The sequence below is a fragment of the Lolium rigidum genome, chromosome 5 (genome assembly GCF_022539505.1).
Source record: "Lolium rigidum isolate FL_2022 chromosome 5, APGP_CSIRO_Lrig_0.1, whole genome shotgun sequence".
NCBI classification, from domain to species: Eukaryota; Viridiplantae; Streptophyta; class Magnoliopsida; order Poales; family Poaceae; genus Lolium; species Lolium rigidum.
Window position 1 is genome coordinate 73,275,893 of NC_061512.1, and position 70,204 is coordinate 73,346,096.

General features: G+C 46.2%; 5 protein-coding genes and 1 non-coding gene across 7 annotated transcripts; 2 read left to right on the plus strand and 4 right to left on the minus strand.

Moving 5' to 3' along the window:
- The first annotated feature begins 37,746 nt into the window (after nucleotides 1-37,746).
- On the plus strand, nucleotides 37,747-38,784 carry LOC124651800 (protein STRICTOSIDINE SYNTHASE-LIKE 10-like). Its single transcript, XM_047190833.1, has one exon. It carries the CDS (start codon nucleotides 37,747-37,749, stop codon nucleotides 38,782-38,784), a length of 1,038 nt encoding a protein of 345 aa, XP_047046789.1.
- A 1,265-nt stretch (nucleotides 38,785-40,049) lies between these two features.
- On the minus strand, nucleotides 40,050-43,372 carry LOC124652868 (mitochondrial substrate carrier family protein ucpB). 2 transcript variants are annotated; one of them, XM_047191917.1, is made up of 8 exons: nucleotides 42,989-43,372; nucleotides 42,183-42,244; nucleotides 41,875-42,111; nucleotides 41,632-41,784; nucleotides 41,485-41,534; nucleotides 41,271-41,403; nucleotides 40,895-40,932; nucleotides 40,050-40,472 (listed from the first exon to the last, which is right to left on the minus strand). In XM_047191917.1, exons 1-8 carry the CDS (start codon nucleotides 43,110-43,112, stop codon nucleotides 40,376-40,378), a joined length of 894 nt encoding a protein of 297 aa, XP_047047873.1. In that variant the 5' UTR covers nucleotides 43,113-43,372; the 3' UTR covers nucleotides 40,050-40,375. The 2 variants fall into 2 exon arrangements, with proteins under 2 accessions (XP_047047873.1, XP_047047872.1); XM_047191916.1 differs by having other exon boundaries at nucleotides 41,632-41,796; nucleotides 42,989-43,368.
- Nucleotides 43,373-43,524: 152 nt separating this feature from the next.
- Nucleotides 43,525-43,596, plus strand: TRNAP-AGG. The gene has a single exon. It is a non-coding gene; the product is annotated as a tRNA-Pro (tRNA).
- Nucleotides 43,597-46,704: 3,108 nt separating this feature from the next.
- On the minus strand, nucleotides 46,705-51,038 carry LOC124652068 (bifunctional 3-dehydroquinate dehydratase/shikimate dehydrogenase, chloroplastic-like). Its single transcript, XM_047191085.1, has 11 exons — nucleotides 50,773-51,038; nucleotides 50,418-50,523; nucleotides 49,803-50,021; nucleotides 48,880-49,235; nucleotides 48,689-48,752; nucleotides 48,485-48,590; nucleotides 48,262-48,402; nucleotides 47,650-47,798; nucleotides 47,410-47,572; nucleotides 47,251-47,298; nucleotides 46,705-46,951 (listed from the first exon to the last, which is right to left on the minus strand). Exons 1-10 carry the CDS (start codon nucleotides 51,021-51,023, stop codon nucleotides 47,255-47,257), a joined length of 1,599 nt encoding a protein of 532 aa, XP_047047041.1. The 5' UTR covers nucleotides 51,024-51,038; the 3' UTR covers nucleotides 46,705-46,951; nucleotides 47,251-47,254.
- Nucleotides 51,039-63,007: 11,969 nt separating this feature from the next.
- On the minus strand, nucleotides 63,008-64,401 carry LOC124653347. The gene is made up of 2 exons (XM_047192412.1): nucleotides 64,099-64,401; nucleotides 63,008-63,377 (listed from the first exon to the last, which is right to left on the minus strand). The coding sequence occupies exons 1-2, from the start codon at nucleotides 64,354-64,356 to the stop codon at nucleotides 63,108-63,110; spliced, it is 528 nt and encodes a 175-aa protein (XP_047048368.1). The 5' UTR covers nucleotides 64,357-64,401; the 3' UTR covers nucleotides 63,008-63,107.
- Nucleotides 64,402-66,019: 1,618 nt separating this feature from the next.
- Nucleotides 66,020-68,926, minus strand: LOC124651453 (acyl carrier protein 1, chloroplastic). Its single transcript, XM_047190543.1, has 4 exons — nucleotides 68,759-68,926; nucleotides 67,132-67,242; nucleotides 66,569-66,709; nucleotides 66,020-66,456 (listed from the first exon to the last, which is right to left on the minus strand). Exons 1-4 carry the CDS (start codon nucleotides 68,825-68,827, stop codon nucleotides 66,328-66,330), a joined length of 450 nt encoding a protein of 149 aa, XP_047046499.1. The 5' UTR covers nucleotides 68,828-68,926; the 3' UTR covers nucleotides 66,020-66,327.
- Between the last annotated feature and the right edge of the window lie 1,278 nt (nucleotides 68,927-70,204).

Genomic DNA, 70,204 nt, shown 5'->3' on the forward strand with positions numbered 1-70,204 from the left:
GGTATGGTCTGTTCGTGGAACACCAAGGTGTTGTGGGAAAAAGAAATGGTTTCTAAAAAGGGGCACTGCGTATATGTGTACACCAGCCCAACTTTTATTCGCGCAACCACATTATCCAATATGGGAACGGGCTTAGTCCGGAGTTCATTGAGATTGGCATAAGCACCCTTCACAACTCTCTAGGGAGGGTCAAGATGACCTCCGACGCCGGGTTGCGCTCTGGAGGAGGCAATACACTGTCTAGACCGATAGCCGGACGATTACTGAGGGTCTTCCGTCGTGGCGCCGGAGATACGCTCAAAAGGAGGTATGCTTGCCGGGGTGCCGGGAAGGGGTAAGCCCGCAGGGAAGGACTTGTGCCAAAGGAGACGGGCGAAAGACTATGACCGGTTATCCGAGACTCGCATACTCTCGTATGACGATCCGGGGATGATCCCGGCGGATTTATCGGTTCTTGTGGGGAAAGTGCGCACACTCGCAGAGTTAAATATATTCGAATAGCCGCGTCCGCGGTCATGGACGGGTTGCAAAGGTCTACCTTTACCGGGGCTTGCGTTTTGTTTTGACAAATGCTTTGCAAAGAAAGTGTTGTGTTTTGTGTACCGGAAAGGTACGGACAAAAGGGTGTGTGTTGGCCATATGGAGATGGTCGTGGAAAAATTGAGACCAAGTGGGGAACACCTACCTAATGTTTCTTGAATAGGAGCTCTTCTTCAATAAAGTTATAGAGATGTCATAGAACCTTCCCTCGCATATCCATCAATTGAGATGGAGAAATGCAACTCTTCTTCAATAAAGTTATAGAGATGTCATAGAATCTTCCCTCGCATACCCATCAATTGAGATGGAGAAATGCAACTCTTCTTCAATAAAGTTATAGAGATGTCATAGAATCTTCCCTCGCATATCCATCGGTTGAGATGGAGAAATGCAACTCTTCTTCAACAAAGATATAGAGATGTCGTAGGATGTCTTTTGAAGTACCTTCTTCAATAAAGATATAGAGATGCCATAGAACACTAATAGTGTTCCCTTCACTTGAGAAGCCGGGATGCTATGTCAGCACTTGATGTTGATGCATGCTATATCCACAAGAGAAATTGTTCTTCCTCTCTTGTCTCTTCTAGATAGTTTATGTTAGCACCCCCTTTGTGATGGTTTGCGAGTACAATTCCAAATGTACTCACGGCTTTGTCCCTGGCTATTAACTTGGCCAGACTATGAGGAGGACTATGAAGACGATTGAGGATACCAGGACGACTATGCGACCTAGGACGATCTCCAAGTCAGACGCCTGTAGGTCTAAGGCATGACTTGGGCCCGACGACGTTGACGTGTATCCGCTGCTATGTGTGAACTCGCCCGTTGTGGAATTTATGTATGACTGGGTCATGTGACCCCGCTATTCTAAGACTTATTTATTCGGTACTGTAATGGATGATGTAATTCTGGATATTCAGTTCGGTTATGTGCTCACGGTGCACTGATCATGGGATCGTGAGTTGAATGCATAACAGGGTATTTCAGACAGTTAGTCCGGGGTCCCCACAGAGCTGGTGTTGTGGGTATACTTTATGGGTATATCAACGGCATGGCCTAGATCCGGCAAGCCCGGGTGGCCCATAGATGGTGGTGAGGCATGTGGCCCATCGGGCGGCCCGATTCTTGTAGATCCTGAAGGATGAAGTCCAGCCCAGGAACGAGAAGCCGGATCTCTACCGACCTACGAAGGAGGCCGGATCCGTGATGGCCCATGAAGTATCCGGATCCAGCACGTACTTGGAGGAAGGCGGATCCTTGACGTACACGGCAAGACATTGTACCGTAGTTAGGCAACTTGTATTCCGGCTAGGACTCTCCATGTAAACCCTAGATCCGTGCACCTTTATAAGCCGGATCCCGGGAGCCCTAGAGGCACAACCACAACTCATTGTAACAACGCGAAAGCGCCCAGATAATTCCAGATAAGCAGCAGTAGGCCTTGTCATCGTGCAGGTGTACCGAAGCTGGGTAACTCGCGTACCACCGTCCCGTGTGCACTCCGCCCTATGCCCCCTACTTCTTCTCCCCCTCGTGAGGATCCCTCCTCTGAGGTACCGTCGATTAGGCAATGACAGTTGGCGCCCACCGTGGGGCCTGCGGCGTCTGGAGGCCGGAACCGGGAGGGTTCCGCCATGGGAAGCTACGACGACACCATCGCTGTGGGGCGTGTTCTTTACGCCGGAAGTCTGCCGATCGTCCCTCCGGATGAGTGTTGGATTCCGGCTAAAACCGACCCCGTCAAGCTCTCCATCGTCCCAGTTGGCGGCATACACATCTTCATCGGGGAAACCGTCGATTCCGACGGAAACCCACTGGTAAGTAGCGCTGACGTGACCGCCGTGGAGCAGGACGCAGTCGCGAAGATCCGATCTGAGACGCAGGAACTTCCTAGCGAAGATTCCGCCTTAGATCTGAAAAAATCAAAGCTCACCCAATCCGCCCCTGAGCAGGAGATAACGGTGGAAGACCAATGCAGATCCGCCTGGGTCTCCCAGGTGTTAGAGAAGCAAAGGTGTCACTTCGTACACTTCTTGGCCCATACCGCCGGAACCGCCCCTCACGAAGCCGGAGCTGGTCCCGAGCAGGTCGTGGCCCCGGAAAACAACGCTGCTCCGGATCAGCAAGAGGCTGTCGGAGAAAGCGGAGATCCGGTGGAAGAGTCGATCCTGGGCAACCTAAGCCCAATCTCCGGAGACACCCTATCCATGGATACTGAAGAGTTCGATCGCAAGGTGAAGGAATATGGATACGGCGGCCAGCCTGAAGTTGATTCCGCCCAACCAAAGCAGGTACTTGCAACTGTAGCAGCGCTGGGAGAAAACGGATCAGAAGAGGCAGGCACCCAATCCGACCCCCAGCCATCCCACCACGGATCTCCGATGTCGCGGGAGTGGCCCCGTAGGGATTCTTCCTCGGAGAGCCTCCTGTCGCCTGAAGAGATGGTCGCACAAGCAGGCATGGATGCGGTTTATCGCTCGGAAATTCTTAACAAACCCATCACTCCCGAAGACGTAGAAGCTTTAGAAGCTAAGAGAGTGGAGCTCCTGGCCACGACCAAGAAGTTTAAGGACACCGCAGCCGCCATGCTGGAGGAAAGGAAGCATGCCGCAGTTTTTGTGGAAGACTTCATCCAGCGTGAGCAGGAGGTGGACGAAGGACTGGCGAAAGTCAAGGAACTCCGAAAGCACTGGGAGGACAAGATCGTTGAAGCTGATCGAGAGGTAGAAAAGGTCCGGCGTGAGCTGATAGCTCCCCGCAGGATCACCTTCGCAACTCCAACGGAGCAGCAGCCGTTCGCAACCCCAAAAGACAATATGACGAAAGCTGCGGAGATCCCGAAGAAAAGTGACGAGGAGATTGACATCAACTATTTACGCACGCTCGTCGCTTCAGCCGGTTAAACAACAGAGCAAGGCAGACACTTCGCGCAAGTTGGAATCTAACCCGGAGCATTGCGTCTCCACTGCGCAGAAGGACGCCCACGACAATCGCCATCGAGATGACGAGTCGCGAACCGGATCCTCGGAACGCAGAAGGAAAGCCAGGGAACACCCAAATCCGATCCCCGTACCATCAAAGACGCCACCGTCAGATCCGAGAAAGGGAAAGGATGCAATGTACTCGGACGAGACAAGTACCGCAACGCCTCTCCTCCGCCTAATGGTTACCCGCGTCCCCCTCGCCGCCGTAGTCCAGCCGGAAACACCAGGCCTCAGGGGCATGGTGGAATTGTTATCCGCGACAACGTGCTGCCCTCAAGAAACAGGAACAGGGAGCGCACGCCGGAACCTCGCCGGAATCAGAACAACGATCGTGAGCCCAAGCCTAGGAGGAGCCGGAATGAGGAGCGCGACCCGGAGCCCGCCGGAGCCGGAACGACCGGGGCAGCCGGCGTCACGGCGAAGGTAGCCACGGGAGCCGGAGCCGGCACCGGGAGGGCCGGGGAGAATCGAAGGCGGAAGCAAGAGGTCGGATCGGCCCCCTCGCAGGTCTCCCTCACCACCACCTAGCGGTGGCGGCGGAGGTGGAGGTGGAGGCGGTGGCCGGAGATCTCGCTCTCGCTCACAGTCCCCCCGTCACGGCTCGCGCGACGCGCAGGAACGCCTCAACGAATACAGAACCGACTACATCGGACCGAAGTGCTTTGGCAGGATGATTCGAGAGGAACCAAAGCCAAGGAGCTCCCTCAAGCTACCCGGAAACCCGAAGCATTATGATGGCACCGAAAGGCCGGATACCTGGATTGAGGATTACTATAACGCAAGTAACCTTCGCCGGAGGAACCCCTAATATCGCATGCCGCATGCTCCAGCTTGTACCTTGTAGGTCCAGCCCGGATCCGGCTCGGTGACCTCGAGAAAAACTCCATCTTTTGCCGGTTTGACCTCGAAGACCGCTTTCGAGAAACACTTCGGGGCACCTACAAAAGACCTGCCACGGCAAGCGACACCGCAAGCTTGTATCCGAAGAAGGGAGAATCCTCAAGAAACTTCCTCACACGATGGTTGGCATGCGAGGAACGAGTGCGAAAACGTCGACCACACCACTGCCATGTACGCCTTCATTGGTGGACTTGCAGAGAGGAGGATTGCTGAGGCATAAGCTCACATGTTTGGCTAACGCCAATAAACTGACTTTGGATGAGATGATCTCCATTGCCAGTGACCATACTGCCGCCGATGACGATGCGGGCGGTGATATCGCAGCTACAGCAATCCCCCTGCACCAACAAAAGAAGAACCGCGACAACGGCAACAACAGCGGCCATAAACGCAAAAACCCTGATGACCAGAAGAGTGGCGGATCCGACATGGTCGCCATGGCGTTCCAACGCGGAGGTTCAGGAGGCGGAAGAGGACGCGGCCGTGGAGGCGGAGCCGGCAGGGGTCAGCAGCATGGCACTAAAGTCACAGCTGGCGGATCCCGCGCTCCGCAAACCTACGAGGAGTATAGAGACATGCCCTGCCTGGCCCACTTGGATCCGGCTACAGGGAAGTCCACTCACACCAACCGCAACTGCAAGTGGGTCAATGATCTAAAGAACGACCCGGAAGCAGGATACAAGCGAGCCCGGAAGCACCGCCCACGCGGCAAAGGAGGCAAGGGCAAGAACAAGGACAAGGAGGAGGACAGTTCCGAGGCGATGGACGAGGATGATAACTCGCCGGATCCCAAAGCCGGATCCGCGGGTAAATCCAACCCCTTCGAGAAAAAGAGCGTGGGGGCTTACCACACCTTCCTCGGAACCCCAACAGTCCGCGCTACAAAATCAGCTACCCGGATCCCGAACGCCACGGTTCCGGCTGTGCCGCGATATGTCGGGTGGTCGGAAGTTCCGTGCACATTTGACGAGGAGGATCATCCCGCCATTGTGCCAAAAGAATACTACGCCTTGGTTGTAAGTCCCCGCATAGACGGGTATGATTTCTCCAAGTGCCTCATGGATGGCGGAGCCGGCTTGAACATCATGTACCTGGAGACTCTGGAGCGGATGAACCTCACCAAGGAACAGCTCAAACACAGCAACACTGAGTTTCACGGCGTGGTTCCGGGTAAGAAGGCGAATTCCCTCGGTAGCATCACACTTCCCGTGGCTTTCGGCGATGTTCACAATTTCCGCGAAGAGAAGATCACGTTTGAAGTTGTGCCCTTCAAGAGCTCCTACCATGTCATCTTCGGCAGGCCCACCTACCACAAGTTCCATGCAAGAGCGTGCTATATCTACAACAAGCTCAAGATTCCGGGTCCTAATGGTATGATCACCATAACCGGAGACTACAAAAAGGCTCACGAGTGCGAGTTGGGCGAAGCCGCCTTCGCAGAGTCTGTCATATCCGGAGAAGAGCTGAAAGGCTACAGAGCCGCGGTGGATCCGACTGAAATGCATACCACCAAGAAGCAGATCTCCGAACACAAAAACTCCTTCAGGGCCGCGATAGAGACCAAGAAAGTCAACTTCAAGGAAGGCGACGATTCCAAGCAGGTCTCAGTCGGAGCCAACATGGACCCCAAATAGGAAGACGCGCTCGTCGAGTTCCTCCGCGCTAACATGGATATCTTCGCATGGCAACCTTCTGACATGTCCGGAGTACCAAGGGAACTCGCCGAGCACTACCTCAACATAAACCCGGGGGCCAAACCGGTGAAGCAAGCTATGCGACGCTTTGGAGATAAGAAGCGCCGCGCCATAGGAATGGAATTAGCAAAGTTACTAGAGGCAGGTTTTGTAATAGAAGTAATCCATACTGATTGGGTCGCAAATCCCGTCCTTGTACCCAAAAAGAACACTCGAAATACTAAGGATGTGCATCGATTACTCCGGCTTGAACAAACATTGCCCGAAAGATCCGTTTCCCCGCCGCGCATTGACCAAGTCATTGATTCGACGGCAGGGGCGGAACTTCGTGTTTTCTTGATGCGTATTACGGGTATCATCGGATCCGGATGAAGGAGTCCGACCAAAAGGCGACCTCATTCATCACCCCATTTGGCACTTACTCGCTATGTTACTATGCCCTTTGGCTTGAAAACGCGAGGTGCCACCTACCAACGTACGATGCAGCGGTGCTTGAAGGACCAGATAGGCCGGAACGTACACGCCTACGTCGACGACATCGCGGTCATGACTCGGAAAGGATCCGACTTGATCAGCGACCTCACGGAAACCTTTGAGAATCTCCGACGGTACAAGATGATGTTGAATCTGCTGAAGTGCTTCTTTGCCGTACCAGTCGGAAAACTCCTTGGCTTCATTGTCTCTAACGAGGGCATTGAAGTAAACCCGGAAAAAATCAAGGCAATTTTGTGCATAAAAAGGCCAACTTGTCTCAAAGATGTGCAACGGCTTACTGGTTGTGTCGCAGCAATCAGCAGGTTTGTTAGCCGTCTTGGCGAGAAGGCACTCCCCCTGTACAAGCTATTGAAGAAAACAGACAAGTTTATCTGGGACGAGGCAGCAGATGCAGCACTACAAGGGTTGAAGGAGATACTTACCTCCCCACCTATCTTAGCAGCTCCAGGAGAGTCAGAGCCCATGCTCCTTTACCTGGCAGCCACCAACAGGGTCATCAGCCTCGTCATCGTGGTGGAACGACAGGAAGAAGGTCACGAATATGGAGTCCAAAGGCCAGTTTACTATATCAGCGAGGTCCTTACGGAATCCAAACAGCGCTACCCTCACTTTCAAAAGCTTGCCTACGGAGTTTTCCTGGGCAGCAGGAAGCTGAGACATTACTTCCAAGAACACCCAGTAACAGTCGTGAGCAAAGCTTCGCTGTCAACGATTCTCAACAACGCTGACGCAACAGGACGCACAGCAAAATGGGGCATTGAATTATCCGCCTTCGATATCAGCTACAAAGCCAGGACCGCGGTTAAATCACAGGTCTTGGCGGATTTCGTTGCAGATTGGACGAAGCTCCGGATGCTAATCCGGAGCCGGAACCGAAAACATGGGTAATGCACTTCGATGGATCCAAGCAGCATCAAGGCTCGGAGCCGGAGTCACCCCGAAGTCCCCTACGGGAGAAGAACTGCAGTACGTTCGCAGATCCACTTCGAAGCTACAAACAACATGGCGGGATACGAGGCTCTATCGCACGGATCGCGCATCGCTAAGGAAATAGGGATCAAGCACATCATCTGTTGCGGAGATTCCGACCTGGTGGCACAGCAAGTAGCCGGAACATGGAACGCCAGAAATTCCGTCATGGAGGCTTACAGAGACGAAGTTGACGATATCGCCAAGTGCTTTCTAGGATACGAAGTCAAGTATGTCCGGAGAGACGACAATACAGCGGCAGATATGCTATCCAAGCTCGGATCCGGCAGAAAGCCAATTCCGCCCGGTATTTTCCTGGAGCATCTCCGGATACCCTCGGTGAAGGGCGCTAACCCGTAAAACCCCAGAGGTGGCGGTGTCTCCGGCCAAAGAGGTGTTGGCTACCATTCCGGCTTGGACACAGCCTTTCCTGGACTACCTCATCGATCAGAAGTTGCCGGAGGACGAGGTCCTCGCGCGCCAGATCATCAGACGAGCAAGATCCTACACAATTGTTGATGGACAGCTCTACAAACGAAGCGCAACAGGGTTGTTTCTCAAATGCGTCTCTAATCAAGATGGCATTGAAATCCTCAGAGAGATCCACGCAGGGGATTGCGGGCACCATGCCGCCCCGGGTCACTCGTTGCAAAAGCTTTTCGGCTAGGCTTTTATTGGCTCACAGCCTAAAGAAGATGCTGACAAGATAGTCAAGACCTGCCGAGGTTGTCAGTACTACGCTACTCAACCAAACGCTCCAGCCCAAGAGCTGAAGACCATACCTATCACCTGGCCATTTGCGGTCTGGGGGCTTGATATGGTGGGTAAGTTAAAAAGATCATCTCCTGGCGGTTTTGAATACCTATTGGTCGCTGTTGACAAATTCAGCAAGTGGATCGAGGCAAAGCCAGTGAGAAAAGCCGACGGTGCTACGGCACTAAAATTTGTCTCGCAGCCTCGTGATGAGATTCGGCATCCCACACAGCATAATCACAGACAATGGCACAAACTTCGCTCAGGGAGAATTGAAGGATTATTGTGAGACAATGGGGATTCGATTGGACCTCGCATCTGTGGCTCACCCACAATCCAATGGTCAAGTTGAAAGGGCAAACGGTCTAATATTATCAGGAATCAAGCCACGCCTCGAGGAACCGCTGCGACGAGCAGCTGGAGCTTGGGCTGACGAGTTGGACGCTGTCTTGTGGAGTTTGCGAACTACCCCTAACAGGTCAACAGGGTTTACCCCTTTCTTCCTGGTATACGGATCCGAAGCCGTGATTCCCTCCGACATCATCCACGATTCGCTGCGAGTTTCCGCCTATAATGAAGAAACAGCTGACGAGGCCAGACAACTATCTGTGGACCTGATCGAAGAAGCTCGGAATTTAGCTGACCAGCGCTCCGCCATCTACCAGCAGAAGCTCCAACGTTATCACAGTCGTCGAGTCCGGAATCGCTCGTTCATGGCTGGAGACCTGGTTCTCCGCCTTCGCCAGGTGAAAGATCACAAGTTGCAATCTCCATGGGAAGGACCCTTCGTCGTTAGCAAAGCGCTTCACAACGGATCGTACTACCTTGTTGATTTCCGAGAGCTGAGGGACAGACCTACTAATTGGCGCCGGAAACGCAAGCGTGAGGATCCGGATGATATCTACGACGAAACAGATCGCCCTTGGAACATTGCACAGCTACGTCCTTTCCACACTTAGCATAGAATTGCATACCTTGTAACAATATTATACATGATCAATGAAATAAAGCTTTTGGTTCACTCTATGAGTCATTTACCTCCTTTACTTGTTCATTTTTAGATCGTGTATGTTTTCCGACTAAAACCGCAGAGCTGGATATTTCCGCCTAGGCGTGTATGAAAGTTGTGATTTTCAAAAATCGTCCCTCAGGACGTAAGCTTAAGTTTTCTGATTAAATTGTTATTTGTTGCGAACTCGTGGATTCCTAGTAGCGATTTCCGGCACCTATGCTTGGGGGCTTGTTTCCGCGGTTATTGACGGATTACCATTGGGTTTCGTCGCCGGCGCGGCGTTTCCGGCTAAGGTCTTCCGGCTCGCGGAAGGTCAAGCGAGCAAGCCGGAAAACAACGACATCAGCACTTGCTTTCCAACATAAAACGAAACATGCAGAATAATATTAAGGGATAGCAGGATAAATTGTTTCCGCCCATGAATAGTTGTTTCGTCCCTAGCTACTTAAGAATTTAAAGTCTTATTACAAACCCTCTCTGGGGCCAAAATGATGCATTGTTTTTCCGCAGGACTAAGTTTTTACTTCTCCTTAGCCGGAGAAGTTTCCACATTGGCATCAGCTCCTCCGGCATCAGTTGGAGCTTCCTTCTCCGCGTCTTTGGCGGGCGAAGAGACATCTTCATCTTCTTCCGCTCCAGTTGCAGCCGGAGAAGCAGCGCCACCTTGGTTCTTTGAGCTCGTCCAAGTGTATTGGCTTCCGGATTGGGCAGGCCTGGTTTCCGCTTCGAGATCCTTCAAAAGTTCAGCTTCGAGAGGCTCGTCAGCAGGAAGAACCACCTTCTCATAAAATTCATCATGGCGGATCCTCCGGGCGATGCGTGTATCATAGCCGCTAACCGCGTCAAGCAGTGCATTGACATCAGCTTCCGGAGGAACGCCAGAAGTCACCCGGTCTAGGTCCAAGCTCGGATTATGCGCTAAGCACATAGCCAAGGACATGGCGGCTGCGCCCCGTGCCGAAGAAGATTGCAGATCCACAACCAGCTCCGGAAGCAAATCCATCCTCTTGATGAGCTTACGCACTTCACGGGTTCGGCTCTTCTTGATGTTGAGGTTGTGACAGATTTTCCTGGAGGCAGAGATGATATCCTTGCAGTCTTCTCCGGCCAGCTGTAGCAGGTCATTGCGCGGGAACTGGCTCCGACGTTCCTCATCATATCCAAGCGGATCTGAAAAATACAAGTTTTGTTAAAAAACAACAAATTACACGTCTGCTGCCATATGAGTTTCGAGGACGTACCCATGACGTCGGAGTTGAGCAAGTCCCAGCAGCTCTCTGCTGTCTTCATATATTTGCGAAGACCTCCAATTTCTTTTTGCTGCTTCTGGATGATGTCGCTGTCAGTTTGTCTTTTCAGCTCAAACTCACCAGTTTTCCGAGCAAGCTCCGAGTTCTTCTCAGAAATTTTTTGTTCTGCCTCTGCGAGCTTCGCTTCAAGATCTTTCTGTGAAGCCCGTAGAGTTTCCAACTCGGAGGAAGCCGCAGCGAGAGAAGAGGAGGCACCTGCTTATAGTTACATAAAACGTCAAGTTCGGAAAATGTGAACCAATCCACAGTCGTCAGTAATCGGAAACCAACCTTGGGCTTCTGATAGCTGTTTCTTCAATTCCGCATTTTCTGCTTGGAAGCGCTGGATTTTCTCCGCTCTGGCGATGGTCACACGACGTTGCAGCGCGATGTTTTTATGCAACTCGTAGTGCAAAGCTTTTTGCTCCTGTAAACGCAGCAAGAAAACGGAGTAAGTTCCGCCATCATGGTTTAACTCTTTCTAAAGCATGGAGGTTGGAAATTTTTTCCGCCATCATGCTTGGGGGCTACCACGATTTTTAAATTTCCTTCTCAGTTTGAGTTCTCTAAAAGTAATCAGACGCTAACTAATAAAGTCTCCGCCTAAATACTTGGGGGCTACTGGGGAGTTACCTTTTGCTTGCAAACAAGCTTGTCGAAGAACTGGCCAATGTTTTTCTTGGCGTCCTGGATCTCTGACGTTTCGACGTCCGGTTTGCCCCAGGCGTTGTTCAACATGGCATTGAGCAGATCTTGCTCCAGCTCCCATTTCTCCGCCTCCGTTAGTTTGTTGAAAAACTTTGTAGCGTAGGCTTTTGGGGTGGAGGTAAGGTCAGCCGGATCTCCAAAGTTCTTGGGAAAAACGACCATATCGCCCGTGGGGGCTTCAGCTTTGCCGGAGGAGATCTCTTCTGCTTCCCCTTGGCTTCGTCCTTCAAATTCATCATTGATGGGACCCTTGCCGCCGGAATCATCTCCGCCCGCTCTGTCGCTGCTAACCGGAATTACTTCCGGTGGAGTGGGAGCGGCAGGAGGCTGGAGACTCGGTCCGCGGGGAGGAGGAGAAGGCTGCAGGGGGGCTTGTGGAGCGCTCGGCGGAGTTGGCGTCAAAGGACCAACGGCGGGAGACTTCTTCTGCATATACTTAGTGATATGCTCCTGAACGTTGGTCCGCGTGGTGGAAGGGTTCGGATTCCTGTGAGCAAGTAAAAGGAAAATAAGCATAACACAGCTCACCAATATAGATAACGCACATTACTCGGAAACTTACGTAGCACCCGGAATGCAGGGGCGTGAAGGTTTTCCTGCTGTTGAGAGCATCTTCAGGCATCAAGCGGAGGTGGTTTAACCACTCTGGGTTTCTTGGCGGAAGCCTCGCCGTTGCCTCCGGCGTCAGAGCCGGAGACTTTGGCGCGGGAACGCTTTGTAGGTCGAGGAGCAGCCTTTCGAGGTGCTTGTTCCTCTTCCTCTTCAGGGTCCTCCGGATCCTCTTCCGCCGAGTCACCGCTAACGGGAACTCGGAGTATGGCGTGCAGGTTTTCCTCCGCCAAAGAGTCAAGCTGCGAAAAGAGTGAGCAGAACAAGTTAAACACTTAGAAAATTGAGAGATGATAAAGGAATGCGAAGGTATGAGGGCTTACCGGAGGGCATTTATCATGTGTGCTGATATCCTTGACCAGTTCTGGGACCTGTTGGCCTCTAGCAATCTTCACCAATGTTTTGAACCTCCTCTTGAGGGAGTCAGCCGGAAGATCGTGGCGGGTGACTCGGAGGAGATCGTCAGCCCCAGTGTACGCGCACATCAGGCGTGCGTTGTAGCGCAGAGGTTGGATCCTCCGAGAGAACCAGCTGAGGGTGAGCTGGGCTCCGGTTAGTCCATCATGAACTAACCAGGAAATCCTCCGCGCGGCCTTCTCCAATATAGGTGTATGGGCAAGTGTGGGGATGAAGCTCCAACTCGCCAATTCTTCCGGAGGCGTGTTGCTCGAAGGGCGGGAGTCCGTCGTGGACGCCTGGAGCTGGCGCGTTCTTCACATAAAACCATCCGGCGTTCCAGTACCGGACGGATTCGTGGGAGTCGTGAGGAGGATACATCCGACCAGAGCGAAGCATGAACGTCATACTTCCGCAGTTCAGCATGACCTTGTCTTTCGTCTCCTTCTTCACGCGGAAAAAGAATTGCCATAATTTGATGTCGGGGCGAATTCCGAGATGCCCCTCGCAAAGAGTTGCGAAGTTTGAGAGCAGAAGGTAGGAGTTGGGGCAGATGTTGTGGGGCTGAAGCCCGTACGTGTCGAGGACGGAAAGGAAGAATTCCGAGCAGGGGAGCGATAATCCGCGCTCAACCCACGCCTTTGTCATGACACGCTCATCCGCGTCGTGCTTGGGGACGTCGGAGTCGCGCGTGAAACTCCAATGACCGGAGATCATGCCCTCATTTTGGAGTTCCCGGAGCTCCGCGTCTGTTGTTTCGCAGGGCCACCATTGACCCCGCACCCCTTCACGGCTCCGGGCCTTGGAAGCTTTTTTGTTTTCCACTTCTTGTACCTTGGCTGCCATTCTAGCTTGGCCTTGTAGTTCTTCTTCGAGCTCTTGGGCTGTTGGGATCCGGCCTAGTAAAGTACTGGAAGAGGCGGAGAACGGTTGAGCAAGTCTAACGTCGGAAACATATGGTGGCAGATACGCAATGGGATCCGGGCAAATCGGTTCCACGACACTGGGATCCGGGTTACTCGGAGAACTACCAGTACAGTGGGGAGAACCGTGAGGCATGCTTCCGGCTGCACCCATGCGAGCTAAGTTGAGTAACCGGAAAATCTACACTACAACTACTTCTTCTTCTACAAGTCCGGTGCACGTACCGGCGATGGCGCGACGGTCCGGCGAAGTTCCGGCGAAGTGGAGGTCAACAAACTGGCGGCTTTGAGCCTCCAATGACCACGAATCGGCGGCGGAGTTGATTTCTTGGTCAACCGTGGCGATCTTGGTTGGAGGAGAGGCTTGAGGCGGTGGTGCAAGAAACTCCCGCGCGGAGGGCTCGCCGGAGTTGAGATCTGTCGGGCGGCACGGCGCGAGGAAGAAGATGAAGTGGCGAGGTGCGGTGAAAGAATGAAGAGTTACCGAGCCGCGGGGTATTTATAGGCCACGCGCGGAGATTCGGGATTCGGATCTGACGATGGAAACGGAACGGTCGCACCGTTGGATGGATGACACGTGTCTTAGGTCAAGTGCGGTAAAACGACGTGGAGGTAACTTAACCCTGCACTCCCGAAATTTCCGGCTAAAGATTTGCGTCTGCGAAAATTTAGCGCGGGAAAAAAGGAAGTTGTGCGAGGGAAAAGCGGAATCTCCATTGCGATACCTAATATGAAGACGAAGGAGTTCCGAGTGAATGAGCCCGGAATCAAGTAGAAGTTTTTTGAAGCTCTTCAAGATTCTCTTCGGATCCGAGCTGAATGAAGCCGGAGGAATGATGAATCTCGGAGAACTTCGGGGGCTACTGTTGTGGGTATACTTTATGGGTATATCAACGGCATGGCCTAGATCCGGCAAGCCCGGGTGGCCCATAGATGGTGGTGAGGCATGTGGCCCATCGGGCGGCCCAGTTGCTGTAGATCCTGAAGGATGAAGTCCAACCCAAGAACAGGAAGCCGGATCTCTACCGACCTACGAAGGAGACCGGATCCGTGATGGCCCATGAAGTATCCGGATCCAGCACGTACTTGGAGGAAGGCGGATCCTTGACGTACACGGCAAGACATTGTACCGTAGTTAGGCAACTTGTATTCCGGCTAGGACTCTCCATGTAAACCCTAGATCCGTGCACCTTTATAAGCCGGATCCTGGGAGCCCTAGAGGCACAACCACAACTCATTGTAACAACGCGAAAGCGCCCAGATAATTCCAGATAAGCAGCAGTAGGCCCTGTCATCGTGCGGGTGTTCCGAAGCTGGGTAACTCGCGTACCACCGTCCCGTGTGCACTCCGCCCTATGGCCCCTACTTCTTCTCCCCCTCGTGAGGATCCCTCCTCCGAGGTACCGTCGATTAGGCAACGACAGCTGGTATCAGAGCCATCCTGACCATAGGAGGCCCTAGTTAGCATGGACGCTAAGATAGTACAAAAACTATTTTCTATAATAAAAACGAGATGACTATATGCTGAAATAATGCCTAGTCTCTCCCCTACTTTCTCTTAGATATTAACTTTACTTGCATTAATTATTAATGTTTTTACTTTATGCACTTAAAATTTGGCACACTTTGATCATCATACTAATTAAGAACTTAAAACTTTTGTGTAGATGGATCCACCGATGTTCACCGAGAGCATCCAGCTTGCCTTCAAGAAGCCTCCCTACCTGTTTGAGACCGCCCTCGTCGAGGTGTCACAGGCCGTTGGACGCCTGGCACCCGAAGTGAAGGGAGGACAGATGGAGAGCACCAAGGACGGCGAGATGTCCTGGATGGTGGTTTGCACACTTCGTGGCTCTCATGTGAAGCAGCTTGAGGAGATTGAGGTCCAGGTCTTTGACCGCACATGGGAGGATGGACTTGTGAGGGTGCTCCAAGCAGCCCTCTCTCGCCTTGTCTTCCACCACCGTGTCGAGTTGGAGACCATGGGTCTTCCTCATGCCCTCTTGGGACGCCGCAATGAGGAGGGGATTCCCACTATGATCCCCTACTTTTGCCCCCTTGGCCGCCAGGTGAGCCAGATGTAGAACTTGTTGTTCAAGACTCAGCTCAGCCTTGACTCCAACAGGATGGAGAACGAGGTGTTGAAGCATGAGCTTGAAGGGCTCAAGATGGATCTAAAGTTGGCCAAGCTCAAGCATCGCCGCCAACAGAAGAAGACCCTCCGTATGCGCGAGTCCAACTACATGCTTAAGGTCAAGGTTATGCACCTCAAGGCCTCCCTCCGCGAGGCCGAGGACAAGCTCGAGGACGCCCCGGATGATGGCGAGGACATCCGCAAGGAGAACACCGCTCTTATTAGTGATGATGAGGATTTCATGGAGGAGGAAGGACTTGATGGGCTGGATGATGAAGATGACGAGGACCGCGCCTTCATCAACGACGCAACCGAGGAACCCGCACCACTTCACACCGTGGAGGCTACTCCGGATGATGAGGAGGATCCCGAGGAGCCCCCGTTCGATGGCCCTTCCGCACCACTTGATGATTTCTAGATGTGCACCTTCGAGATTTGGTCTATGTTAGGATGTCCCGTATGATGCGATGAACTTGTTGGTCCTTATGTGACCTTGTTGGATGTGAACTTGATGCTTTTGGTAGTACCAACGTTTGTGGTTGAATGTTAGTATTTGTGTTCGCTTTTGTTTCCTTTTATTTGGAGTTTTTCTTTCTCATGCATGCACATTCCTTCCCCTTATGTAAACGGCACTTAAACCCCCGAACTTTTCCATCATCTCATTTCCATGTCTATCATCTTCACCTCTCCAGATGGTTGAGACCCGCCGTGGAGGTAACACTTTCGACAATCCACCACCACCCCCGGATCCTGACATGACTCAAATCTTACGCCTCTTGATGGAAGACCGCCAACGCGCTCGTGCGGAAAGTGAGGAAAACATCGCCGCACTTAGGCAGATTGCTCAAGCCGCCGCAGGAAATCGCAACAACGAAGAAGGAGAAGGACACGGCGAGGAAGCACCAAGATCACGTCTTAGGGACTTTCAGAATACCAACCCGCCCGTGTTCTCCAAGTGTGTCGCTCCCCTCGATGCGGATGACTGGCTCCGCACCATTGAAAACAACCTTGAAGTCGCCGCGGTAGGAGATCACGAGAAAGTTCTTCTCGCCACTCACTTTCTCTCGGGACCCGCCCGAGCTTGGTGGGAGAATGTCAAGGCCATGCAAGCTCCTGATCATGTCATCAACTGGGTGGAATTCACCGCCAAGTTCCGTAAGGCTCACATTCCCACGGGTCTGATCAAGATGAAGCGTGACGAATTTTTCAACCTGAAGCAGAACAACTCCAACGTGGTGGATTATCTTGAGAAGTTCAACACTCTAGCCAGGTATGCCCCGCAAGATGTTGACACCGACGAGAAGAAGCGCGACCGTTTCATGAATGGTCTGCATGAAGAAATTCAGAGTATCCTAGTGGATGTACCTTACCCCGACTTGGAAGCGCTTGTGGATGCCGCTATTATGGTGGAGTCTAAGCGCAAGGCTGCCTATGAAACCAGGAAGCGCAAGATGCAACAGCAGCAGAGCGGACCCAACAACCACAAGTACCGCAGTCCGCCCCCGTCAAGACCTGCCAACCCACCTCAGAGGAACTCAACACCAGCTCCAGCTTATCGCTCCAACAACTACACCCCCAACCGTTCAGCTCCATAGCACCGTTCCGGAGGAGGAGGGTATAATAACAACCCTCGCCCCAATCCGCCAGCTCGTCCTCAAGGAGATGGATGCTTCGCTTGTGGGAAGCCGGGGCACTTCTCTCGTGATTGCCCTACCAAGATGAGGACGCCTCAGCGCGCCAACGCTCCCAGACCCAATCAAGCTCAAGCTAGGACGGCGTCAGGAAAGAAACCCGTTGTCAAGAAGCAGGCAAATGCCGCCCATGGACATCTGAATCATGCTAGTGCTGAAGAAGCAGAGGAAGCTCCGGACATCGTGATGGGTACGTTCCTAGTCAACTCCACTCCTGCCCGAGTTCTTTTTGATTCCGGAGCATCTCATTCCTTCGTTACCGAACCCTTCGTTAAGAAAAGTGGGCTAAAACCAACCATAATGAAACGCCTCATGTTAGTCCAAATTCCTGGATCCACCGCTAAAACCCGCTTATCTTGCAAACAAGTTCCTATTATTATACACAAAGTACCTTTCCAGGCAGACCTCATAATCTTAGGAGCCCAAGGCTTAGAGGTAATACTTGGAATGGATTGGATGACCAAGTATAAGGGACACATTGACTGCGTCGAAAAATCCATTACTCTCACCAATGATCAAGGCCTACCAGTAAAATACACCGCCACCGTGCATTCATCCAAAGCTTTCTGTAGGAAAAGCGTCTCTGGACCCAACCTTGAACAAGTCCCTATTGTCTGTGAGTACCCTGATGTCTTTCCGGAGGAATTGCCCGGTATGCCCCCAGACCGTGACATCGAGTTCATCATAGAACTGATCCCGGGTACCGCACCCATAGCCCAGAGACCTTATCGTATGAATCCCCAAGAACTAATCGAGTTAAAGAGACAATTGGATGACATGTTGGCCAAAGGTCTGATCCGACCTAGTGCTTCACCATGGGGATCGCCTGTGATCTTCGTGGACAAAAGAGACGGAACCATTCGCTTATGTGTGGATTACCGGAGGCTCAACGAAGTTACCATTAAGAATAAGTACCCTCTGCCCAAGATCGATGATTTGTTTGATCAGATGAATGGAGCTAAAGTTTTCTCCAAGATAGACCTTCGCACTGGGTATCACCAACTCAAGGTTAGAGAATCCGACATTCCCAAGACTGCCTTCACCACCCGTTACGGATTGTATGAGTACACCGTAATGTCTTTTGGACTCACTAATGCCCCCGCCTATTTCATGAATCTCATGAACAAGGTTTTCATGGAGTACCTAGACAAGTTTGTTGTGGTGTTTATCGATGACATCTTGGTTTACTCCAAAACTGAGGAAGAACATGAAGAACATCTGTGACTCGTTTTGGGTACCCTTAGGCAACATCGACTGTATGCTAAGTTCAGTAAATGCCAATTTTGGCTCAAGGAAGTTGGATTTCTTGGCCACGTATTGTCAGCCGAAGGACTCTCTGTTGACCCCTCTTTGATCAAGTCCATTGTGGACCGACAACCCCCTAAGAATGTTACAGAAGTGAGGTCTTTCCTCGGATTGGCGGGATATTACCGCAAGTTCGTTGAAGGATTCTCGAGTATCGCCAAGCCAATGACCCTCCTACTTAAAAAGGGTAAGAAGTTTGAATGGACGAGAAAAGTGTGAAGAAAGCTTTCAAGAGCTTAAAAGACGACTTGTTTCAGCCCCCATCCTAACCATGCCCGACGTCACCAAGGACTTCGTGATCTATTGTGATGCTTCCAAACTTGGTCTTGGAAGTGTTCTAATGCAAGAAGGAAAGGTGATCTCTTACCTCTCCCGACAACTTAAACATCACGAGGCCAATTACCCCACCCATGACCTGGAGTTAGCCGCGTAGTTCACGCTCTCAAGATTCGGCGCCATTATCTTATCGGAAACAGGTGTGATATTTACACGGATCACAAAAGTCTCAAGTATATCTTTACCCAGAGGGAGTTGAACATGCGACAGAGGAGATGGATTGAGCTTATCAAGGATTATGATCTTAGTATCCATTATCACCCTGGAAAAGCGAATGTAGTTGCCGACGCCCTCAGCAGAGAACCCTGTTCCCTCAACTACCGTTTGAAAGTCGAGCAACCCCTGCTTTACCAAGAGTTTGAAGAATTTGAATTAGAATTGGTTAGCCATGGATTCCTTGCTGCCATGGAAGCCAGACCAACCCTACGAGACCAAATCAAGGAAGCCCAAGTAGGACATAAAAGTATTGAAGGGATCAAACGCCGCATGGGCAAGGAAAAAGTAGAAGGATTTTCAATAGATTCCAATGGAGTACTGTGGTACAATGGACGTCTCTGCGTACCAAACATTCCTGAATTGAAAAACCTGATAATGGAGGAAGCCCATAATACTCCTTATTCTATTCACCCTGGAGGATCCAAAATGTATCAAGATTTGAAGGACACCTTTTGGTGGCATGGGATGAAGAGGGATATTGCCTTCTTTATCGCTCAATGTGACGTCTGCCAGAAAGTTAAAGCTGAGCACCAACGCCCCGCCGGATTGCTGCAACCTTTGAAGATACCGGTGTGGAAATGGGAAGAAGTGGGGATGGACTTTATCACCGGACTTCCCAGATCTAGCCGTGGACATGATTCCATTTGGGTGATAGTCGATCGTCTCACCAAAGTCGCTCATTTCCTACCTGTCAAGACCACCGATCGCGGAAGAGCGTTAGCCGATCTATACATCTCAAGGATCGTCAGTCTTCATGGAGTTCCCAAAGTCATCGTATCCGATCGAGGAACCCAGTTTACCTCTCATTTCTGGAAACAGCTTCCCTAAGCCATGGGCACCAAACTATCTTTCAGCACAACCTACCATCCTCAGACCGGAGGACAGACCGAAAGGGTGAACCAGATTCTGGAAGACATGCTCCGAGCATGTGTTCTCGCTTATGGAACCAAATGGGAAGATTGCCTGCCATTCGCCGAGTTCTCTTATAACAACAGTTATCAGGCCAGTCTTCGGATGGCACCCTTTGAAGCCCTCTATGGGAGGAAATGCCGAACCCCTCTCAACTGGACCGAGACCGGAGAAAGCCAAGTGTTCGGTCCAGACATACTTCGAGAAGCAGAAGAACAAGTTCAGCTTATCCGTGACCGTCTAAAGGCTACACAGTCCCGCCAGAAGAGTTACGCCGACAGCAAGCGTCGGGAATTAACCTTCGGCACCGGAGATTTCGCCTATCTCTGGGTAACCCCTCTCAAAGGAATGAAACGTTTTCATGTCAAGGGCAAGCTTGCACCCAGATATATTGGTCCTTTCAAAGTGCTAGGACGGAGAGGAGAAGTGTCCTACCAACTTGAACTGCCCCCTGAATTGTCGGAGTTCCATGACGTTTTCCATATCTCTCAACTTCGGAAATGTCTCCAATCACCTAACAAGACGGAAGTCTTCAAGGATATCGATTATCGTGCAATCGACCTTAATCACGACTTAACTTACCGAGAGAACCCCATTCGTATTTTGGAAGAAGCCATTAGGGTTACCCGCCGAAGGAAGATTAAGTTCTTCAAGGTCCAATGGAGTAATCACTCTAAAGATGAAGCCACCTGGGAAAGAGAGGACTATCTGAGACAGGAGTTTCCCCATCTGTTCAAGCTCCTAGCCGTGGAATCTCGGGACGAGATTCTTCTAAGGGGGGAGGTCTGTAACACCCCATTTTTTAAGAACCTGCATTTTTCCTCCTGTTTAAAATTTTGGACCAACAAAAAAACTTTTCATTTTATGTCTGCTTGAGTTTTTGAGTGCATGTGTGTTCTGGTCTTGAAAATTCCATTAGGATTTTTAAATTAGGGAGTTACCTTGGTTAATAGTTTAGAACCCCATTTTAAAATCAGTAGGGTTTGAACCTCCTTGTGTTAACTATGACCTTAACTATTATTTTTCCTCTTTACTAAAAACCCTAGCTTTTGTTGTTGACCATCACCATCCTATTAAGGAGGAACACTTCCCTCCCTTATTTGGAAAAAAAGATCTAGAATTACCTAGGGTTACACCAACACCACCACCTTTTTGTTTTCTTTTCCCATATTTTCCTTCTATTTGTGCACTTGCACTTGGGTCACACCATGGCACATGCAATGACATGGTCCCTTCCTTTTCTCCCCTGCCCTTTTCTTCTCTCTTTTTTTTCTCCTTTGGTTTTGGCTGAGAGACAAGAGGGGGAACTGTCCCCTCTCTTTTTCCCTTCTCTCTTCCCTCTCTTTCTTTCTCCCCTGGTTTGGGCCGTGGCCGATGCCACCCCTCTCCTTTTCACCCTGGCCCAACCCTAACCCCTCCACCTCTCCCCTCTCTGGCCCAAACGCCACCGGCCCCTCCTCTCACACGCCCAAAAACCCTAGCCCGCGCGCCGGTCAAGAGACATGATGGCCCGACGCCTCGCGTCGCACGCCATCAGCCTCGCCTGCCGCGCACCCCCTCGTTTCCCTCCCCTCGCTGACGCCACCAGGGCGACGTCACGGTGGGGCCGACGCGTGACGCCAGCCCTTGGCCACCCGTTGGCCATCGCCACCGCCCACTCCACTGCCTCGCCCCCCTCCGCCTATAAAAACCCACTGAGAGGCACCCCTCTCCCCTCAGCTCCCCACTCACAGCGCCGTCAGGCTGCCTCTCCCACTCCCTGGCCGTTTGAGCGGCAGCCCTCGCCACTTGCTGCGACGCGCCGAGGCGCTCACCACGGTCACCGTGTGGGTGACGCGCAGGTGGTCACCGCCACGACGCCATCGACGCCTCTCTCCCTACTCCCTCGTCTCCAGCACCCCCCTTCTGCATCTCCTGACCCTGTCCCCCTCTTCTTCTCCCCAGGAACACCGCAGGACGCCGCCGCCCATGACGCTCCGACGCCGTCCGTGACGCAGACGACGCCGAGCAAGGAGGAGCAGCAGCCCCTGGGCACCGCCAGCACCCGCACGCCACGCACGCCTACGCCACCGACCCGCCTGCACCGATCCACGCCACCGCCATCCGCCGGTAAGCCCCTGGCCGTCCCCTTTCTTCCTTCTGTAAGGGTACATTGCCCCTATGTGTGGTTTCGGTAATTAATGACAACCCCTATGGACTAATGTTTTCATTGAGTTTATATGAAGGAATATTCCATAGGTACTACTTGCTCTCCATGTGTTGGATTCAAGTATGGATGCCATGAAGATAAAGATATACCTTGTGTATTGGCATCAAGATCATCGGTATGAAGATATATATGTGATATGATCAAGAAGAAGAAATGAAGATGGAGTTCCTATGTGGAACTCAATATTATCCATGCTCTATCTTAAGTGAGTATGAGAAGATACAAGGTTGAGTTGGGCAAGTTCAAGGTGAGCATCTTGTGTGGATCACATGCTTGAAGCTTGCCGTCCACTTGGTGATAGTGAAGATGTGCATCAATGAACCTTTCCCATCATAGTGTATGGGGGAGCATTTGTGAGTATACACGAAGCGACAATGATCAAGTGATGGGATGCGCAAGGCAAAGGTATGACCTTGATAGGTTTTCCTTTTACCGGTCTCGAGGTGGTTGATGGGAGACCGGATTATAGGATAGATAGCCGCACTATCAAGAGGGGCTTTCGGTTGGTTAACTTGATCACATCGTCTTAGGGAGCTCAATCCTTGCATGCGTTGCATATTCTTATTGCTTCTTGGTATTTCTCGGTGTGAGGTTCTTGAGCTTGTTGCTAGCTTTACAACAAGCCCAAGTTCATCGAAAACGGAGTTCACATGCATCTTCTATTGCGTTTTCGAGGTTGGGTGATTTTACCGGTTATTCATGATATAAGGTTCTACCTTTTATATTCATGATAAAATCCCCTCCTACAGATTCTTGGGTTTTCACTTTCTATAAGATAGCATTCGTTGTAGTCTTCCAAACAAAATTGGTTTCATGCGATTCGGAGTTCGGGAGCATTTGTTATTAAAGGAAAAGGATAAAAAGAAAAGAAAAGAAAAAAACAGAGGGGTGGCTGCCGGCCGGCCGCCCGGTCAGCCGGGCCGTGCGCCGGCCCACCCGGTCCCTGACCGGCCTGGTGACCGGTGACATCCGGGCCGCCTCCAGGGGTGTTTGGCCCTCGGCCGGCTGCTGGCCCGGTCGCCAACCGGGCAGCCCAGCTTGCCCTCCGGTCGGACCGGACACTTGACCGGGCCGCCGCCCCGTCCGGCCCACTCCCCCGTCGCGCCCCCCGCGCGGCCTGCGCTCCACGCCGCTCGGCGCTGCTGGGCCGCCGCAGCCCAGGCGGCCTGCTGCTGCCCCCCCCGCGCGGCCCGAAGGCTTTTGCCGCCTGTGCGCGCCACTGCCCTGCCCCGGTCGGTGGGCCGGTCCGACCGGGCAGGCCTCCGGCCGCTCCGGCCCGGGCTCCGGTCAACCGGCCTGCTGGCCGGCTGGGCTACCTTTTAGAACGTTTTTTCAGCCCGTTTTCCTTTGTTTATTTCCTGTCTTTTTCCCCAACAGCTCTATTTCTCCCTTTGCTATAAATAGGCTTCTTCCACCTTGAGCCAAACTAGTTCTTCCCATTCTCTCACCTCCATTGTTGCTATTTGAAGAACTTGCTCTCTCCCTTGATTCCTCCAACCATTCTTGCTCATATTTGAGGATTTGAGAGAGGAGATCTAGATCTACACTTCCACCAAACCATTTCTTCTCTAAGTGAGGGAATCTCTTGGGATCTAGATCTTGGAGTCTTTGGTTGACTTTCCCCCTTGTTCTTCCTCTCCAATCTCATCCTAGCATTCGTTGCTTTGGTGGGATTTGAGTGTGAAGGACTTGAACACCTCCGGTGTTCTTGCTTTGCATCATTGCATAGTGTTGAGCTCTCCACCACGATTTGTTCGAGTGAGAGACCGTGAGCTTGTTACTCTTGGAGGGTGACCTCCTAGTTGGCTTGGTGATTGGTGCTCCGGTGATCTCTTCAAGAAGATTGTGAAGAGGCCCGGGCTTCTCCTTCGTGGAGCTTGTGAAGTGGTTGTGGAGCTTGCCATCTCCGGAGCGGAGGAAAAGCTAACCATAAGGAAAGGGCCATTATCCTTCGTGGGTGTGGTTCGGAGAATAGGGTGAGCCTTCGTGGCGCGGGGAATCCTTCGTGGGACCTCCACTCCTCCAAACGTGACGTACCTTGTTGCAAAGCAAGGGAACACGGGAATACATCCTCGTCTCCGCGTGCCTCGGTTATTTCTATACCCGAGCTCTCTTTCCTTGTGATAGCCATCGTGCTTGAAGTACATATATCTTGCTATCACTTGTGCTACATATATCTTGTGCCTATCTTGCTTAGCTCTAGTTGCTATTGTTACACTTAGTTGAGCTTAGCATATTTAGGGTTTGTGCTTGTAAACTAAACGATAGTTTAATTCCGCATTCATACAAGACAAATCCGCAAGAGTTTGTAATTGCCTATTCACCCCCCTCTAGGCGACATCTCGATCTTTCAATTGGTATCAGAGCAAGGTCTCTCCTTGTTTTAGGCTTCACCGCCTTGAGAGTAAAGATGTCGGCTAGTAATTTAATGCACAATGACACAATTGTCTTTAATGGCACAAATTATCTTTTGTGGAGAAATTGCTTGCTTTGTAAGCTTCGGACCTTGTGTCCACATATAGAGCAATTTCTAGATGTCGGTTTTTCTCCTCCGATGGATTCTCAAAATCTATCTTTAGAGGATGAGAAAAACTTACATCTTGAAGCTCAAGTATCTAATGAGCTTTTATTCTCTTTGAGACCCGATTTTCGTAGGTTCTTGATATATATAAAGCGAAAATCGTCTCATGAGATGTGGATCAAGCTTAAGGAAGTGTTTGGTGGATCCACTTCTCATTTGGTCGGTGGTGTCTCCGAGGAGCTCTCTTCCCCTTCACATCATGAAGAGCTCCAAGTTGCTTCCACCTCCGGCCGTGATGATATATCATCTTCTTCCACTTCACCAACGTGTTGCAAGACACAAGGTAATGATATGGTGAGTGGTGAGGGAAATTGCAATGTTGATATTGTGCTCATTAGTGATGACTCTTCATCTCTATCTCATTGCAATGGTTCCTCTTTGGACTTAAACACATCTTGGATTGAAAATAATCTACATGCTTGTGTTGATAGTTCTTGCATATCATGTGTAAATTGCTTACATAGATCTCATGAGGATATGCTTGCCTTGTCTTGCTCCCATAATCAAAATGCTTCTATTTCCTCTAGTTGCTTGTTGACTAACAATGTAGAGGAAACCGAACACTATATGGATCAAGACATGATTTCAAATGAGGATTCAAGAATACCTTCATCTTCATCCTCCGGTATGCACATGTGCCTTATGGCAAATGGATCAAAGGTATCTCCTACTTTGACTCCTAACACATCCTCTAATGATGAGAGTCATGATGATGATAATGATGAAGAATATAATACCTTGGTGCATGATATGGCAATGGTATATGCTTCTCTTCGTGGTAATAAAGAAGCTCGTGCTTATCTCGAACACTCTATGGATACCTTGAATAAATATAGGGAAACCATAGTGGAGTTGGAGTCCCATATTGAAAATGGGGAAATGAGATTCACTCTCCTCAAGCATGAGCTAAAATATGAGAAGCATACTAATTTCATGCTTACACAAAAAATTGAATCCTATATGCATGAAAATGAGAAAACTATTGTTGATGCTTGTGCTACTAACTCTACTTCTTGTGAAGCATCTATCTTAAAGGAGAATGTTGAGTTAAGGGCTCAACTTGAGTTGCTAACTAGCAATTGTAGGGAATTGGAAGAAAACAATAAAACGCTCTCACACTCTCTTGAGGATCTTCTAACTTCCTACGATGAGCTAAAGTTAGCTCATGAGGCTAGTATCACTAAGGTAACATCTTGTGAGCCTCATGTGGACATTAGCACAATCTCTACCCAAAATGTTATATTGCCATGTGCTAGTCCTTGTAATCCATCTAGTCAAACTAGTGATACACCTTGTGTTGGATTACTTGATTTGCCTTGTTGCTCTAACAATGAAGCTTCTACTTCCTCTAGTACTTGTATTTCTACTAACCATGTAGAGGAAATAAAAGAGCTCGAGGCTCAAGTCCTTTCTTTGAAGAAAGACTTGGAAAAGCGTCATGAAGGGAAATCCGCACTTGACAAGATGCTAAGTGTGCAACAATCCCCCAATGACAAGAGTGGACTTGGATTCAACTCCAATAACAAGAACAAGTCCAAGAGCAAGAGCAACAAGAAGAAGGGCCAAGACAAAGTCAAGGATCCGGCCAAGTTGGTTTGTTTCAAGTGCAAGGTTGAAGGGCATCATGTTAGATCATGCCCATTGAAGAAGAAGAAGCACTTGAGTGAGAAACAACGAGGGAAACGGCCACAAGGTCAAGGTCAAGCTCATGCTCGACCTCAAGTTGAAGATAGGCCACTTCCCAAGAAGAATCAAGATAATGTTCCCCAAGAGAAGAAATCAATAAAGAAGAGAAAGGGGAACACTTGCTACTTATGCCGTGAGAAGGGGCACTTTGCTTCTTCTTGCTTAAGTGGTACCTTATCTAACCCTATAATTGTTGATGATGATTATTCTCTAGGGAAGGATAAGGATGGCAATGTGTTTGCCAAGTTTGTTGGAACTCAAAGTGGTTTCAAGAAAAGAACCATTTGGGTTGCCAAGCCTATTGTGACTAATCTCTTAGGACCCAACTTGGTTGGGGACCAACAATCTCAAACTTGATCAATAGGTACAAATGAAGGGCATTGGAGACTTGGCTACTTCATGAAGAATTAAGGGATCTTCATATATTATATTTTTACCAAGCCAAGTCGTATGGATTATCATCTATATCTTATATCCAATGTTCCTCTTTGCGGTAACTTATATTTCAACTCTTCATGTTTATTGTAAGTTACTTGCCCCTTTGCATGTTTGGTTTTTGTACCAAATATGTGTATGTATGTGTTGTGTCTTACTTGCCTATCTTGTGTATTCAAGTATGTTTGTTTGACTCATCATATACTTGTGTATTGTTTTGAGCCTAATACATCTTGATGATATTTTATTTGGCTCTCTTTGAAGTGATTAATGGAACATCCCATTTTGGGGGAGTGATATGCTTTGTGCATCTCTCTTTCTTTAAAATGTGTGTACATGGGTACCACCACTTAGTATTGATATTGCAAGATTATCTAGTCACTATGTGGTGTGCCATACTCATGAGAAATTCAAATTCTAAATATCCATTAATCATCTCTAGTTGAATTTTAGTTGCCTCTTATTTAGAAGAAATGTTTTATCACATTATGGGGGAGTAATATGTTTTGTACATATCACAAGCCTAGAAAATGTGAACATATGAGGTTATGCCACTTAGAGTTGATGCTCTTAATTATCTTGTTCCTAGGTGGCATGTTTGCTCAAACAAGCTCCATTCCTAATAAAAATATTTTATTACTCACCTTGTGGGTTTTTGTTTGATTATGAAATTCTTGGTGCGGTTTTTCCTCAAATACATATCTCTATATCTTATTTGGGACACCATTTGCTTCAAGTTATTCTAATCATTGCCGTGCGTGATTGTGTGACTAGTTGAAGCTATCAAGAATCTTCATCCGTGCATAGTGCTCAATTCTATATACTTACCCTATGCCTTTTATTGTGAAGTTGATCCTTTCTAACATTGTCAATACTCCACCGGAAATTATTTCCAATATACTCATTGTCTTTGACAATTGATAACCTTGTATGTGGTTGAATCTTTGGATCATCTTCACCTTGGATTGTTTCTTATTGCCTTATTTTACTTCCAACAAATCTTTGTTGCTCCCATGTGTCTTCCTTGTCCCTTTGAAAAATCTTTTGATAAATTCTCTTGATTCATATCAAGTGTTTGTTTTGGAAGACAAACCTTTTCCTTACGGTACATTGTGCCATTGTGAAAAGTGTATAGGGTTTGGTTTATTTTGTTTGAACCTTGCTCTTTTGGGGAGTTTGCTATCTCATTCTTTCTTACATGATTTATTTGCTTGAATGAGATAAATCTTTGAGCATGTTTGCTTTATTTCATCCTCTATGCTCAATGGTTTCTTCATAGTTTATTTGTTGAACTTTGTTGAACAAATCTTTTGAGATTTGCTTCTTAGATATAACTTGGACAACAAATTTGTTTTGTGGCACCTCTATGCCTTATCTAATTCTTTTGGTGTTTTGTCCAAAGTATATCTTTCTTGGATCTTTAAAGGTTTTGGTGCATGCTTATATGTAATTTGTTTATACTTGTAGCATGCTTGCTTTCTTTTGATCCATTATGTAGGATATACTCCATCAAATCCTAAATGGCTAAGATGTGCATGAAATTCAAACTTCATCTAAATATGCACATGTTTATGTGGAGTGTGTCCTATATATTGTGGTTAGTCTAACCATGTTGGACCCAATAAGTTTGGGGACCAAGATGTACTTGAATAATGTTTTAGGTACATTGGAGATGCAATGGAGGCTTGTCTCATCTATAAGGAAGGTGTTGTCACCATATGAGAATTGGAGTCAAGCTAGGATGATCGATGAACTCTTATCTACTACTTCAAGCCATTGCTATCTCGGTAACAAGTATCTTATTCATGCATTCTCATATAGCATCCAACCTCTTGTAGGTTGTATCTTGGCATGAAATTATTTATTTCAAAAATATTGCGGTTCTTGAAAAACCCTTTTAAAGTAAAACTTCTTATTGAACATTTGAGTAATTTGAGAAGATGCATGTGATAGGTTATATATATATATATCATATTTTACGATTCACCTATCACAAATATGCCCTCTAGCAATTTATTGCATATCAATTCCTCAAAGAGCTCTTGTGTGCAATATTGATGAATTTGTGAAATAAATCCGTATTTGTGATACTTGTTGCCTTTCTCAAAACACTCCAACTAGCTCTACTTCCCTTATTGTTAGTTGTAATGCTTTTGAGGTTTAACTTGGTTGAAGTTCATTCATATATACCATAAGTGAAAATTGGAGCCATTGGCTATATATGCTTCTTAAGCAAACATCCTTTGGTATATTTTATGACTTCTTCTTGGATATCTTGTTTTATCTATTTTGTTAACCTCTTGTGTGTGCATGTTTCTTTATGGATCACTTTGTCCACTTTAGAAACTCATATACATAAGAGTGTTAATCCATCACCTTGATATCCTTGATCTTTGCCGACCATCTTTTACCCCTTTTGTTTTTAGTGGGTTGGTAAAGAAAATTTATGAGTGCTTGGTTTATTTATTTTCTTCATGCACTCATATCTCGTAATTGTTGGACTCAAGTTGTTCTTGATAAGCATACTCTCTTTATCTTGGTTGTGTTCTAAATGATATATAGGGAGTGAGGATTCCATGTTTGTGCATATTGTATTCAAATGCAAACATTATAAATTGTGCACGAACCTTGGGGAGCTTTCTTATTTTTAGAAGCACTATATCTCTCTTATCATGATATCTTTGTGTGTCCAATTGGATCTTTGATTGCTTGCTTTATTTGTTGAAGCTCACTTCACCATGTTATCTTTATGCAATCTTTGATCCTCAATATAGTTTGATTTCCTTCAAGTATTCATCATTGGATATGTGCACTTGATTCCACTCAAATTATGAGAAGTGCACACTTTGGGGAGGAACTCACATTATATTGGCCTTCTAAATTTTTCACCCATTTTGACAATCGATGCCAATGGGGGAGAAGTTTAGAGGGTTTAAGGAATGGTTTTATACTTAAGCTTGGTTTGTGCTTAAGTGTTTTGCCTCTCATGCATTCCATATTTATATGTCTTGCATGGTTGTATATATATAGTGGAAACTATCCCAAAGGTTAATCTTGACAATGTATGCAATGAATTCATGTTCATCACACGTGCATACATTGTGGGGGAGTTTTCTCTATATATATTGGTTCTACTCACATCCATTGCATTTGTTGTAGTTGTGTGAGTAGAGCCGGTTTTGATATGGACTAGTAGCTTTGTGTTACTTGACCATATCAAATACAACCTCTTGTATACAACTTATTCTCGGATAAGTTGCGTACTTGTCACTAATATTCATTATATAAACCCTCTTAGTGTGGTTGTCATCAATTACCAAAATGGGGGAGATTGTAAGGGTACATTGCCCCTATGTGTGGTTTCGGTAATTAATGACAACCCCTATGGACTAATGTTTTCATTGAGTTTATATGAAGGAATATTCCATAGGTACTACTTGCTCTCCATGTGTTGGATTCAAGTATGGATGCCATGAAGATAAAGATATACCTTGTGTATTGGCATCAAGATCATCGGTATGAAGATATATATGTGATATGATCAAGAAGAAGAAATGAAGATGGAGTTCCTATGTGGAACTCAATATTATCCATGCTCTATCTTAAGTGAGTATGAGAAGATACAAGGTTGAGTTGGGCAAGTTCAAGGTGAGCATCTTGTGTGGATCACATGCTTGAAGCTTGCCGTCCACTTGGTGATAGTGAAGATGTGCATCAATGAACCTTTCCCATCATAGTGTATGGGGGAGCATTTGTGAGTATACACGAAGCGACAATGATCAAGTGATGGGATGCGCAAGGCAAAGGTATGACCTTGATAGGTTTTCCTTTTACCGGTCTCGAGGTGGTTGATGGGAGACCGGATTATAGGATAGATAGCCGCACTATCAAGAGGGGCTTTCGGTTGGTTAACTTGATCACATCGTCTTAGGGAGCTCAATCCTTGCATGCGTTGCATATTCTTATTGCTTCTTGGTATTTCTCGGTGTGAGGTTCTTGAGCTTGTTGCTAGCTTTACAACAAGCCCAAGTTCATCGAAAACGGAGTTCACATGCATCTTCTATTGCGTTTTCGAGGTTGGGTGATTTTACCGGTTATTCATGATATAAGGTTCTACCTTTTATATTCATGATAAAATCCCCTCTACAGATTCTTGGGTTTTCACTTTCTATAAGATAGCATTCGTTGTAGTCTTCCAAACAAAATTGGTTTCATGCGATTCGGAGTTCGGGAGCATTTGTTATTAAAGGAAAAGGATAAAAAGAAAAGAAAAGAAAAAAACGGAGGGGTGGCTGCCGGCCGGCCGCCCGGTCGGCCGGGCCGTGCGCCGGCCCACCCGGTCCACTGACCGGCCCGGTGACCGGTGACATCCGGGCCGCCTCCGGGGGTGTTTGGCCCTCGGCCGGCTGCCGGCCCGGTCGCCAACCGGGCAGCCCAGCTTGCCCTCCGGTCGGACCGGACACTTGGACCGGGCCGCCGCCCCGTCCGGCCCACTCCCCGTCGCGCGCCCCCGCGCGGCCTGCGCTCCACGCCGCTCGGCGCCGCTCGGGCCGCCGCAGCCCGGGCGGCCTGCTGCTGCCCCCCGCGCGGCCCGAAGGCTTTGCCGCCCGTGCGCGCCACCGCCCTGCCCCGGTCGGTGGGCCGGTCCGGCCAGGCAGGCCTCCGGCCGCTCCGGCCCGGGCTCCGGTCAGCCGGCCTCGCTGGCCGGCTGGGCTACCTTTTAGAACGTTTTTTCAGCCCGTTTTCCTTTGTTTATTTCCTGTCTTTTTCCCCAACAGCTCTATTTCTCCCTTTGCTATAAATAGGCTTCTTTCACCTTGAGCCAAACTAGTTCTTCCCATTCTCTCACCTCCATTGTTGCTATTTGAAGAACTTGCTCTCTCCCTTGATTCCTCCAACCATTCTTGCTCATATTTGAGGATTTGAGAGAGGAGATCTAGATCTACACTTCCACCAAACCATTTCTTCTCTAAGTGAGGGAATCTCTTGGGATCTAGATCTTGGAGTCTTTGGTTGACTTTCCCCCTTGTTCTTCCTCTCCAATCTCATCCTAGCATTCGTTGCTTTGGTGGGATTTGAGTGTGAAGGACTTGAACACCTCCGGTGTTCTTGCTTTGCATCATTGCATAGTGTTGAGCTCTCCACCACGATTTGTTCGAGTGAGAGACCGTGAGCTTGTTACTCTTGGAGGGTGACCTCCTAGTTGGCTTGGTGATTGGTGCTCCGGTGATCTCTTCAAGAAGATTGTGAAGAGGCCCGGGCTTCTCCTTCGTGGAGCTTGTGAAGTGGTTGTGGAGCTTGCCATCTCCGGAGCGGAGGAAAAGCTAACCATAAGGAAAGGGCCATTATCCTTCGTGGGTGTGGTTCGGAGAATAGGGTGAGCCTTCGTGGCGCGGGGAATCCTTCGTGGGACCTCCACTCCTCCAAACGTGACGTACCTTGTTGCAAAGCAAGGGAACACGGGAATACATCCTCGTCTCCGCGTGCCTCGGTTATTTCTATACCCGAGCTCTCTTTCCTTGTGATAGCCATCGTGCTTGAAGTACATATATCTTGCTATCACTTGTGCTACATATATCTTGTGCCTATCTTGCTTAGCTCTAGTTGCTATTGTTACACTTAGTTGAGCTTAGCATATTTAGGGTTTGTGCTTGTAAACTAAACGATAGTTTAATTCCGCATTCATACAAGACAAATCCGCAAGAGTTTGTAATTGCCTATTCACCCCCCCCCTCTAGGCGACATCTCGATCTTTCACCTTCGCGCCGGCGAGCGCCGCGGACGTCGAGCACGCGCCAGATCTGGACCGTCCGATCCAGATCGGGCGGGCGCATGGCGCATGCACGGCCACGACGGCGTGCATGGCCACGTCGGCCTGCCTGGCCCGCCACGGGCCCCCGGCCTTTTTCTTTTTCTTCTTTTTCACCGGCCACCGGAGAAGCCCCACTGGGCCGGCCCATCTGCACCGCACCGCACGGCCCAGGGCGTTCCCGCCCTTTTCTTTTATTTGAAAATTTGATAAACAGAAATAAAAATGCAAATCTGCCAGATTATCTTGTTTTGCTAATAAAATTAGTTTCGTAACTCTCGATTGACATGATTCCAACTGCATTAGAACCAGTATGAAATTACCTTTCAGATGCCACTGGTCTTGTATTTTTAGGATTTTTGTGCGATTTTTAAAGTATTAAACATGATCACTGTATTCTGGTTAGTATTCCTAATTACTAAAATTGAAAAATTAATATTTTTGAATGATTCCAACTGGGTTAATCTTATATTGTTACTGTGCATCTAGGAAAAATACCAGAAGCCTCTGTTAGTAATGTTTAGTTTCTGGTTATGATTGTATGTGTGCCACATGCAATGATAGGATTAGACTTTGATGTTTTTAATTAAACCTTGATGCATTGTTTATCAAAATGGCCAAATCATGTTTTGTTTACTGCCAAACCCACTCCCCTGCATACTTTCCCTTTTATTTGTTACTCTTGGTTCTTGAGTATATGTTGATTGTATGTATCGTTTACCTTGGCGACGCTAGATACGAACGAGGGAGAAGTTGAAGGGGAGGACTTTGGAGAAGGATTTGAGGAGGACCAGGGACAAGCCAACCAAGGCAAGCCATCTTTGAACTCTAAATGATGTGGTGTTGGATGTCATTTGTTGATATCCCTAAGCATCTTGTCTCTTTATGTGATGATCTCTCTCTATGTTGGTCTATGTATGGTTGTAATAGGAATAGTTCCTTGTGGTGGTTCTTCATCTTGATTCACACGTGTGGGAGATGCATGGTGTCACTGCCGTGTAACTTCCTTGGGGTCTTCATAAGTGCTCAACCCGAGCATGTACCATTCCTAATTAGAGTTTTACACCACACCCCTACTTTGTTGAGTATAGAGGTATCAAAGTCATGATGCTTGGTGTATTTCTCAAATAGAGAGAAGTATGCCGTGTACCCCTTTGATTGGTGGATGAGTAATACACCTACACCACCCAAGTTGTATAGTAGCACCCCAAATCTGAAAGTTTGATCCACCCTTTGTTATCATCTTACATGCTTACCTAAAGCAAGTAGGACCCCCTTTATGCCACTCACTTATGCTCTCATGGGATGATGACCTTCATCTCGGCCATGGTACTATAGTAGTTCCTTCTCATGAAATTATAGGTTGGGAACCCCTCAAGGTTTACCTTGTTGTAAATGTTTATGAAAACCTTGGGTGTGTTAGCCCAAGTGTAGGGTTTAAGAAAAACAAAGGATCTTGATAAGGATGTTTGGGAAAGTGGGGTATGGCTGTTCGTGGAACACCAAGGTGTTGTGGGAAAAAGAAATGGTTTCTAAAAGGGAGCACCTGCGTATATGTGTACACTAGCCCAACTTTTATTCGCGCAACCACATTATCCAATATGGGCACGGGCTTAGTCCGTAGTTCGTTGAGATTGGCATAAGCACCCTTCACAACTCTCTAGGGAGGGTCAAGATGACCTCCGACGCCGGGTTGCGCTCCGGAGGAGGCAATACACTTGTCTAGACCGATAGCCGGACGATTGCGAGGGTCTTCCGTCGTGGCGCCGGAGATACGCTCAAAAGGAGGTATGCTTGCCGGGGTGCCGGGAAGGGGTAAGCCCGCAGGGAAGGACTTGTGCCAAAGGAGACGGGCGAAAGACTATGAGCGGTTATCCAGAGACTCGCATACTCTCGTATGACGATCCGGGGATGATCCCGGCGGATTTATCGGTTCTTGTGGGGAAAGTGCGCACACTCTGCGGAGTTAAATCTATTCGAATAGCCGCGTCCGCGGTCATGGACGGGTTGCAAAGGTCTACCTTTACCGGGGCTTGCGTTTTGTTTTGACAAATGCTTTGCAAAGAAAGTGTTGTGTTTTGTGTACCGGAAAGGTACGGACAAAAGGGTGTGTGTTGGCCATATGGAGATGGTCGTGGAAAAATTGAGACCAAGTGGGGAACACCTACCTAATGTTTCTTGAATAGGAGCTCTTCTTCAATAAAGTTATAGAGATGTCATAGAACCTTCCCTCGCATATCCATCAATTGAGATGGAGAAATGCAACTCTTCTTCAATAAAGTTATAGAGATGTCATAGAATCTTCCCTCGCATACCCATCAATTGAGATGGAGAAATGCAACTCTTCTTCAATAAAGTTATAGAGATGTCATAGAATCTTCCCTCGCATATCCATCAGTTGAGATGGAGAAATGCAACTCTTCTTCAACAAAGATATAGAGATGTCGTAGGATGTCTTTTGAAGTACCTTCTTCAATAAAGATATAGAGATGCCATAGAACACTAATAGTGTTCCCTTCACTTGAGAAGCCGGGACGCTATGTCAGCACTTGATGTTGATGCATGCTATATCCACAAGAGAAACTGTTCTTCCTCTCTTGTCTCTTCTAGATAGTTTATGTTAGCACCCTCTTTGTGATGGTTTGCGAGTACAATTCCAAATGTACTCACGGCTTTGTCCCTGGCTATTAACTTGGCCAGACTATGAGGAGGACTATGAAGACGATGGAGGATACCAGGACGACTATGCGACCTAGGACGATCTCCAAGTCAGACGCCTGTAGGTCTAAGGCATGACTTGGGCCCGACGACGTTGACGTGTATCCGCTGCTATGTGTGTGAACTCGCCCGTTGTGGCATTTATGTATGACTGGGTCATGTGACCCCGCTATTGTAAGACTTATTTATTCGGTACTGTAATGGATGATGTAATTCTGGATATTCAGTTCGGTTATGTGCTCACGGTGCACTGATCATGGGATCGTGAGTTGAATGCATAACAGGGTATTTCGGACAGTTAGTCCGGGGTCCCCACATTGAGCTTGATGATGACGATCTTGACCGCAACAAGATGGAACACCTTCCTTGATTGTGCTTGCTTGACGAAGTCTTGTGGATTGCTCCCCCATAATCCACCATGGGAGAGCTTCTTCTTCGGTGCAACTTCATATATCCATGAACACCATATGGAGGGAATGCTTCAAGCAAATGATCTCTTTCAGATGGCTCACCTTAAACTTGCACTTCATTTCTTCATGGCAAGCTTCAAGCATATGATCTCTTCGAGTTGACTCATCTTGAACTTGCACTTCATTTCTTCATGGAAAGTTTCAAGCATATGATCTCTTCGAGTTGACTCATCTTGAACTTGCACTTCATTTCTTCATGGCAAGCTTCAAGCATATGATCTCTTCGAGTTTGGCTCATCTTGAACTTGCACTTCATTTCTTAATTCTTCATCATGTTGATGTCTTGAAGTAACTTGAGGGCTCACTTCATCTTCATCTTCAAGACATACTTGACACTTGATAACCTTCATCAAATTCTTCTTATTGCAACCTTGAAGCCAACAAATGGTTCAAGCATTGCCTATGGACAATACCTACAAATATAACTCAATGCAAACATTAGTCCATAGGGATTGTCATTAATTACCAAAACCACACATGGGGGCTCCATGCACTTTCAACCTAGGATCCACACCGTTGAGCCAATTGCTGAATATATTGGCAATGCTTCGAGGCAGGTATAAGGTAGAACCTATTTGAATGGCTGACCATATAGATCTAGCAAATTTGCATTGGAAGAATAAGTGTTTTGTGGTCTCGTCATGATGATAGAAGACACACACTTTACTTCCTTGCCAATTGCGTTTTGCAAGGTTATCTTTCGTTAGAACTACCCCTCGACGGAGATACCACGCAAAAATCTTGTTCTTAAGCAGGATCTTCATCTTCTAATTTTTTATATTATTTTCCACTGAAATGTTAGGATGGATTAGAGCATTATATTATACATAGAACTCACCGAGAAGTTTCCACTCTCATGGAGATTTCAACGAAATACATCAGATCCTTGCGTTAACTGGACCAAAGCCAGGCGCTGCAGAAAGCATTCCAAGATGCTTGTCTGAGACCAATGAGATTTCTTCTGAACGACACATTTGGTGGGGAAGTTTCCAGCACCTTGGCGAGTGTGTCGCTTTTGTGACGTACAATATTATACAATGTTGGATATTGTTCTCGGAGAGTGGCATTACTTAGCCATTTATCTTCCCAGAACCTAATCTCTGATCCATCTCTAATAGAGAAAGAACTATATGGGAAAAAGAATTTCTTTGTCGCCATAAGTCCAGCCCAGAAATGTGAGTCCCCAGGTTATCAATAAACTTGGAACAACGCACTTGAGCCAACATACTTTCTCCTAAAAAGGGTATGCCAAACCCCTTCTTCTGAAAGAAGCTTGAAAAGTCATTTACCAAGAAGGGTCCTGTTCTTGATGTGAAGGTCATGAATTCTAAGTCCTCCTTGATCTTTGGGCTAGCAAACCACACTTCATTTAGACGATATTTACATTTCTTACTATCTCCTTACCAAAAGAATCTAGATCGGAAATAATCCAATCTTTTTATGACTCATTTTGAAAGTTGGAAGAATGATATGATATACAGTATCATATTACTTAGTAGTGAGTTAATAAGAATCAATCTTCCACCCAAAGACAATAGTTTGCCTTTCTAGCTCATTAGTCTAATTTGAAGTCTCTTCCCTACCAGTTTCCATTTAGCCAAAGTGAGTTTCCGGTTTCCGTCTTCGGCAGTTCGGCTAGCCATGCTCCACGCGGAATCCCACGGTTGGAGACTTGCATCTATCGCTCTCGGATTCGTTGCATTGTAAGGAAGCAAATTACTCATTCTTCTTCGACTGCAACTCTATTTTCCCCTCAAGAGTCGAGACGTTCGAATCCGACTACGCCTCTGGAGTGTGGCCGTCCTGTGTGTACCACACGCCGACTCGGAGAATAGCAGTGCTCGATCAATGCTATAAAGGCCACCCGTTAACTCTCCACCAAATCATCGAGCAAAGCAAACCACGTCCGGTTCATCAGACAAACTCTTGATCAATCGAATCCATCCAAGAGATACAGCGCGCGCGCGAAGCAAACATGGGCTGCAGCATGAGCCGCCTCGTGAAGGCCACGGTCGCGCTGGTCATCCTGGTCCTCCTCTTCATGCCGGCGGCCATGGCGTCCACGGTCGCCAGCTTCGACGCCACCCGGAGCCAGCACCTGCCGTTGCCGCGCGGAACCGTCCGCGGGCCCGAGAGCGTCGCCTTCGATGGGCAGGGCCACGGCCCTTACAGCGGCGTCTCCGACGGCCGCGTCCTTAAGTGGAACGGCGACAAGCTCGGATGGACCACCTACACGCACGGCCCCGGCTACGACAGCAAGCTGTGCACTGCGTCGAGGCTGCGCCCGGAGACCGCCACCGAGAGCCGCTGCGGACGTCCGCTCGGCCTGCGGTTCCACCAGAAGACCGGAGACCTCTACATCGCCGACGCGTACAAGGGGCTCATGCGGGTCGGGCCAGGCGGCGGGGAGGCGACGGTGCTCGTCAACGAGGTCAATGGCGTGCCCCTCCGCTTCACCAACGGGGTCGACGTCGACCAGATCACCGGCCACGTATACTTCACCGACAGCTCCATGAACTACCCCAGATCGCAGCATGAGATGGTGACCAAGACTGGGGACTCGACGGGACGCCTCATGAGGTACGATCCCCGAACATCTGATGTCACGGTGCTCCAATCGGGCTTGACATACCCGAACGGCGTCTCCATCAGCACCGACCGGTCACACCTCGTGGTCGCATCTACTGGGCCATGCAAGCTCCTAAGGCATTGGATCAAAGGGTCCAAGGCAGGCACATATGAGCCTTTCGCCGACCTCCCAGGATACCCCGATAATGTGAGGCCTGATAGGAGAGGTGGTTACTGGGTGGCGTTACACCGCGAGAAGAATGAGCTGCCCTTTGGTCGAGATAGCCATCTACTCGCTGTGAGGGTCGGTGCCAATGGAAAGATATTGGAAGAGATGAGGGGGCCAAAAAGCGTGAGACCCACGGAGATTATGGAGAGGGACAACGGCAAATTCTACATGGGTTCCGTAGAGCTTCCTTATGTTAGTGTAGTTACGCGCAAATAGAGAAATGTCGATTCAGGATGGCTTTGGTTTATCTTTTTCTATTTTAAGTATAATTTTCTATTTTTTTGTCAGTCAGACTGTCAAATGTAATCCACATTTCTTATCAGCAAATCGTTTTTTCTTTCCTTCATTTTGTTGTTACCATGTTACTATACCCTCCTGCTGATGAACCTTTAAGATCGTTACGTGTTTATGTAGCTGAATGAACAGTCGAACAGAGAAAAATAATTTACTGCTGCACATTAGTCAACTAACAAGACACTGAAGAGTTAGCTAAATAATAACAGGAATAAACTATGTGAGATTTCCGTAAAAATATGAGATTGACAAGCTTTTCCTTTTTGCGTCTTTAATCAACGAGACACTACACTGCAGCTGACTGAACGAGCAGGGGAAGAACTAAGCTTTTGGTAACCAGGTCGCCAGGGGAGCATGATCAGATGATCAAATCACTGCTTGGGCAGCTAAATTAACTACGTGCTGAACTAGCAAGCTCGACGTACAGTTACAAATGTAAGCCCCCAAAAAAACTTAATGTAGAGAAACTCTACATTTTTTCCTTAACAAAAAATGAACTAATATGCTGTGAAGTAACTGATTTCCTCGAAACACATCCAAAGATCAACCACGCAAGCCAGCGCTAACCACCAAGCTTTCAAGTGAAGCTAACAAACAGATATTTTGCAGATCAAAGCTTCCGTTCCAGCAGCATGCTTCCTTTTGAAAGCCTCCGGGATGGTGAAGCGGTTACGGATGTAAATCTGAACGTCAGAGAATCGGTGAAAAGTAAGTTGGAAGTAGAGCCGAGATTAAAACAGAGCTAGCTCACATGTTACAACTAGGAACTGACCTTTGCCCCATTTTGTTCTTGTGTTTACCCTCATCTTATATTCTTTTACAAGGCAAAAAAACTGCATTCACATAATTAGCACACGATGTCTCGCTAGATTCAAACGATTGTAATGACAGATTGTTCATTGATCTCATTTCTGAAAGAACCCAATATTCAGCTGCTAGATTACAACCGTTGTGAGATTGGTTGTCCATTGATTTAAGTTCTGAATCAAACCAATGTTCAGCCAAACTTCATGAACATTTTTTTACAGCACTAAAGTTTTCTTCCTTTGCACAGACAAAGAAAAGGTGGTTTATATGCCCAGATTGAGTCACTCACGCAGTTAGCAATGATAGCAGATTTTGCTGTACATACATAATATCATGATCTCTCATTGAAACTAATGATCTGGATGCAAGGTTCAAACTCCGAAAAGAATATCTGACGCAGCACTGCAAGTCAGAAATAAACTGATGTAGAACAGTGACTCATCTATGTATCTTTTACAAACTATTTTGAAACTTTGTTTGTGAATACATTTCCTTCACTACAAATTATCTGTGAAACAACGGTGACTTGACAAGAAAATCTGAACCTATGCTACTTGAGCTGCAAAAAATTATGGAAGGAGCTCAGGGCTCCCTGTGAGTTTTCTTTTATTCATCACAAATGTGCAAAAATGTTACTAATGAATCAAGTAACCTATGCCCTCGGACTAAACATATACTGAATTGCATTCTTCAATGTCACTTTGTACTAAATAGCAGTCATTCCCACGAGTTCGCGCAGCTTCTCGCATGCAATGAAGGTGATTGCTGTTTGAGGGCCTAACCTTGCGAAGGTGGCAAACCCACTGAAAAAATTGGAATAGGTTGTTAGGAAACCACAGAGGAAGTTCTCCAAGTCAAATCTGATGCAAATGGATGAACTGAAGTAGAATGTGTACTAGCTGTAAGTCCAGCCAAGTTTTTCTTTACTGTGCATCTAGATTGACAAAGAAAACCTCAAATTCGTAACTTGGTAATGCTCAAAAATGGAAAGTTGTGGAGATGCATGTAACTAGATAAATTAAGCTTTAATTTCAGAATAGAAGATAAGTAAAGCTTTGGACAGTTGAGAAAAAGAGAGAAAGTGTTGCTGATATATTCTGTACTCTCCTACCAATCTATGACCAGCCACCATTTTCCATAAGTATCATGGTAAAGCTTAACTTTATTTTTGTGTTCTGAAGAGGTGCAAATTATTAATAGTGAGAAAATTATATAAGGTCCTCACCCTTTATAAAGTGATTTTACACCCTCTGTCAGCACAACCTGGGAACAAAGAAAAGAGTGTGTATAAGATACATAGCAGCCAGAGAAATAGAAGGTCAGCAACGTATTTAGGTACTGAAACCACCAAATATGATAAATGCTTCTATACACTTCAGTCCAAATATAGACGTGGCAATGTCATGGGGTCCTAGAAACTGAGCATCATCTGATAATTTGTAAGGATCTTAAATTCATGCATTTCTATATTATGCTATGGAGAGAGTACTCATTTTCTCATCCGTGTACCAATACTATCAAGAAACTGATTGTGTGTTCCAAATTTCGTGCACACACACACAACAAAACATAAATTCACTGCTTAGGATGGAGATAGACACCTGGTAAGCACAGTGGAGACCATTCCTGTATACTCTGACACCTTTGGACTCCTTTTGCAGCATTAGCCTTGTTTTGATCATGTCAATAGGAGCAGTCACAAGTGTACCAGCCGTTCCAGCAATGCAACTCGACCTTTCAACCACACAAAGAAATACTGTCAACTTATCTCATCGAAGTATAAGCATAAAGGTTTAGGAAAAGAATTCACAGTACATCAGATGTAATTGAAAACCTTCTTCAAGTGGTGTCAACTTCAGCAAGGCCTACAGCAAATAAAGAAGACATCAGTGATTTATTTCAGTATGCAATAACTTTCCTTTTATGGAAGAGATAAGTTAAACAACTTAACATGCTGGATACCTGCTTGGCCTCATCGTAAGTTGCCATTTGGGATGCCGTGAGGCAGCCCGCTCTCACCATAGCTGGGCCAACTCCTTTCCAAAGCGCTTTGAGGCCTTCCTCTGCTACAATTTTCCTCACCATTCCGATTGTACTAATTCTGCTTGTACTCATCTGTGACCTCACCTACAGGATGTGCCTACTCTGCATCAAGTCCATAAACCTAGTTATACCTTGAAGTAAGTAAATATCTCAATAATATACCTTTAAGACCTCCATCGGATTTGTCAATGCAGTTGCTAGGGCGCCAGCAACTACTCCGGATGCAAATTTAAAAGCAAAGTTTGTCGAACCAAATGCATAGCTGCAGGCATGTTTGCAAGGCTCATACAATCCTAGCCGAAGGCCGCCATAGATGAGGGATCTCATTAATGCTGGTGGAAATCCCAAATAGAGTGATCGAGGCCCTTCCTTTTGAACCATTTGTGTAAATATTGCCCCCTGATAGGTTTCATTTTTAGAAATTTAGTATCAAAAGAAGTGGTACGTAGATGATGCGGGACTGTGCGTACCATTCCAACTAAATTTCCTCTTTGCCCAGCAAGCTGCATTTGGAGCCTAATTTTGATAACATCTGCAGGATGAAAATGATGGCACCTATATGAAGAGTTTCTTATTTTCCAAAGAATCAAATATATACATAATAGAGCGACAGCATAGCGATAAAAAGTTCATTGTTATCAAGTTAATCAGAGGTGCGCCTCAATTTTCAGTCCAAGTATAGTTGAGAAAGACACCCCAAAAAGCTCGCTAAATATTTGACCGTGCGGCCATCCCTGGTTGTAGTCAAACCAATATTTGTTTAATTTAATTTAGCTCCATATCTGTATGTCCCCTTTCGTTGGTTTTGGATAACCGTTATCCACTAAGGTCCATATGAAAAATGTATCATTTGTCGCATTCTCTTTTTTTTTTTTCATCACACCATATTAAGTTTGAATGGGGAAACACAAAAATCATAATTTACATAAATACGCCAATTCCGAAAGTAATACACATTGACATGTCAAGAACAACCCCCCAGCACGACTATACTTCACCATATAAATATAGATCACCATCATCACCCAAGAGGATACTCATTCCCAAACCAAAACTCGTCATGTGCTCTGATTGATGCATTTGCGCTGAGGAAATTGTACCTGAACTAACTGAATAAAAACTCTTGTTTTCCTGACTTTTTTTTATTTTCTGCAGAAAAAAATCCTAAGCTTCTACTTAAACATAGTTTCCACCACACATTGCAAATCAGATGAGCATTCAGGAGGATCAGATCCAGCCAATTGTTAGTAGTAGCGTGCAAGAGCAGTTAGCTGACCGAGCGGGTGCGTGACGGCGGTGGCGACGGCGACGGCGGCGCCGCTGGTGCCGAACTGGTACAGAGCGTAGCGCGCCGTCCCCTGGAGCGGTGGCTGTGCGTGTCCGGACATCGGCGGCGCCATTCCTCCCCGCGCCGGATCCCCTGACGGAGTTGCGCCGGCGCGACGGGGGCTGATGCAAAGGGTGAGAAGATTTGCGCCCACGCGGCCAGGACAGACGCTTCCTGGAAAGAGGAAAATTCTGCTCGGGGGGAATAAGATCGGACGGCAACAAGAACCAAGAACGGACGGTGGCAGGAAGATTTTGAGCGAAGCAAAGGAAAAATTATTGCAGCTCTAGTACTCTTCGAGCTTTTTTCCACCAATTTCGTTTCCTATTTCGAAGGCCTATTTATTTCAGTTTCAGCAGAACTCGATTGCGCAAACAAATTTCGTGCAGTCGCAACCTACGTTCCAGAACACTTCCATATGTGACATACAGATTCTCCTGTATACAGATTCTCAATATAAACCATATCTTACTGTAAACATCAAAGGGCAATTGGTCTAGTGGTATGATTCTCGCTTAGGGTGCGAGAGGTCCCGAGTTCAATTCTCGGATTGCCCCTATTTTTTCTGTTTTGTTGAGTTTTCGAGTCTCCATTTGGCACAACATGATATCCTGTTTTTTTGTACAGTACGTAAATGTTGTTAAAGTTATTTCTTTTGCATATATCCATTTAAACTTGCATACCTTTGCCATCTGAAATCAGTCAGCCTACAATCTTAGAGCATCTCTAGCATACCTCTTATCATATGAACGCGATTTAAGGATTTAAAATGCACTAATAAAAAACAGGATATACGGTCTGGAGCTACTCTTACTTCCGTGATGAATTTGGGAAAATAAGTGTTGTCTTTGATAACGTAGATTATCTTTCTAGTAAAATTACTTCTATTTATTATGTTTAAGAAAAAACCTTAAAAACCTGACATGCAGTCTCTCAAATATATTAGTATAAGATACGTCGCAAGTGCAATCTGAAACTTTAGCGATGCTTAACCATGTCAATAGTCTCCTTCTAACGAAAATAGTTTATTTTGCAGACTTTTTAGGTTCTACATATATTTGAGAGTTCTACACATATTTAAGTAAGCTACTCCCCCGATTCATATTAGTTGTCACTAATATAGATGTATCTAGACATATTTTAGTTATAAATACATCCATACTAGTGGCAAGTAAAATGAATCGGAGGGAGTACATAAAAGAAACAAATAGTCACTCAGCTGCTTGTGTTCTACATATCGGCAAAATCATCGATAATTATGCTTGTATGGAAGCTACACAAAAGAGCAAATTTGTGCACCGATGAAATACAACAAATAGTAGCCCAACTTTTAATTCATCATGTTTGTCTTTTTGCGGTCAGAGTCTCAGAGACTCAGACCTCAACGGGAAAGACATATTTAGGAAAATTGATACACACACTTCCCCGTTCCATATTTATTACACCCCTTCCCTAAACTCAAAGCAAACTTAAATACAAGAACTGAGATTGGTCGATGCCCCTTTGTTTAATATTAAATTGGTATATGTAGCCCTGTACAAAATTCCTATGATCCAACTAAATTGTATGAATATGCCGCATACGTATGTATATAATTATGTATGTACGTGGATTATTGGTGGCGAATCATCCGCGCGGTGGTGGTCGTGACCGCCGGGCGGGAGGGGCGACAAGGTGGTGATGGAGGCCACGAGGCACTGTGAGGCGACGCTGGGTGCCTCGTAGGTCCGTACCGGTATGGTTGGGGAAGCGTGCAGGCTAGACTGCAACGTGACGGCGCGATGAACGCCTGGAGAGTCCGCCCCGGACAGTCCGGTGCAATTCGGCCGGACTGTCCATCGCGTTGGAAACGAGACTAGCCGGACTGTCTTGTGGTGCCTGCGCCGGACTGTCTTGTGGTGTTCACGCCGAACTGTCTTGCGGTCTTATGGTGAATGTATACATATACGTGGGAATACTGAGTTTTGGATTTGGGTTTTGGCATGTGCTTAAATAATACCGATTGGGTTTTGTTAAGTTTGGGGAGGGGTTGTACTGGAGCAAACCTCATTAGTTAACACTGATTTAGTACAAGTCAAAGGGAGTACTACATATCTATACGTGGAAAATATCAGAACTTTTTTTATATAGGATTTTCAATGTTTTCAAAATCCCGGAGCTCGATGTAAGCCTGAATCTCATTAGTTACTTTGTACTCCTTCCGTCCTATAAAACATATCTTAAATTTCTCTAATTTTCTTTAAGAAAACACAAAGACTGTGTGTTTTTTTTCATTGAAAAGGAGAGAGTTACATGCCTCTTAGGACGTGAATTACAATATTTGTTACAAGACTCAGTGGGCGTTCCAGGTGGTTGGGATGATCGCCCTGAGGCCAGCAGCTCGCCCAGAGCGCTACCTCCTCCCTAATTCTATCTAAAAGCAGGCTGATAGGTGGCTGGTCGTTGTCAAAGATGCAGACATTCCACTTTTTCCAGAGCATCCAAGCCGTAAGCAGAGTTGCGGAGACGGTCTTGCGCATGCACTTTTTGAAGGGAAGGCCATCATGGCTAGCTTTATTAAAATCACACTTACATTGTTCAGGAGAGTTTGCGGAAGGAAACTAGGGATTCTTCGACCCAATTACAAGCCAAATTCGAATTTAAATAGTTTCTAGCTAGCTCATGAGCTACAGCATATTTGTATCTCTCCCGCAATGTGAAAACAAAAGACCTTCTCAATACTTCCAGCTTGATTCAGGATATCAGCGTAGATTGCAGCTGCATCATTCCATATCCGCACCCAAAGAGTCAGACTCCGCCTCAACATCATTGAATCGCAGAGAATTTGCCAACGTTAGTCCATGCAACATGGCCAGGACCTCGGCCATTGTAGCAGATGGAACATGCGATACAAGAGTTGTCGAGGCAGCAATAAAATTACCCTATAAATTTCTTAACACTGCAGTAGCCGCAACATAAGAGTTCTCTAAAGAGAACGCAGCATCAACATTTAGTTTAACAAAGTTCATTTTTGGCCTGGTTCAGGACTTCTTTTTCTTGTTTGCTAGAGGCAATTTTACTCGCGCAGCTTTTGCCACTATCGCCTTGATAGGAGTAATGCGGTGGTTAACAGGAGGGATGATCTCACCATGTGTCTGCCGACGCCATAGCCACCGGATGTACCATGAAAATACATCTATGATATCATGAATCTTGATAGTACCCAGGTAATGCTCGGACTGGATTTTTGAGCAACACTTTCATAACTTGTGCACCAGACAGGTCTATCCCCATTGCCTCCAAGATAGCGTCCTCACTTTGGCGTGGCCAGCTTATCTGTCAACCACCAGTCATTGAGGGATGCTTCATCATCAGCTCGGACCTCAACTTCCTCTAAATTTGGATGTATATAGATACTAAATGTGTCTTGATACACCAAAATTTGGACGAACTTATGATAAGTTTCATGAGATGGAGTATATGCCTATATGGTGCTGCTATAGCATGAGGGCAGCAAATCTATTAGAAGATGGCCATGCCGCCTGAATCAATAGATGCACATATATTACTCCCTTGGGCACAAATTAATTGGCACGGCTATATATTATGTCCAATACAAGTGTACTCATAAGCTGTATCCCTTAATTTGGGACGTACTTATATTATTAATATTTTACAAAGACTGATGGAGTCTGGCAAGCAAAGCTTCCTTGAATTTGGTGCGTCCATACTGAGCTATACAATGCAAAAATTTCAATCTGAAGCCATCTCATAATCTACACAAACTGACTGGTGAACCCAAATCTGATACAAAAACCAGCAGACAAGGATGTATCTCTCACAAACGAGACTTGGCTGCTGCTCTACCATTTCCCTTCATGGTGCTAGGGTTATCCAACGAAGTTGCAAGTGCTCGGAATTTACCATCAACCGCTGACAACAAAGAGAGGGTTATTTCAAAATGTACCCTTGGGAATCTGTAAAAGTAAAACTGCATACATTATGACCATGGAAACTTTATGAGAAATGTATCACGAAAGCTAGAAGTCATGGAGTTGCACCCATTCATCAACACAAATTTACAAACTTGGCAGCGGAACAAAAAATAACAACGGCTTGATTCCACCATGAACAACGTGAAAACTGGAAAGTTGAGGAACTATGCAAAGATAATGGCGCCTATATGATTTTCCAGGTATTGCGATGGAAGGAAGGATGCATTTCGCACAAACCTTTTCATGTCTTTGTCAGAACAATATCACGCATCAAGCTATCTGGAGCTGTATGGCGAGTCATAGGAGAAACACTGTAAGACTTTGGTAGAGCCTCAGATTTGCTACTACAGACGAACTCATGGGCAATGGCATGAAAATAAAAGCAGAAACAATTACCTGGCATGCCCGTGAAATGCTCAAATTGACCCTCTGCTTGCCTTATGAACATCTCCAAACCGCTAACAACTGTGGCTCCGCATTCTGCAGCTTCTCTAAGAAGTCTTGTCTCTTTTGGTGTGTAGACCGCATCGAAGACAACAGCATAAGATTTAAGCGCTTGCTGCAAAATTGTATATGTTGTAAGAAACTAGAAAGACGTAAGGTATTTATTACAATTCAGAATAGCAAATTTAAGACCTTGGATAGAGGAGTATCATTGGTATTTGGATGCATTCCTATTGCTGTTGTGTTCGCAAGAATCATCCCTTCCTCCGGATGGTAGTTTTCTAACTCCGCAAGAGTCAAAGCAGGCCCACCAATTAAGTTGCCAAGTTCTTGAGCACGTGCTGAAAAGTACAAAGAATATTGAACTCTCATGTGTATGCTCATTGTCTGATAATGCTTTTATTTCAATGAAGCAATTACCAAATAGTCTCAGAATAAAAACATGCTAGCAAACCTAACTAGAAGTTTAGAACGCACAAAAATGAATGGGTACAATTTCAAGTTACTTGCACTAGTCTGTAAGCTGGGGATGATCACTTCGTTTGTGTTCAGAGAGATCAAAGGCTGCGAGTTAGAGCTAAATGACTTCTTTTTTACCATAAGAGGTCTCCATAGTGAATGCTTACATTTAAGATGCAACACACTCAGAATAATTCAAATGTAACAACACACTGTACAGTTTCATAAAAGATGAAGCAATGTAATGGTTCAATATGAAAATTTATATGTTTAGAATGTGTAGCATGTACTCCATGCATGCTTGTGATTAATTATAGCAGTAGTGCAGGTTGAAAAGATACATACCGAAAGTACGGTTTGCTATTACAACTCTTGCTCCCTTCTCTTTTGCACCATAAGCAAGTGCCTTCCCTGCACCACCAGCCCCAATAACGACAAAAAGTCTTCCAGCCAGTGGTGACGTGGTGGAACGTGTTGATTGTGTTGCTGCCAATTGGTTTAACAGGGACTGGGGATTTAGTACATATCGGCAATAATAAACAACTGATATACAGTGGCATGTACAAACCTCTTATTCCATCCTCAATGGCAGAAATTGCACCAACATAGTCAGTATTGTAGCCTACAAGATTCCCATTAGGTTTTCTAATGATTGTATTAACAGCTCCAATATCCTGGAGAAATGTCATACTTCGAAATGTTAGTCTGGGTGCCTTAAATGGTTGAATAATCCAATAAACGGAGTAACAGAAGAGAAGGAGGATGAAATTACCCTGGCAATAGGATCGACCTCATCACAGCACCTAACTGCATCTTCCTTATGGGGAATTGTACAACTGCAATCCAATTCATTGGATGGAAAGAATTAGTCTGGTCACATGCAGAGAAATAGTATATATGATTGCATAAACAAAACCAAGAAAATGTAGTATACAGTTTGCTTGGCTCACGAATATCAAGTACCTGAAGCCAGCAAAGTCTGGAGAAGAGTAGGTATGGAGAAACTTAGCCAAGTCATCCACCAAAAATGGAACATAAACAGCATTCAAACCAACTGATCTGAAAGCTTCATTGTGCAAAATTGGGCTTTTACTGTGGCCAACAGGCTTTCCAATAATACCAAACACCTTAGTATCTGGTCCTATCTGTCTGATGTTGTACACATTAATCAGGTCTGCAACGGTTGGCTGTGCAGGTGCAGATTCTTTTCCTTTTTCAAGAGAGCCAAAAGTAAGGTATCCGCCAAATTTGGGGCAAAGAACACGAGAAATAAAACCTCTGTCGTTCATCACCAGTCCTATGATCGGCACCTGTTTTTCCTAATTCATTATTAAAATAAAAGATAGTGTGAACTAGGAATCCTGCTAAAGCACCTGAGAAATAAAGCATGGAGTCATGGACATAATCACATAGCATAATATTTTTCTTAAGTTTGAGAACCCCTAAATTGTTGTGCGTGCATAGAGTGCATTCCTAGCTAAACAATTTACAGATCTATTTTGTGTTAAGGGCAATCACACTACTATGTTATTAACTAATAGTAGCAATATTCATGCATAAACTGGCAGAACCCTAATAAAATGTCAAAAACTTTTGGTGATCATCAACCTCCGGAAATGATTATACAAGTACATATCTACTAAACAAGATTTCTCATAGACAACATTATCATTTTTAGTCTTGGCTTAAGGGACCATCAGCAGATTGAAAGCTAAATGAGGTATATAGAGCAGTCTTGTGGACTAATACTATGTATGAACACAAAAACAGCAAGAGCTAATACTAGTTGACCAAATACTATGTATAAACACAAAAAAACAGCAAGAGCTGATACTAGTTGGTAGATAAGATACAGGGATTGCACAGGTATTGGGCGGTAAACTCACTTGGCAGTGTACGAGTATTTGAAACATTCTTGACACATCAACAATTTCAGTAGCAGTGGTTGCAATTTTCACAATGTCAGCTCCTGTCGCTTGTATCTGAGCCAGCAATTTTCCAAGCTCTTCCGCCGACGGAGTGTTCTCATAGTTGTGGGATGAAACGATGAGCTTACAAGTTTCAGGTTTCTTTCCAGACATGAACTTTATAAATTTGTCGGCGACCTGCAATATAACAATACTACAGTGAGCAGCTGTGAACTGATTCGTAGTACAGAAGGCAGAGTCATAACATTCATGATGCAAAACAATCGAGTATTATTTTTTTATTAACTCTTGCAGGGTTCATCTTAGTGCATGTAGGGTTAAGAGCTCGCATCATCTGAAATTAGCGCATACGTAATTCTTGCGGAAGTTTAAAAATATATAATTAAGCATCAGGGAAATAGTGTTCTGCTGTAAATAAGGGTTCAAACTCATTTTAATCTATGTAAGAGCATGAGGTAAATGAGCTTATTGGAAATTTGCAGTCAAACAAAGAAAGATTTCTTTGCCTAGTGAAGAATAGCCTGGTGATTCAGTTCATCGAAGAGAAAAAGAAATAATGCACTCAGGGCCAACCTTGAGCTCAATATCGACGTATTCAGCTCCGAGTTCCATTGCCAATTGAAGCGCCTCGAACCGCGGTTCATCCTCACCTTCGTATTCGCCTCCTTCCCATTTGGGCCTGTGATGCCGCATTAGCAACATTGATTTAGCGTGAGATCGACGCAAAAAAGAAGAAGGGATGTTTATGTATACGCAATTGACCAAACAAAGTCATACTGTTCCTTTTCCCCAAATAAAATTATAAAGTAAAACGAGGCCACGGTTCCCACCCATAGGAATCGACCGAGAGGCTCTGTGCTTTCCCAGGCGAGATATAGACGAGTCCCCGAGGAAGGAAGGGCGAGGGAGATGGGCGGACCGGACCCACCTGTAGGTGACTAGGGCGGGGAGCGTGCGGGGCTTGGCGAGGAGCGCGGGCAGGTCCCGGCGCGGGGCGAACCCGGCCAGGCGGTCGAGGCGGAGCTCCGCTAGGTCGGCGCCGAGCGCGGCGGCAGCCGCCACCTCCGCCGCCATCTCCCGCGGCGCGCGCGCCGTCGCGGGCACGCAGAGCAGCGTCCGCGCCCGCGCCACGGCCGCCGCCGGCGGGACCACGGCTGACACGGATATCGCCGCCGACATCGTGGTCGTCAGAGGGTGAGCAGGGCGAGGGCGGCGGCGTCCCGGTGGTTGGTGGGAGCTCGTGGATACCTCGTTTGCCGGAACCGGCGGCTGCGGATGCACTTGTTTTGTTTCTCTGGGGCCGGGTGGTTGGTGGATCCTTGTGTGACGTGGCGCGTCCCTGTTGGAGTACGCAGTGTTCCACGTGGACAGTAAATTTATTAGTTAACATTTTTCTTAATTTTCAGCTAGATGGAATCTCAATTCATCTCCACCGGTGACCCCAAATAGTAGCCGCCAACACACATCCCAACTACGTATTAAGGTGGCCGGCCACATACGTCAGCTTTTTTTTTTTTGGATTGCCCACACCGGTTATGTCCCAAATCAACTCCCAATAGAAATAAGGATAGTGTGACGGGTGGGCTAGGTCAGGAGAGAGTGGAAATCCAACGTGGAGTTGTTGTGCCGTTCGTGCCAGCGCCCCGATAGCCTCCCTTCCCACAGGGTTTCTTTGGGGGTCGCCGGCTATTTTATTAGGCTCGGGATGACATGGATTTTTATTGGGAGCGCTGGTGTGAGCAGTATCTCTCTCTAAATTCCCCAAATCGTTGTTGGCTACGATTTGAGGCTCGCCGATGGAGATGCTCTCAGATGCATGTCCGTTACAAGCGGGGGACTTTTTCCCTACCGGGTTGCCTCGCACGAGGCGGCTCCGGGGGCTCCCCTCCAAACCCTAGCGAGGGTGCATTGAGCTTCTCCTAACGATTGTTTTTGTCGATGAGGACACATCGAGCTTCTTCCAATGGCCAGGGGTGCATCGAGCTTCTACCAATGGCCGCTGATGCCACCAGTTCCACACCTAGCCATCAAAGGCGGCATGTGAGGGTGGCGCAGCCTGACGGGTCCCTTCGATCGGAGGCGGACGTCGCCGGGGCATGGGGAAGGTTCGGTTCATGGTGATAGTGAGTGTGCCAAATAGATAAATATATGAATGAAGTTGGGGTGTAAAAGTAAGTATACATATTACGATATAAGTAGGCAATCAACCATTGGGAGTTGGGTCATATATCTCCTCCATGCATGTCAGGATTAATAGACACTATTTTCTAATTACCTGTTACCATCAGCAATGGATGTAATTATTAAGATCGTGAAATCAAACAAACACATTAAGTTGCTTATGTTTCACTCAGCGATTTATGCTTGAGTTGAAAACTCAACCATCCCTTTTTACACAGAGTATGTGGTGTTTAAGTGTTTTTTTTTCATTGTTGTGGAAGGTAGACTTGGTACTTTTGATATATGTATTTGCCTTGGTCCTTCGGGAAAAAAAAAAACTACATTATGTCAAGCCGCTAATAATCACATATCATTTTTTTTCCTTCTCTCATCTCACATGAATGCTACACATTTGAAGACACTGTAATTACAATGTGCAACTACTCTTTGTATAGTTCGGGGAAGGCTCGTTTTTGTTGCAAAATCAGCAAGTACATGTCAACAAAAGTATCTTCGTCACCAAGTATGTACAGTATTCTTGGGAAAACAAACGGTGGTTTCAGGACTCATGAGAGGTTTCTCACCGTCGATTCACTGCTAGTAGAAGAGATGGCATACAATAGATCTACATCTAGCACAGCTGTATCATGAGTCCATGAGGATCAGGTTCAAGAAAAGTCCATGAGGATCGCCGGCTTGCACGAGCTAACCCACCTCAGATACAATGGTGCCATCCCACGATCAATGAAACTGAAAGAACATGTCCATTACCCCATGTGTGGTTTTGGTAATTGATGACAATCCCTATGGACTAACGGTTGCTTTGAGAATATATCTTAGATCAAGTCCATAGCCATGTGTTGGATTCAAGGTTGCAAGATGGAGAAGATCGAGTACGATGAAGAAGACCGATGAAGATGGTGTCGAAGAGAGACGAAGACGGTGTTGAAGATGAAGAGAGAAGACGGCGTAGAAGATGGATGAAGACGGTGGTGTGCGTACAAGATCGTAGAAGACGGTGGCGTGTATGTTGGAGGAAGACGGTGGCATGTACAATGATGAAGAGGGTGAAGACGGAGCTTGCCGACTCGAGAGGAAGAGGAACACGCAAGGATAAGGTTTGTGCTCGATAGGACAGTGAGTCGCATCATCGGAGAGAGCTCAAACCTTGCATGCATTGCATCGTGTTTCTTGGTTCTTCATTCCGGTTGCATCGCATGTTGCATGTGCGAGGGTGATGAGTTTCTCGATATACCGTCTTGAGAGGTTACACCTCTATGACCATGAGAAAATCACACTTACTCGTTTGCATGATTTCACCTTGTGAATAGGTAGCTCTTGTCGCCCTCTTTCCAACAAAATTGGTTTCACCTCAATCAATCGGAGTTTTCTAGCTCAAGTTATGGTTTTTATAGTTGGTGCATATTTAAAAAGAAAAAAGAAAAACCTTTTTGGGCCGGCCGGTACTACCGCTGGAAGTACCGGCCCAACTTCCGCTCAGCCTTCCAGGCTTACTGGACCCGGAGCCGTACCAGGCCGGTACCAGCCCGGTACTACCGTATTTGTTACGGTACCGGCCCGGTACCAAACCGGTAGTACCGGCCCACCTTCTCCCATCTCCTCCAGCCTCCACCTGCCGCCACCGCACTTGGGCCGCAGTAGCCCGACCAGCCCAGCGCCGCACCTCCACGCGCCCGCTCGCTCCCGTGGAAATCTCCCGCCCATGCTCGTCCATCGAGGAGGGTGTTGACCCGCGGGAGGTTCCTGCCCGAGCTGCGCTCAATCCCCGCGCGGGGGTCAACGCGCGCGCCCCGCTCGCTCCCATCCGACGCCCCCGTTCGCCAGCTGCCTGCTCCCATGGGCCGGCCCATGTCGCCAGCACCCTCCCAGGCCGCCCCTTCCTCTCTTCTTCTTTGATGGTTGCTGCTATTTTCACATGGGCGGTACTACCGGCCCAAAACTCGTTTTTGACCTATTTTCTGTCTGCCTATTCCGCGCGAGCGGTAGTACCGCTTCGACGAGCGGTAGTACCGCTCGGGCACGTTTTCTGACCGTTTTTCAGCCCCAACAGTCATATTTCTGGGCCCCCTATATATACCCCTCTTCCACCTTCGACCAAAACACTTCTTCCCCTCCATTCTCTCTCCTCCATTGTTGACCTTGAGTTCTTTCTTCCTCCTCTTGATCCCCCCACTATTTCTTGCATATTTTTGGGGAAAAGGAGAGAGGAGACCTAGATTTAGAGCTTCACCAATTGAATCCCTCTCCAAGTGAGGGGATCTTGCTAGATCTAGGTCTTGGAGTTATTTGGTGTTTCTCCACATATTTGTTCTTCCTCCCTTATTCCCCCAATAGCTTTTGTAGCTTTGTTAGAATTTGGGAGAGAAGAACTTGGGCATCTTAGTGGTGTTCTTAGCCATTGCATTAGGTGCATCGGTTTGGGTTCTCTCCGGGGTTTCGGTCTCGTAGAGGGTATGTTGACCTTAGTGGTGTTGTTTACTTAGTGGCCTTGTTGCCTTTGTGGTGTTCTAGCCTTTGTGGCCTTGTAGCCTTTGTGGCCTTGCCGTCTTTGTGGCGTTGTAGCCTTTGTGGCGTTGTTGCCTTTGTGGAGTGTGGTAGCCTTTGTGGTTTTGGAGCCGGTTGTGGCGCGTTGGTGTCTTGGTGGCTTTGTTGCCGGTGTGGCGTGTTGTAGCCTCTTGTGGCCTTGTACTTGAGAGCCTCCGTGTTGTGGAGTTGCCTCAAGCTTGATACTTGGGGTTTTGCCCAAGCTTGTACGGGTTCGGTGACCACCCTCAAGGGTCCCTTAGTGGATCGAGGCTTTCCCCTTGGTGGAAAGGCTCGAGGAGATACGGTGGCCCTAGTGGCTCATTGGAGTGCCTTGTGCCTCCACACCGCTCCAGACGGAGACGTAGCACCCTTGGGTGTGAACTTCGGGATACATCATCGTCTCCTCGTGCACCGGTTACTTCTCAACCCGAGCTCCTTTACCTATGCGCTTTACCTTGTTATATCTACCTTGCTTGATGTGCTATACCTAGCTTGTTATCACCTTGTTGCTCATCATGCTAGCATAGGTTGTTGGTGCTCTTAGGCAAACCCCTTGTTGATAGGCTTTGAGCTAAACTAGTAAACACATGTGTAGTTTTATTCCGCCTAGTTTATCTCTCAAGTAGAAGTTTTTATACACCGCCTATTCACCCCCCCCCCCTCTAGGCGACGTCCTAGTACGTTCAATTGGTATCAGAGCTAGGGTTCTCTTATCTTGTTGGGCTTCACCGCCTAGAGAGTATGACGTCGGCTAGAGGATTAGTGTACATTTCCACCTTTACATTTGATGGCACTAATTATGATGCTTGGAAATTATACATGCTTGATCATTTTAGGGGCATGCACCCACATGTGGACGAATTCTTGATATGGGTTTTTCTCCTCCTAAGGATCCACAAAATCCAACCTTTGAGGAGAAGAAAAACTCTTATCTAGATGCTCAAGCTACTAAAGTGCTTTGCCATGTTGTGAGTCATGTAGTGATTTCCTCCATCGCGCCTTTCCGGAGTGCTCATGAGTTTTGGACAAAGCTTCGAGATACATATGGTGGGTCCAAAACCATTGAGGATGATCGCACTCCTTCCACTTCACCAAAGTGTGGTAAGACACAAGGTATTGATATGGTGAGTGGTGATGAACATTGCATTGTTGATGGTGAGCCTTCTCTTGATGATTCTTCATCCCTATCCCATTGCAATGTTTCATCTTTGGACTTGAACACTTATAGCACTCTAAATGCTTTACATGCTAGTGTTGGTACTCCTTGCATATCTTCATCCCATGATGGTATGCTTGCCTTGTCTTGTTGCCATAATGAAAATACTTTGCTTTCCTCTAGTATGTGTGTGACTAACAATGTAGAGGAAACCGAAGATGCTATGGGCCAAGACAAGATCTTGGATGGAGCTTCAATTACTTCATCCTCTTCATCACCACATGGTTCCTACACTTGGCTTATGGCTAAGCCTTCTAAGGTATCTCCTTCCTTGGAACCCTATATGTCTAGTGATGATGAGGATGATGATATGGAAGAACTTAATGTTGCTTCCTTAAACATGATGGGTGAGTTAGTATTCCATGCTCTCCATGATAAGAAATTTGCTTGCTCTAACTTCATGAAAATCTTGTCTTTTGCCATTGAGAGCACAAAAATTATTGAGAAAAAGGAAGAGCATGAGCGCGAGTATGCAAATGAGATTGCAACTCTTAGTGAAGCTCTTGAAGAACAACAAACCACCAATGAAACTCTTGAGGAGACCTTTACTCTAGAGCTTTCTAAAGTAAAGGAATCTCGTGATAGAGCTTTAGAGGTGGCACATGATTTTCAAATTAAAAATGGTGAGCTAGTAATTGCTCATGCTAAACTCCTTGAGGATTTTGAGCTTATCAAAAATGGCTCTAGGGCTATTGAGAGTGAGCTCATCAAACTCACCGAGTCACATGAGAAATTTAAGGCTCTCAACCTAATAGAGCTTCCTAAGTTGCCTTCTTCTTCTCGCACTCTTTTCCTTACCAGGGTACCTAAGGGGGCTGGAAGGTTTTTAATGAGGCGGCTTGCTAGCTTTTTAATATATATTATCTCTCAAAAAAAAAGTTGCCTTCTTCTTGTGCTATAATTGATAATGCCTGTGCTACTAACTCTACCTCTTGTGAAGCTTCCATCTTGAAGGAGAATGTTCAGCTAAGGGCTCAACTTGCTTTGCTAACAAGGAATTATGAGAAATTGGAAGAAAGTCATGGAAAGCTTTCTAGCTCCCATGATGATCTTTTAGTCTCTCATGATTTGCTAAAGTTAGCTCATGAGGCTATCATGTCAAAGGTAAAATCTTGTGAGCCTCATGTGAGTACTAGCACTACCCCACAAAATGCTATTTTGCCATGTGCTAGTGCTTTTAGTTCACCCACTCATGCTATTGATTTATCTTGTGGTGAACTACCTTCTATGCCTTGTTGCTCTACAATTTCATGTGCTAGTGCTAGTAATTCACCCACCCATGTTATTGCTATATCTTGTGGTGAATTACAAACCTTGCCTTGTTGCTCTAACAATGAAGCTTCTTCCTCTAGTACTTGTGTTGTTACTAACCATGTAGGGGAAATCGAAGAGCTCGAGGCCCAAGTCTCTTTTTTGAAGAAGGACTTGGTAAAGGGTCATGAAGGGAAGCAATCCCCCAATGGACTTGGATTCAACTCCAACAACAAGAACAAGTCCACCACGCACAAGCGAAAGAAGGGCCATGGGCATGTGAAGGACCCCGCCAAGATTGTGTGCTTCAAGTGCAAGATTGAAGGGCATCATGTTAGATCGTGCCCCTTGAAGAAGAAGCCACATGGCGAGAAGAAACAAGGGAAGCGGCCTCAAGATGAAGCTCATGGTCTACCTCAAGGCCAAGCTCAAGGTCTACCTCGACTTGAAGAAAGGCCGCTACCAAAGAAGGATCAAGCCAAGGCTCCCGTTGTGGAGAAATCAAGTGAGAAGAAGGAGAAGAGAAGAACATGCTACATATGCCATGAGAAGGGCCACATCTCCTCCTTTTGCACTATTGGTAACTCATCCAACCCTATCTTGATCGGTGGTGCTTATTCTCTTTGCAAGGATAAGGTTGGAAATGTGTTTGCCAAATATATGGGCACTCAATGTGGTTTCACAAAAAGAACCATTTGGGTTGCCAAGCCTATTGTGACTAACTTCTTAGGACCCAACTTGGTTGGGGACCATCAAGCCAAAATTTGATCAATAGGTACATATGGAGGGCATGGAGGCTTGACTAGTTCATGAAGACTTGGGGGATCTTCATCATTCTCACTTCCTCAAGTCAAGTACTATTCCTTTCATCCTTTACCCATGCACCTCCTTGCGGTAACGAGTCCTCAACTCATTTACATTGAAAGTTATTCGCTCCCCTTTTACATGTGTTGGTTTTGTACCTTGCATGTGGTTGTGTATGTTGTGCCTCCTACTTGCTTATCTTGCTTGCTTGCTTATATATGTTGGGTGGCACATCATGTACAATTGTTCTAAGTTGAGCCTATTGCATCTTGTTGATATCTTAGTTGTTGGCTCGTGTGAGAAATTAATGGACTATCCCATTTTGGGGGAGTGATATGCTTTGTGCATCTCACAATCTTAAGATGTGCGACATGATGAATTAAAATTCTATAATGTCCATTAATTATCTCACGTGGTTCTTATTTGCCTCTTGCACGAAAAATATCTTTATCACATTATGGGGGAGTATTGTGCTTTGTGCATCTTACAAACCTAGAAAATGTGAACATTTGAGGTTGTGTCACTTAGAATTGATATTATAGATTATCTTGTTCCTATGTGACATGTGTGCTCAAACAAATCCCACTTTACCAAATGCTTTCTTAGTTGTGAAGATGATCTTGGACATACTCACAAAGTACCATATGGAAGTATTTCCTAAATACCTCTTGTCCTTGGACAATTGGTAATAAATTGTGTGGTATTGTTCCGGATCATCCTCACACTTGGCTCATGTGCTCAATTGCTTATTTTTGCCAAGAATTTGCCCTTGTGGATTAGAATCCCATATGTCTTCCTTGCTTCTTTTGGATCTCCTTATTTCACTTGAACCTTGTTAGTGTTTTGATAAACATGGTTGAGCAATAATCCCGCATTTGTGCATTTTGTATTCAAATGCAAAATTCTAAATAGTGCACTAATTTTGGGGGAGCTCTCCTATGTTTGCTAGAACACTCCCTTGTTTCAAGAATTTGACTTGGAAGACAAACCTTTTCTTTTCGGTACTTTTGTGCCATCATGAAAAGCGTTGAGGGTTTGGTTTATTTGGAACCTTGCTTTCTTTGGGAGTTGGTTATCTCATTACTTTCTATTTGGTTTAGATTCTTAAAATGAGATAAGTCCTTGAGCATGTATATCTTGTACAGTATATCATCTTGCTCATTGTGTTTTAGTTCATTTGTTGAACTTGTTTGCCTCTCTCAAAGCATCTCAACTATCTCCTTCTTTTGGTGATTCTTGTGATGTCTTTGAGGTGTTTTTGGTTGAAGTTGTTCAATGTACAATGAGATAAATATGAGCCATTGGCCGTGCCATAAAGCAAATGTCTCATTCGTATATTGTGTTACTTCACCTTGGATATCTTGCTCTTCTTCTTTCGTACCTATCTTGTGTGTGCATGTTTCTTTGTGGATAAAGATCTTCGTGATGTTGCCCACTTAGAGAAACTTATATACATGAGAGATGGTACATATCTTTTGATATCCATCTTTGTTGGAGTCCATTCCTTTACTCTTGTTCATCTCTTTGGTGGCTCCACAAAGAATTTTATGAGTGCTCATTTTATCCTATTTGCATCTTCACGCACTCATACTTATTTTTGACACAAGCTTTGTTTTTTACTTGCCTCTTATTAAGCTTGTGTTTCTTTTTGGGTCATTGGATTGCTTGCTTCATTTGTCGAAGCCTTCTCACCTTCATATCCTCTTGCAATCTTTGATCCTCAATATAGTTTGATTTCCTCCGAATATTCGTCATTGAATATGTGCATTTGATTTCACTCACAATTATGAGAAATGCACAACTTATGGAGGAACGCTCACTATATTGGCCTTCTAAACCTTTCACCCATTTCGGCAATCGATGTCAATGGGGGAGAAGTTTGGAGGGTCTAAGGGAATTGCTTTTGTTGGTTCTTAAGCATTTGCCTTTCATGCCTTGCATTTGTTGCTTTGCATGGTTGAATATTTAGAGGATACTCCGCTAGGCTTTAATTACCGGTATATGCAATAAAATTCAAGTTCATTCACACATGCATATAGTATGGGGGAGTTTGTTCTAAATATTCAACTTGGGTTGTTCGCTAAATTCCATATCTAAACCCTCTCAAAGAGATTGCCATCAATTACCAAAATGGGGGAGATTGAAAGAACATGTCCATTACCCCATGTGTGGTTTTGGTAATTGATGACAATCCCTATGGACTAACGGTTGCTTTGAGAATATATCTTAGGTCAAGTCCATAGCCATGTGTTGGATTCAAGGTTGCAAGATGGAGAAGATCGAGTACGATGAAGAAGACCGATGAAGATGGTGTCGAAGGGAGACGAAGACGGTGTTGAAGATGAAGAGAGAAGACGGCGTAGAAGATGGATGAAGACGGTGGCGTGCGTACAAGATCGTAGAAGACGGTGGCGTGTATGTTGGAGGAAGACGGTGGCATGTACAATGATGAAGAGGGTGAAGACGGAGCTTGCCGACTCGAGAGGAAGAGGAACACGCAAGGATAAGGTTTGTGCTCGATAGGATAGTGAGTCGCATCATCGGAGAGAGCTCAAACCTTGCATGCATTGCATCGTGTTTCTTGGTTCTTCATTCCGGTTGCATCGCATGTTGCATGTGCGAGGGTGATGAGTTTCTCGATATACCGTCTTGAGAGGTTACACCTCTATGACCATGAGAAAATCACACTTACTCGTTTGCATGATTTCACCTTGTGAATAGGTAGCTCTTGTCGCCCTCTTTCCAACAAAATTGGTTTCACCTCAATCAATCGGAGTTTTCTAGCTCAAGTTATGGTTTTTATAGTTGGTGCATATTTAAAAAGAAAAAAGAAAAACCTTTTTGGGCTGGCCGGTACTACCGCTGGAAGTACCAGCCCAACTTCCGCTCAGCCTTCCAGGCTTACTGGACCCGAAGCCGTACCAGGCCGGTACCAGCCGGTACTACCGTATTTGTTACGGTACCGGCTCGGTACCAAACCGGTAGTACCGGCCCACCTTCTCCCATCTCCTCCAGCCTCCACCTGCCGCCACCGCACTTGGGCCGCAGTAGCCCGACCAGCCCAGCGCCGCACCTCCACGCGCCCGCTCGCTCCCGTGGAAATCTCCCGCCCATGCTCGTCCATCGAGGAGGGTGTTGACCCGCGGGAGGTTCCTGCCCGAGCTGCGCTCAATCCCCGCGCGGGGGTCAACGCGCGCGCCCCGCTCGCTCCCATCCGACGCCCCCGTTCGCCGCCGCCTGCTCCCATGGGCCGGCCCATGTCGCCGACACCCTCCCGTGCCGCCCCTTCCTCTCTTCTTCTTTGATGGTTGCTGCTATTTTCACATGGGCGGTAGTACCGGCCCATAGGGCGGTACTATCGGCCCAAAACTCGTTTTTGACCTATTTTCTGTCTGCCTATTCCGAGCGAGCGGTAGTACCGCTTCGACGAGCGGTAGTACCGCTCGGGCACGTTTTCTGACCGTTTTTCAGCCCCAACAGTCATATTTCTGGGCCCCCTATATATACCCCTCTTCCACCTTCGACCAAAACACTTCTTCCCCTCCATTCTCTCTCCTCCATTGTTGACCTTGAGTTCTTTCTTCCTCCTCTTGATCCCCCACTATTTCTTGCATATTTTTGGGGAAAAGGAGAGAGGAGACCTAGATCTAGAGCTTCACCAATTGAATCCCTCTCCAAGTGAGGGGATCTTTGCTAGATCTAGGTCTTGGAGTTATTTGGTGTTTCTCCACATATTTGTTCTTCCTCCCTTATTCCCCCAATAGCTTTTGTAGCTTTGTAGGAATTTGGGAGAGAAGAACTTGGGTATCCTAGTGGTGTTCTTAGCCATTGCATTAGGTGCATCGGTTTGGGTTCTCTCCGGGGTTTCGGTCTCGTAGAGGGTATGTTGACCTTAGTGGTGTTGTTGCCTTAGTGGCCTTGTTGCCTTTGTGGTGTTCTAGCCTTTGTGGCCTTGTAGCCTTTGTGGCCTTGCCGTCTTTGTGGCGTTGTAGCCTTTGTGGCGTTGTTGCCTTTGTGGAGTGTGGTAGCCTTTGTGGTTTTGGAGCCGGTTGTGGCGCGTTGGTGTCTTGGTGGCTTTGTTGCCGGTGTGGCGTGTTGTAGCCTCTTGTGGCCTTGTACTTGAGAGCCTCCGTGTTGTGGAGTTGCCTCAAGCTTGATACTTGGGGTTTTGCCCAAGCTTGTACGGGTTCGGTGACCACCCTCAAGGGTCCCTTAGTGGATCGAGACTTTCCCCTTGGTGGAAAGGCTCGAGGAGATACGGTGGCCCTAGTGGCTCATTGGAGTGCCTTGTGCCTCCACACCGCTCCAGACGGAGACGTAGCACCCTTGGGTGTGAACTTCGGGATACATCATCGTCTCTTCGTGCACCGGTTACTTCTCAACCCGAGCTCCTTTACCTATGCGCTTTACCTTGTTATATCTACCTTGCTTGATGTGCTATACCTAGCTTGTTATCACCTTGTTGCTCATCATGCTACCATAGGTTGTTGGTGCTCTTAGGCAAACCCCTTGTTGATAGGCTTTGAGCTAAACTAGTAAACACATGTGTAGTTTTATTCCGCCTAGTTTAGCTCTTAAGTAGAAGTTTTTATACACTGCCTATTCACCCTCCCAGGCGACGTCCTAGTATGTTCAGAAACGTGCACTGGCCAGAGAGCTTCTAGCGGCGTGGGACGAACAGACTTAGTCCACATCGAACTAATTAAAAGGGAAATCTAACTTGTGCAACGGAAAGTAATCCTAGCTAACGTAACGTGACAGGGTTTCACGCTAACAAGCACATACACAGGGTCACAGGGATGACTTCTTTTTGTTGCTGAAGCTGGAAGAATCTCTGACGGGTGCACAGGAATGCTCCAAGTGCAAACGAAAGATGCTGGATTCATATGGTTTGTGGTATTGGTTCCGATGTTGTACCTGGATTCCAAAGGAAAAAAAGCCCACGATGCATGAACAGCTCCAGTTTTGTCGGACATTGCTTGTTTATCTACGAGGATCAACTCCAGGTTGGTGGTTACTTGGGTTCAAGCTGGACATAATACTGGTTGGCAATGTCAGTAAGTAATTAATTTTGGATCAGTATATCCTTGGCAGATACTGTATGTCTGTATCTACCATGTCAGAATTACAGCACTCTGCTTTCGCGACCATGAACACTCTGAATCAACCAAGGTCCAGTGGTACACCTGTTCCTCGATCAACCAACTCACATGATGCAAACCTCATCTAACGATCGCATCTTCCACACAGAGCAGCGCGACGAGGGTGCAGCATTCTGTAAATGATCACTCACCAGGTGATGACTCCATCCTCTGCGTTATCAGACGCACCGCGGCATTAGCAGCCGAGAACGCCCCATGGAAGCTCTCCTGGTACGAAAGCTCCTGCAAATCTCCAACCATCTTCATCAGGATCTCTCCCACATCGGATTGCTTCGCCGTCAAGGACTCCTGGTACGACCTTGCGGCAGTGTTGCTGATGTCCACATTGGCTGGCTCCGGGCAGTACTCGTCATCCAGCCACTTGTGTAGTGTCTCCCTCAGCCATTCGGATTCCTGTTAAGAGAAGAAAAATGGAAGTGAACCGTCCATATTAATGGTTCAACTACCATGCTGATCGATAAAAAAACATGCAGATGTAAAATTAGGGGGGTAAAAAATGGCTAAGGGAGTATATGTTTGTTCCTTATTCATGTAGTTTGAATAAGGGAGCATATGTTTGTTCCTTATTCATGTAAAAACTTACACTGTAGATTTGAATAAAGGAGTATATGTTTGTTTCTTTAAGTCCAAAGCCTTATTCATTGGAACGGAGGTAGTAGTACTTATGCATAGCACCACTAAACCTTACACAGCAACTGAGCTTTGGACTTACACTGTAGATTTTTTTTTCATTTCAGGAAAAAAGGTCATCTGTGGTTTATGATCACCGCATGTACAATACAGTTCATATTTAAAGTCAAAGCATTAGAAGGTTGCATACACATAACTACATAACCATCTTGAATTGCTTGCAGGTCCCTGATTGCTTGGCTACTGCAACATTTCCTACTTGAGTTCAGTCCAATCTACAAATGGACGCATAAAACAAACTGCAGCTTCTGTTCCTGACAAATGTGTTTACACCTTCGATATGCTTGTTCAACCCTAGATTCGGGAGCCAAGAACTACCTAATTGCTGGGCCACGCAATCAATCAACAGGGAGTTGCTGCTAGCCTGCTACATGGTAATAAGAGGGGGAAATGAGCTCAGAGAAGTGAAATAATGGGGCCAGACCTGCGCTGCTCCTGCAGGCGTGAGCCAAGAATCGGGCACCCTCAGCTCCTGAACGCGGTTCTCCTGGTCACCGCCGGCCGCGGCGCGAGGAGGAGGGGACAGGGGCGACCGTTGAGACGAGACATGGACGGAGGCGACGGCCGAGAACGGAGAGACGGGGTTGATGCAGGAAGGGAAGAAAGCTCGCACCCTTGAAGGGAAGGAAGAAGAGAGGCCATTGTGGATGAGAGGAGCAGAGGATGAGGTAGAAGATGACATTTTTCTGTTATTCTTTTAGGAGAGGTGCGATGGGGGTGTTTGGAGCAGGATTTTCCGATTTTCCCAACTCAGAACCGTCACCTTTTCATTTCAAACAATTTGTTGTTACGTGGACAACTTTTCAGCTTACTTAGCCGACAGACTAGAGACTACGATAAGCTTTTCCAACCAGCGTTTGGCTAACCAATTTTTTCCAATTCACGATATAAATTAGAGAGAAGTTCAATTTACCCTCTAAATTTGTCTTAAAGTTTAGATTATAATCCTTAACTTTACTTTGGTTCAATCTTCAACCCTGAATTCTATAAACCGTTTGGAATTGAACCTTCTACCCTTTTTGATAAGTTTTGAACCGGGTTTTCTCCCTATATATTGTGCCAACTCATCAACATACAACATACACAGTACATGTACTTCCTCTCTCTCTCCATATCGCATGATCACCTCATGCCTCATCATGATCGTCTTCCTCCCTGAAACGAGGCCATGGCGACCACAGAGGGGTGCCTCCATCGGACAATAACACCCGACGTCTGCTCTCTACACATCACATGTTGTGCCCAGCCTTCCGCCAGCATGGGGCAACCACCACGCAGCGCAGCGAGCCGCGGGGGAGATATTTTTATTCCGGCGGGTGAAGAGTTGAAGATGAAGCATAGATTTGAAGATGAAGAGTTACAGAGATAGAATACATGTACGCACTATTTTACTAATACAATACATTACGTGACAAGAAAACCCGGCTTAAGACAATGCAATGGGTGATTCTGAACAGTTTTTAGAATTTAGGGTTGAAAGTTGAACCAAAGTAAAGTTCAAGGTTGTAAGCTAAACTTTGAGACAAGTTTAGGGGGGTAATTTGGACTTCTCTCTATAAATTACTACAAAATAAGTTCAAGCATAGTTTTGCAACCACAGACTAACCTGTTATCATGATAGCTTTTCGTTTCGTTTTTTTTAAGAGGCCAGCTCATGCATAAAGTTTGCTTGAAGTATATAAATAGAAGTTTAAGTTAAGTTTTAAAATATAACAATCTGTGACATATGAAGAAATAGCAGGGTTCCTTTTTTCATACTCCATTTCTAGATCAAACTTTCCACACGATTTTCAAGATTTCACTGGAAACTATTTGTACTCCGTACGATTTTTTTTCCTTATAAAAAACGCCAGGGGTATGATGCTATAGCTAGATATGGCAGAGCAGACTCAAGGTTGAGTAAGCCAAAAAAAAATTGAGAAAAAGCAGTTTTTTCGTTGTAATATATGCAGTGCATCCTTCGGAGTTCAAGGAGACAACATCCTACATTGACTAGTGAGTGAGAGAGTGATCATCCAGAAAAGTTAGTATTGTGGCTGAGCCAAGAATTTGAGATAAGTGAGGTCAAAGGTGATAAACAATGCAGGTCAAACTATAAGGACATGAGCATCGTTTTTTTGTTATGAAAATGCAAAAGATTTTTGCGTTTCATTTCATTTGAACGCACGAGTTTGGTACAATCCTCCTAGGAGGCGAACTATAATGACATGAGCATCATTGTTTCCTACATTAAAAGCTCAAATGAGTCATATGTGCTAATTTATGGATTCATGGCGAAACCTTAGCACTAGTGTTATATTGACAGCTGTATGTATAACTTCGCAGAAATGCAAATGAACACAAAATGCAGTGACTCTCCAATCTTCATAGGTCCATAAGATTCTCTATAATAGTACAACATATCTGAATTCAAACTGGCAGTCCTAACTTGTTTCATGAAGCCTTTGGATAATTAACCCTTGGCAGCAGCAACACACAAAATATTTAGGTAGATGAAAGAAGAACAAATGGGTAATGAACATACAACACATGCTGAATACAAAGCTGGCCATAAAATATTTTCTCTCGCCCCAAATGCGACCGAAAATCAGAAGTCCAGAGATCCGAGCGACACCTTTGAATTATAAAGGGGCCGTTGATTGAATCGAGGTGCTTATGCAGTCTTCTCTGTCACAAGCTTCTCAATAAGGTTCGCTGCATCCTGCACGGTCGCAATGTCCTGAGCGCTTGTTTCATCGACAGTAATGTTGAACTCTTCCTCGAGGCCCATCACAATCTCAACCTGCAAAAACATAATCGGTGTTATTGGGGTGTCTCCTTTTGTGGTCATGTATGAATGTTGCTGCTTGGGGGCCCTGTTGGGGGGCTAGTGCCATTTCTGTTGGATGACTTACCGTATCGAGTGAGTCAGCACCAAGTTCAGAGAATTTCGACTCCGCAGTGACAGGAGTCCCGTCAGGGACTGCCAGCTGCTTCTTGACAATTGAACAAACCTTGTCGACTGTCTCTTTCTTGGCCTGTGCCGATTCCGTGGCCTGCTCAAGAAACAAGTGAACATCATTACTTCAAATTAGTACATCAAGAATGGTTGTCAGAAGAAATGCTGAAACATTTGCCATCTTTATCCGATGAGTTATCTAAGGAAGTTTTTTTTGCTTCACTTATGGTGTGTAGTCTGCAACATGATAGATCATTTGCCATAAAGAAGACTTGCCCATATTTGACGATTTAATTACTGCCAATGCAAACAGTTCTCACCGATTTTTATCTCACACTTGTTTACATATTTTAATAGAGCTCCGCTTGGGTACAGCCCCCTCCCCAAAGTTAAAATGGCAATCTAGTCTTGTCCCATTAATTAGTCCCTAACCATATATGGATATCACGGAAACGTGGTTACCAACTTGTAGTATTGGCAGAACCACTATCAAGGACAGAGAAGAAAACATGTGCCTACCGAACAACAAATCTTGAACCGAAGCTGACTTGGCCTTGAACTGATGGATACAAAGCTCATGTTCTGGCTATGGAAGGAAACGGAGCTCCGGCTAGAAATCACATTAGTCACCTGAAATGGACCAAGAAGTTGTCTACATAAATGAACTTCTCATATAACAGGCCACAGATAAGGACAGTACTAAAGCAAAAAAAAAAGTATGAGCTATATCAAACTAAGCACGCTTAGTTGATCAACCAAATGCAAGTTTGTGCGAATAGCTTGAACCAAGATTGATAAAGGACACGCACTGCACAACCTTTCCTGACTCATAGGCCATAGGTACATACCATTGATGATCAAATATCAGATATGGAAGGTAAACTCATTCTAGAACTAACGGTAAGCACAGTTACATTCTGAATCAGGAAAATAAAATTAATCCTTGAAAGATAAAAGACAAAGCAAGCAAGGCAGTATAATGAAGCCGACTAAGCTGACAGATTCTAAATTTCTTTACACGACCTCTTGTTTTTTTGTTCTCTGTAATGCACGTTCCAGGACAGCACAACATAAATCTTGGTTGGAGTGGTGGTACAACCCCACCACCTAGGTTCAAATCCTCACGGGAGTGAATTTAGACCCCTACAGTTTTTGTTTAAAAATAAGGAATGAGTTACCAGTGTCTTTCAGATGTAAGTGTCCAAGCTTCCTGGTTGGGAACCAACACCAGATTTTCATGTATGACACTCGTGCAATACGAAGGATCACAATACAACCACATGTCAACAAAGTTTCTCAAACACTAGGCCTAACGTGAAATCCCATGATGCAGGACACTTAAGGTCATGCCAGAAGCACATGTCAGTACACTTGTAAAAAGGAAGGTCGGTATTTTCTATTCAGTTCAATGGCGATGTGGACAGCAACGCATTGGTAAAGAATTGATAATCTAATTCAGCAAGATCTGAAGCATCTGATGTGGTTGGGTGGCTTCATAGAGCTTTGCATCTGAACCAGGTGGCATTAGAATATTGACCTTAATTCTTAAAACAAGCCTAGCTGAGCCATCCGGATCCAGTTGCGACGCTAGTTACGTTAATCGCAGCGATTTTGGAATCTTTGCAGTTTGTAGTTAAATAAACAAAATTGTCAACATATGTTTGTCAATATAGTACTAGCAGCTTTCGATGTGTACATAGGGAAAAAATTCCCAGCACCCCAAGGTTAATTATTAGCTCAAAGGTAACATATCCAAATTTTTGCAATGTTTCTTATCATACTTGTACAGTTCAAAATAACATTTTTTTCTCTTACATATGAATATATGGAGTGAACGTATGGACTCATCTTATGATGTGTTCAACATGTAGTAATTATAGAAAAATATCAACAAATTAGTGTGAGAAACTACATACATAAGATTTCCTCTAAGAAGCTCAAGGAGAAACCTCGCCAAGGAAAGCATGTTGACGCTACTCAGTGAACTATTGAATCGAAGCAAGAAAGCATCTATCCATCCAACCAAATCAACTAAGAACACACAAGAAACACAAAGGAACCGCCTAGGAATCTCATGAATCACAAACTAAAATGAGTCAAAATGACCGAATCTGTGACAAGACAGCGGCCAGTCCGAGAACGGCACCTGGCTGGAGAGCCGCCGGCGGACGGCGGAGGGCGAGAAGGAGGCAACGGCGGCGAGGGTATGCGCCATGGGTTAGCCGGTCGAGCTGCTCGGTAGAATTTGGGGGCGGTGGGAAGAGGCCGGCTAGCAGGTGGAGGAGTGCTGCACTGCTCGGGACGTTCTGCTCGGGGGAGCTTGCCACCAACCAATGCTGGCAATTATAGTGCAGACAGGAGATAAAATAGATAAGCTTCGGATAAAGTGTCCAAAAGGCGTCGATCCACTACAATCCAAGAGAAAATTAGAAATGGAATATTCAAGTATATTTTATTTTTCTTGCAAGAAAGACATCACAATCTATATATGTGCAAAACTGGATATACATGTGACATGTCATGCCACATTTGTAGAGTTTGCAAGTTTTGGGGGTTTCTTCAACGGCAAGTGATGGTATTCCTCTAAGCTGTGAACCCCCTACCTTGTATAAAAGGAAATATAGCCTATTGACAGTTTGGCACTGCAACAAACAATGTTCCGCATCTCCTCGACCCTATTAACACTCTTTCCATACAACATCAGCCCTCGAGCCCTAGATTTTTCTTTGGTGACATCTCTTCTCCATCGCTAAACACCAAAAGAGGGTATTTCTTTCATACCGTGGTGCGATGATGAGATTTGGACATGGAAACAAAATTGTACATCTAAACCACAATATACTCGATTTTCCGGCTCATCCAAGAAATTCAAATTAGATAGCCCTTGATCTGGCGTTGTGAATAAGAGATCCAACCTACGATATCCTTGATTCAAAGGTATATTAACAAGATGCAAATCACTTTCTTCTTGATCTAACATGCATCATGACATCTATGAGTCCTTTTTGATGGTGCGCCATGCCTCGAAGCGCTTGATCCAATAGTATAACGAGACCCAATGCATGAAATGTTCGATCAGTGGAACACCAATGAGATCTACGCCATGGTGCTCTTTAAACATCGATGCATTTTTCAGATCCAATGAACTAAATGATCCATGCCATGGGGCTCGTCATTCAGAAATATGTATGTGGGATCTAAGGCACAAATTGTACGGTCCGAGGGCACATCAATTGGACCCCAATTATGATGGTAATGATTGGTGATGCATTTGGGAGACCCAAGGCACACCATGTTCATCTGGTGGAATGTCTAAAAGATCCAAGCCACAGAGCCCCTGTTTCGACGACAAAGTGATATCTAATACATGAAGTGTTCGATCTAGTGGTACATCATTGCGATCTAAACCATATCGATTTTGATTCAGGACGCCTCTCTGAGATCTAAGCCACAAATAGTTTGATATGATGGCACATCAATGAGATCCCGATCACGACCCTCTTGATTTAGTGATACATTTGGGAGATATGGTGTGTGCGAGTGCACGAGCTAGTTTCGAAATAAGAGTATTGAACCACGGTGGAGCTATTTG

Coding starts and splice junctions, on each gene's coding strand:
- LOC124651800 (XM_047190833.1), top strand. CDS start 37,747: ATGGGCTGCAGCATGAGCCGCCTCGTGAAGGCCACGGTCGCGCTGGTC.
- LOC124652868 (XM_047191916.1), bottom strand. CDS start 43,112: ATGGCGCCGCCGATGTCCGGACACGCACAGCCACCGCTCCAGGGGACG. Junction 41,797..41,874: donor ATCCGATGGAGGTCTTAAAG/GTATATTATTGA, acceptor CACATCCTGTAG/GTGAGGTCACAGATGAGTAC. Junction 41,404..41,484: donor GGTTTTCAATTACATCTGAT/GTACTGTGAATT, acceptor TGTGGTTGAAAG/GTCGAGTTGCATTGCTGGAA.
- LOC124652068 (XM_047191085.1), bottom strand. CDS start 51,023: ATGTCGGCGGCGATATCCGTGTCAGCCGTGGTCCCGCCGGCGGCGGCC. Junction 48,753..48,879: donor CCAGACTTTGCTGGCTTCAG/GTACTTGATATT, acceptor ATTGGATTGCAG/TTGTACAATTCCCCATAAGG. Junction 47,573..47,649: donor ATGATACTCCTCTATCCAAG/GTCTTAAATTTG, acceptor ACAATTTTGCAG/CAAGCGCTTAAATCTTATGC.
- LOC124653347 (XM_047192412.1), bottom strand. CDS start 64,356: ATGTCATCTTCTACCTCATCCTCTGCTCCTCTCATCCACAATGGCCTC. Junction 63,378..64,098: donor CGCCTGCAGGAGCAGCGCAG/GTCTGGCCCCAT, acceptor TTCTCTTAACAG/GAATCCGAATGGCTGAGGGA.
- LOC124651453 (XM_047190543.1), bottom strand. CDS start 68,827: ATGGCGCATACCCTCGCCGCCGTTGCCTCCTTCTCGCCCTCCGCCGTC. Junction 66,710..67,131: donor GGTTCAAGATTTGTTGTTCG/GTAGGCACATGT, acceptor TTTCTTGAGCAG/GCCACGGAATCGGCACAGGC. Junction 66,457..66,568: donor GTGCTGACTCACTCGATACG/GTAAGTCATCCA, acceptor ATGTTTTTGCAG/GTTGAGATTGTGATGGGCCT.